Genomic DNA, 71,089 nt, shown 5'->3' with positions numbered 1-71,089 from the left:
GCAGAATAAGATATTCTGCTTGGTACCTTCTGCTTTGGTTTTCTAATTAGTTGGCATTAGAGGGAATGTAGATCTTATTAGATTTATATTCCTCCTTTTCTGCAGGAGATGAAAGCAGCCTACCCACCAACCCCTCCTTCAGTATTCCCACAGCAGAAAGCCTGCGAGGGAGATGGGACTGAGAGAGAGTTATGGGCCCGGAGTCCCTGCGGTCCTGGTCCAGCCCCTTCCCCACCGAAGGAAGGAGCGCCCCGGACCTGAGAAAGAGCAACTCCCAAGGGCGATTCGAGGAACCCGAGCAGGAAATGAGAGGTCTCTCGCAGAAGATGTTTGCAACCTTCCCATAAGGAGCGGCGCCCCTTGGCAAAAAGCAACCGTCACCCCGAAGCAAGCATCAGAACTCGTGGCTCCTGATCACGTGCCAAGCCAGCAGCAGAGCCCATCGGGGAAAGGAGGTCTGTATCCACACAGCACGGGGGGAAGGTATGCGTGTACCCAGGGCCCCTTCCACGTGCAAAGGCCTAACCCGCGTGTGCCCCAGAGAGGCAGGAGAGTCCCGCCCTGCAGGGCTCCATCTGCGCCTGGAGAAGCCCCGGGAGCAAAGGCGGGGGAACCCTGAGAGTCCCCAGGGGTGGCGGTTGAGGGGGGTCCGGAGACGGGGGTCATCCCAGGGAGCTCCCCTCCGCCTCTCCTCCGCCTCCCGGGCCCCCCCCCTCCGCCCAGACCCGCCGCCAGGAGGGCGCTCACCGGGTCCCCGTGGAAGCACCGAGGCGGCGGCAGGAGCAAGAGTGGCCGTCCCGACCCGGAAGGACAACAGGCGGACAGGAAGGGGCGTGACCATAGAAGACCTCCTGAGGCAGCTCTAGCGGTCCAATTCCGTGCGCTTAACCCTTTCCAAGCCGAGCAGGTAAACCCCCGCTGAGCAAAGCCGGAGAAAGGCACCATCAGAGCAAGGTCTCCGATCATAAATTAAGGGCAGGTCCACATTGCATGTTTTTTTTGGGGGGGGGGGAGAACAGCTTCCAATGCATTACTCTCAAATTGATTACTTGCCACCAAGTCATTGTCAACTCTTAAGAGACCACATGGATTTTCTCCGTGAGGATCTGTCCCTAATGCCTCTGCCAGAATACCCAATACCTCTAGAGCAGTGTCTCTCAACCTTGCCAACTTTTAAGATGCGTGGACTTCAATTCCCAGAATTCCCCAGCCAGTGGGAATTCTGGGAATAGAAGTCCACACATCTTAAACTTGCCAAGGTTGAGAGACACTGCTCTAGAGGCAATATGTTGGGGAAATCTGACCTACCTGGTGCTATGCAGGAACCTAAGCTGAGAAGAAGAAACTCCATCGGTCCTTCCAGGCTGATGTCTTCCAACAGCCCCCCTTGACAAAAGGGTTGGGCACACCATTTGGATCGAATTTCTGATTCTATGAACTGCAGCAGATGGGTCTGGAGGAAGTATCCAAGCTTTAATTCAACTTGCCTGGCCAGAACATACAGATCCTTAAGCCTTTACAGCACTGCAGAGATTTGCAAATTTAATTTATTATATTCTTAACCTCATATACAAAATCTTCAGGCAATACATAAATGTGTATACAAACACAAATGCACACAATGGGGGAAAAATGGCATTTTGGCTACAATTATTTTAGTTTTTATTTTTTCAGAAGGGAAAGAATCGGAGATGCGAATTTTCTTTAAAGGCTTCATTGTCCAGGACATTGTTCTCAGGGAACTACTTCTCCCAAGTACTGTACAAGTGTCCAGCAAAACAGAATACTGAAGAAGAATAAAAATGCCTAAAATGTACTCCAGCTGTATTTTATATTTCCAAAACTGTGAATCAATCATTGTTTTGTTCCAGCAAGTTTTGGAAAAGTCCTTATTGTCCCTACATGAGCTCAGCTGGTGTATCTGCAAATTGAACTCATCTAAGATTGTAACCAGACAGTTTGTCTGATGAAACCTTCTTGGAAAATGCAAATGTTTGCACATGATTTTGGAACTCTTGAGACATTGTTTCACAGAACATGGAACAGATGTCATGTTTTATGTCGGGCTGAATTATCTCTTCATTACAATCCGACATCTCAAATACTTGTTAGTGCAAATGCCTGAACTCAACAAAACACTAGATTCTACTTTGCTGGATGTATAAATCACCACAAGAGAGTTAACTGCTAGCCCAGGCAATCCTGACATCTAAATATACAGAAACAATTCCAAAAAGAATTCCTCCCTCCAGTTTTAAGAGCAATTGGCTGTGCTTGCACAAGATGCTTAACCTGGTTACTGAATATGTTGTCCTGTAAACTAATCAAAAGGCCTGGGTCTGCAGATCAGGTTAAGCCACAAATAACCCATCCATATGCTAAGTTGGCAACTAACCTAATTAAATGTGCTCTGAAAATGCAATCTTCAAATCCACTTTTCAGGAGAGCTCTGGATCCACGTAATCCTTCTGCCAAACAGCCCTCATTCAACTAGCTTGCTAATCAGAATGTTATGATGGCATTAGTGAAATGCTTTTCTGAGATCAAGATATTTTACATCAACAGCATTCCAACTATTGACTACATTTGTTACAACTTCACCTCAATCCCAAAATTTTGAAGATTCCTTCATAAAGCTTTAAAAATTTAAGGTGATACAGTCAATGCTATTCTTGCCAATGTCTCTTCCCCCCATGTAGAAAGCAGGAAGGAGCAACTCTTGATGAATCATGGCAAACATCGAATGGCATTTTTTCATGTTTCAATTTCAGACATGATTTCACAAGCCAAACAACCTGATTGATACACATCTGTTTCTGTTCCTCTAAGTAGGAAAGCGCCAACTACCACAACTTTGTACTTTTCTAGGAACTTAACTACAGTACGAATAATGCAATTCTCTTTCTCTTGCATATATATGGATACTGGTTTCAGTTTTCCTAATGCACAAATATATACACTACTACATTGTGTATTTTTATAATTCAATATTTCACAAATAACTTTCCATCAAACTGATTTTCAACACAAAACAATGAACTGAGTCTAACATAAAAGCACTTCTCCTTCTATCATTAAGAGCCATTGTGGTTTATTTATTGTAATGAACTTCAACAACTTTTTCTGTATTTCTCACTTTTATTCTAAGAGGTTTTCCCTGTATCAGAAGTGAAGTTTACCCTCTCCCCATGTTCCAAACACTGACTGAGAATCTGGCACATTTCAGTATTTTTATGTGTTCTGAGGTTTGCCCTTGTAATGAATCTCAATCCACATTCCACAAGCATTAATAGAGCCTCCCTGTAAAACTCTCAGGTATGTCTTACTAAAACACTTCCCCTCCTTGGTTCCTAAAGGCTAACTAAATGAGGTTACTGCTCAACCTGGAACTCTTTGCTCATCCCAAAAGTTATGTATGTTCTCTGTGTGATTTCTTTGAAGTATGCAAAGATGTACAGGTAGTCCCCGGGTTAAGAACGCCTGGGTTACAGAGGACCCATTGTTAAGAACGGAGCCTATTGTAGCAAAATTTGAGTTAAATACACGACGGTTCAAGTTCATTACACAATACAACTTATACAGTATTATACAATAATACTGTTCCGGCTTACATATAAATTCGACCTAAGGACAGACCTTGGGAATGGAACTCATTCTTAAACTGGGGATTATCTGAATCCTTGTAATAAAGCACTTCCATTTTTCTAGTCAATTCTGTGGCTTCTTCCCCAAGTGAATATTAATTAATGCATAATTCAGAATCAAGCAAAGCCTTTTGAATTTATGTTTATCTCATTTGTATGGACTTGGTAATGGGAGGTGAGGGAACTAATCACAGTAAAACTCTTTCCATGCTCCAAACATGTATATGATTTCTCCCCCGTGTGATTTCTTTCATGGATACTAAGTTGAGACCTGAGAGAGAAACATTTTCCACATTTCAAGCACTTATATGGTTTCTCATCAGTATGGATTCTACGATGGGAAACCAGATGACTGCGTAAATTGAAGTTCATTCCACATTCCAAGCATTTATATGGTCTCTCGCTTGTGTGAGTTCTCTGATGTCTACTTAGGTGTGTGTTTGAACTGAAGCATTTCCCACACTCCAAGCATTTGTAGGGTTTCTCTCCTGTATGAATTCTGTGATGGGTGACAAGGGAGCTCTTGACACTGAAGCTCTTTCCACACTCCAAACACGTATAAGGTCTCTCCCCTGTGTGAATCCGTTGATGGGTTCTCAGGTGTGCATTCCAATTGAAACATTTTCCACACTCCAAACATTTATAGGATTTCTCTCCTGTGTGATTCTTCTCATGGGTGCCTAGGCTAGCCTTTGTGATGAAACATTTTCCACATTCCAGGCATTTGTAGGGTTTCCCTCGTGTGTGGTTTTTCACATGGATAATAAGGTGGGAACTGCGGAGGAAGGACTTCCCACATTCTGGGCATTTATATGGTCTCTCCCCTGTGTGAATCCTTTGGTGAGATGCTAGGTTACTGCTCACATTGAAACTCTTTCCACACTTCATGCATTTATATGGCCTCTCCCCTGTGTGGGTTCTTTGATGTCGGCAGAGGTGTGTGTTTGAACTAAAGCACTTTCCACATTCGTAGCATTTATAGGGTCTCTCCCCTGTATGTGTTCTCTGATGCCTGCGTAAATGTGTGTTTGAACTGAAGCACTTTCCACAGTCTGAACACTTATAGGGTTTTTCTCCTGTGTGAGTGATTTGATGGGTAATAAGAGAAGAGCTTTGAGTGAAGCTTTTCCCACATTCCAAACATTTATAGGGTTTCTTTCCTGTGTGGGTTCTTTGATGCCTGTTGAGTTCAGCTCTCTGGCTATAGCACTTTCCACATTCCAAGCATTTATAGGGCCTCTCGCCTGTATGAGTTCTTTGATGCCTGCGAAGGTGTGTGTTTGAGCTGAAGCACTTTCCACATTCCAAACATTTAAAGGGTTTCTCCCCCGTATGAATTATTTGATGCGTAATAAGAGCTGAACTCTGAGTGAAACTTTTCCCGCATTCCAAGCATTTATAGGGCTTCTCTCCCGTGTGAGTGCTCTGGTGTCTACTTAACTGGGCCTTCTGAGTGAAGCACTTTCCACACTCCAAGCATTTATGCGGTTTTTCCCCTGTGTGAATTTTTTTATGTTTGATAAGATCAGAACTGCGAGCAAAGCACTTCCCACACTCCAAGCATTTGTGTGGTTTCTCCCCGGTGTGAATCTTCTTATGCTTCACCAGGTCTGAACTCCCCACAAAACATTTCCCACATTCCAAGCATTGATAGGGTTTCTCTCCTGTGTGAATTTTCTTATGTTTAACAAGGTCTGAACTGCGAGCAAAGCATTTTCCACACTCTGCACATTTATAGGGTTTCTCGCCTGTGTGAATCCTATGATGAGAAGCAAGATTACTGCTCACGCTGAAACTTTTTCCACACTTCAAACATTTATAGGGTTTCTCCCCAGTGTGAATTCTTTGGTGTCTACTCAAGTGCCTGTTTGAACTGAAGCACTTTCCACATTCCAAGCATTTGGAGGGCTTCTCCCCCGTGTGAATCCTGCGATGTGAAGCGAGATTACTGCTCACACTGAAGCTCTTTCCGCACACCAGGCACCGATACGGCTTTTCGCCTGTGTGAATTCTTTGATGAATACTCAGGTGTGTGTTTGAGGTGAAGCACTTCCCACATTCCAAGCATTTGTACGGTTTCTCCTCCATATGAATGATTTGATGCATAATAAGAGCCGAACTTTCAGTGAATCGTTTTCCGCATTCCAAGCATTTATAGGGTTTCTCCCCTGTGTGACCTCGTTGGTGCCTCTCTAGGTTTGTCTTCCATGTGAAGCACTTTCCACATTCCAAGCACTGATAGGGCTTCTCCTTTGGGTGAGTTCTTTTGTGTGTGCTAAGCTCTACTTTTGTAAAGAAGGATTTTTCACACTGCAAGCATTTACATGGTTTGTCCTCTATGTAAAACCTTCCTTGGGTACTTTGTCCTTTCTTAATGGTTTTCCATTCCTCGTCTTGAGAAATAAAGACAGGAAAATGGTAAAATCAATGACTATTCTTAATAAATAGTTGTAATGATTGGAGGAGCTAAAAGTACTTCTGCATTTATGGATCACATTGCTCACATCTACTTCTCCTCAAATGTTACACTGTTTGTAAGTGGCATCTAGTTAAGGTGTAAATTAGATAACTGGCTTTGCAACCTACTATATCCTTTTTAAAATAAAAAAGAAATTCAAATATTAAGCTCTGAATTCCCAAATCATTCAAGTTCCCAATACATGAAAAATGTGTTTGTTCTTCTAGGACTCTTTGCTTATGTTAAGATCTTCCTTAACTGCCTACTCCTCTTATGGTACATTGTCTAATGCAGCGCTTCTCAACCTCAGCAATTTTAAATTGTGTGGATTTCAACTCCCAGACTTCCCCAGCCAGCATGGGGAGTTCTGGGAGTTGAAGTCCGCACAGAATTCTGGGAGTTGAAGTCTACACACCTTAAAGTTGCTGAGGTTGAAGAGCACTGGTCTAAGGTATGCATGATAGCACTTCTCAGCAGTCCTTCTGGCACTGTATAATACTCATCCTTGAAATGCTCTGATGCCAAGATGCCTTGTACTGATTGCTAAATTCTTACTTCAATGCAACTATAGCTTTCAATAAGTACCAATCCACATGAGGAAAAGCACCTGATGGGTTGACATATTATACCTGTGAATAAAACCCTAAACCATTTGCAATAGTTTCCAGAGAAACACGGAACTTACTTAGAGAGGCCAAAATCCCACTGATCTCCTCCATGACTTCCCTGTGCAGAGCTTTCTGGGCAGGATCCAGCAGGACCCACTCTTCCTCGGTGAAATGCACGGCCACTTCCTGCAAAGTGAATGCCCCCTGAAAAAAAAAAAAAACTACTGATAGATAATGTAGAGATTGTTAATAACCTAGATGAAAGAGCCAAAATAAGAGCTGGGTATTAACTTCAGGAATTTCACCCCCTCCCCCAAGGGGATTTCAGTCTTCTTATGAGAAAAGCTTGACAGCTACAAACAAAGAGGGGAAATCTTTGTTCAGAAAAATCAAATTGCCACTGCCTTGGATTCCCAGGGATCCTATCTTCATTCTCCTTACCGCATCCAGCACAGCAGCTGTTTTCCTTCCTTGAAAAAGAATGTGTGTTTGAGTCTGCGTTTCCAGCATTATCCTATCACCTGCAAGAAAAAGATGGAATTTATTTATTTATTGAGATAATTTCAATAACTGCCCATCTCACTTGCAGTAACATTAGGTGGTGATCAGAGGGTTAAAACTCAAAAGGAACACAATATAAAACAAACATCCAGGACAAGCAATAGAACATATACACCAAGACTAAAATCATCCCACTTTTAAAGCAAAGATTGGAGCTAAGCAAATCACCAATCAACCAACAAGGCTTATTTAATCTTCTGGCCCCAAAGCCAGAGGGAAATCAACAATGTCTGCTTATCTAAAGAATGCCTATTTCATACTTTCTGCTATAAGTAGCACACCTCGTCCCATTTGAGCTCTTGGCCCAGCAGACTCCTGCATTTATACTAATTCATTAAAAATAAAGTCATGCTTGAATTAGAGGGTGAAGAACTATATTTTTCTGCCTTCCCTAAAAAAAATCATTAAAAACGCAAAGAGAGCAGTAACAAACTTATGGTGACACTAAACCTTACCTTTTAAAGGAGCAGCTCTCCCTCCATCCAGCTGAATTCTGTTTCCGAAAGCTTTTGGCTTGATCACTGCTGAAGCTTTGTCTGCTTCTAGGAAGTTTGGGACTACCTCTGTAAACCCTCTCAATTCCTGAGAAAAATGACGGGGACAAAAGAATAGCATTAAAAATTAGAGGAGAAATAACAGAAGTAAATGTTTTACGGTCTCAGAACAATTCTCCTTAGATGATTAAAGGCCAAGCAGACAACAGAGAATTTCAGGATTTAAGCCACTTTTGAGACTAACTGAATTGCCAAAAGCAAACTTTCCCACCTGCTCTTTGTCCCGCTTCTTCTCCTCTGCCAGATTCAAGAGGAACTCTCCGGCTGGAGCCACTGCCCGGGAACTTGGATCTGGCCCATTCTCCATCTCTGGTGGAAGGACCGTCCTGAAATCCACCATCTCTGTGTATTGCTCCTGCTTCAGCCTCTCATTGCACAGAAGGTATATTTGGCCACCAATGCTTTGAGGACAATAATTCTGACAACGTTGGTGCTGTAGATCAGGGCTAACTGCATTCTCCTCCATGTTCTTCTGGACTGATTTGGAAACCTGCCCACTGTTCTCAAGTGGATAGTATCAGAGTGTCTTCCTGCTCCTCGAGGAACAGCTGAGTCTTAGATCTTTCCCTGAAGGATGCTTCCAGCAGTCAAAAAAAACCCTCTTTGTCCCTGTGTCTCAAGGCCAGGACTTACTTATTTGGAGCTGCTACCAAATCCTACGCAGTTAAGACATTCTCCAATGAAAGAGTACGACACTGGATTGGGTAGTACAGCAATCGTAAATGTCAGTGTGATCACACAATCCTGCCAGTAGATTCACAAAGCTCTCTTGTCCTCTTGATGTCTCTTCTCTTCTTTCTTCCTTTTTGCAGCCTCTGCTTCCTCCTTCCTCCTATCCCTTATTTGTCAACCCAGTCCCAGCCAGCCAGCACACAAGAAGGAAGCAGTGAGCTATCTGAGATGCTTAAATAACTACAAGACAAAGTTGCTGCTTTGGGACCTTTTGCCACTCCAGAGCACTCAGTGGTGGTATGTCTTTGAAGCAGCACCTAATTGGGTCAGTTGCACCTAGGGAAACATTAACCGTGTATAAAAATGGCATATGTGTAGCTAGTATCCGCAGGGTGACTGCTACAAGTCAAAGAGGAGAGAGAAATAAGGATTCAGAAATAGTAGAGAGATCATCAGTAAGAGCGGTGTTTACATTATAGCATCTCCAGCCCTTCCATCTTGTAATTGTAAACCATCCAGAGTGCTATAGTGATGAAGCAGTTTATTATTTTTTTAATTAAATAAATATATTTTGTTTTTACTGAGCAAACTAGGTAAAAAGTACACAAAAAGATAACAGAGGACAGTTTCTGCCTAGGAAAAAGCGAGGCAGAGAATACACAAATGATTCCTTGATACTGGTGGGGATATATGGCATACGTGTGCAGCTGCATATGTGTACAGCAAGAAGATAGTGTGTGTGCACGATGTGCGCGTGCACATGTGTATTTTCATCTGTACACATTTGCACATGCCCACCAGCATATGTCCTGAGTGGAGTCTGAGGACCCCAAATTATCTCATTATCGCAAGCTGCAGACCCAATCAACTTTGATCCCAAGAAGAATAAGCAGGGTAGGACTGAGTTAATTCTTGGAGGGGAGACCAACAGGAGATCCCAGGGGCGCAGACCCTGCTAGGGAAATGCAGAAACATCCCCAGAAAGAGGCGAACCGCTTTTCTACCGTTGCCATCGATGCGTCCATGAAGTCGCCGGAGCTGAGCTCGATTCGAAGCCGGCTTTCCCTATTTCCAGACCGCCCCAAGCCAATCTGGAAGAAAAGGCTGGGGACTCCTGAGATTCATAGGAAGTGGCGGCTGGGGAAGGGCCGGAGACGGGCGCTGCTGACGGGCAGCCTCCCTCCCCCTGTCCCCGCATCTCTTCCCGTCCTCGGGCTCCTGGCGGTCGGGCTCCACCTCCCGGGGCCCTCCGCGTCGCCCTCCGCCCGGGCCCGCCGCCAGGAGGGCGCTCACCGGGTCGCCGCGGAGACACCGAGGCGGCGGCGGCGGCAGCAAGAGCGCCCAGGAAATGGAAATAGGCTGCAGGAAGAGGGGCTGACATTGGAGGACCCTCTCTGCCGCTCTAGGAACCCGCTTTTCTGCCCTTAACCCTTTCGAGGCCGAGCAGCCGCAAGCGGAGTCTACCTCAGAGTCTTCATTCATTCTAGTGTTGGCTTTATTTTTTTTCTATATCTTATCTGGATTTTTTTTTTTTAAGATGCTGCTATATCTGTAAGAGGGAGAATAGGGGGGCACTGCTCCAGCGGATGGAGCCTTACATGGAAAGCTGAATGGATTGATTGATTGAACTTATATGCCTCTAGGATGGTGTTTCTCAATGTTGGCAACTATAAGATGTGTGGACTTCAACTCCCAGAATTCCCCAGCCAGCATGGCTGGCTGGGGAATTCTGGGAATTGAAGTCCACTCATCTTAAAGTTGCTAAGGTTGAGAAACACTGCTCTAGGAGCTCAAGGTAGCATATATAGCACTCCTATTTCCCTCCCACAAACAACCCTGCAAGGTAGATTGGGGCTGAGACAGAATGACTGGTGGAATGTCCTCCAGGGAGCTTCTGGGCCTGAGGGGAAACCAGAACCTGGGTCTCCCCATTCCTAGTTCAGCCCCTTCCCAACTCCCTCCAGCTCATTATTTCAGAGGTTTGTCAACCCCCTCACCAACAGGAAGGGGGGTGTCTTTTAACACCCCCACCCCCCCGGTTCTGCCCAAGCGATGGAATAAGAGAAATATGAAGCAGAGCAAGGAAGGGTCCAGCACCAGCTCCTTTGGCAGGTAAAGCTCCCAAATCTCTGGCTGGGGAATTCTGGGAGTTGAAGTCCACACAGCCTAAAATTGTTGAGGTTGAGAAACACTGCTCTAGCCTTGGAGAAAATAGCGAATGAAAAGGATTGGGCCAATTTCATTGAGAATTAAACTGCAAAAATAAGAGGCTTGGGCTACTACAACTGAAGGGCTAGTGGCATTCAACATGCGGTCCAATGCCAGGTGATCTCTAACCCAGGTTTGCATGGCACCGCTTTCTCCCAGTCTCCCTTCGCTTCCATCCAGGTTTTCCTGTGTTCATCAGAGAAAGGAGAACAATATTTTGGATCGGATAACAGCAATTAAAGGATAGAGGTGGCCAAGTACTGATGATTCAGCCTATTGCAATCTGGCTTTGTCAGAACCTGCATCAATCAAATGTCATTTTAAAAAAGTTATAGCAGTCAATGGGTGTTTGCTTGATTTGATTCTGCCATTTGTATCTGGGGGCGGGGGGGGGGAGAATGGTAGTTTATAGTTGTGTTTGAGTTACTGCTATGAGATGGAGAGGCGCTCAAACTGATATGGGAATTTACAGCAAGATCTGAATGCAGAGAAAACCGGTGGTAGTCTGAAGGCTGGGAAGAACTGTGTTATCGATGGGAGGAATGCACAAGGCCACCAGTCTGAGAGAATGGATTTTGGTGCCAATGTAGTAAGGGGGGGAATAAGTAGAGGGAACTTTACACAGGCTTTAGTTTTAGCAATGCTTTGCTTCAAGCTGCATGTACCAACCAATAAAGGAGCATTTATCTGAACCAGGCCTGGTTTCACGAGAATTCTTCTAAATTGGGGTTTGGACTTTGTGGACTTGACAGGCTTATATCATGTATAAACTATTTTATGTATTGCTTATTATTGAGCACACAGAAATAGCCATGATGTTTGTACCTATCAGAAGTGCTTTGACTGTTGGCTTACCTGTTTGTTAGGCAGAGATGACAGCAATAGATTGAAAACCAGATCATTAGCCTTCTTTTTAAGAATGGCTGCTCATTAAGGGGATAGGTAAGACCCTGGTACCGAGTTACTCAGGAAAGCTTGTTAGTGCAGGAATGTTATTAAGGAGATAAAAGCCTTAGCGTACCTCTTTACCTTGAACTATATTACTACTACTGAGGATGTATCTATGATATTGTTCTTCACGATTAGTTTATAGTTATGTACACTGTTCAAAATTGTATAAAAGAAGGTTCACTCCAAGCAGGGGTGTGCCCATTTTGGTCCTTGCTACTAGGCAACCTTCCATTTGCAAATAAAACTTTTCATCCCTTCCACCTCTCTGGCGTGATTTATTGGGCCCCTGTGCCAGGTAAAGGACCTGAGTTTTCTGGCATAATAGTACTTCAACCATAGTGGGGAAAAATGAGCAGGAATTGGCTAATGTTATTTTCAGCTGCTTTGATTTGGGGCTTCATGAAGTTAAACAAGCAGCCGAGAGTTCTTAATATGGCACCCCATGGAAACTGATCCCTAAGTTGGCACCATCTTTTCTCTCCTCTTCTTCCACCCGAGTTTTCTCCTGTTTTGATCACAGAAAGGAAAGGAAGACCTAACGTAGCAAAAGGAGCCTTGCACTGAATTAAAATATAATTGCACGCCACCCAGAGTGACTTTGTGTGAGATGGGCGGCTGTATAAATTTGATAGATTCATAGATTCATTCCCTTGATTTTGATGTGAGATTGGACTCTCTCTTCCTCAGTGACCTTGGAGCAGGGTCCTTCCTTGAATTTTCCTAGATCATAAAATGAAGGACGCATCTCTCGGTCTGCCTTGTGGCAGCCCATTCCAGTGTAGGTAAAAGCAGACCACACCCCATCGCTTTGGCTGGGACTCGTCAAATCAAATAAGTTTTATTTACTTACGACTACACTGACCATATTTTCTTGGAAAAAATAAAGGACAAATCTGAAAAAAGGGCAAATATGAAAGAGGTTCCTAAGGATAAAAAAAATTATCTTTATAACTTTGCTTTACGAAGCAAAATTCAAGAGCAAAACCAAGAAAATAAATAATTAAATTCAATAAATCTAAAGGACAGCTTTCTGAAATAAAAGGACGTATGGTCACTGGACTTATGACCTTTGTTAGGAGCCCCAGCATATCTATTCTTTGGGCAATGATACAATTATAGTTAAAATGTATAAAACATGATCAATAAAGAAAAATGCACCTTCTGTATTAGAAAATTTCATTTCTGTTAATTTGGCATGCAAAACACTCAGACCTATCGGCTTCCTCTGGAAGCCCTCAGGGTCCAGGATGCAGCTATTCAACAGGACTTTTTCATGCAAAGGACATAGTAACATGCAGACAACAAGATAACCCTGAATATAACATCTTCATCATAACAACAATAATGCATTAATGATAAAGCATCTACAATATATTTAGTAAGGATGGAAAGAGCCTTGACAACTATTGTTGTTCAGTCGTTAAGTTGTGTCCGGCTCTTCGTGACCCCATGAACTGTATCGGGCCAGGCCTTCCTGTCCTTCACTGCCTCCCTGGGTTTGCTCAGTTTCATGCTCATTGCTTCAGTGATGCTATCTAACCATCTCATCCTCTGCCGTCCTCTTCTCCTTTTGCCTTCAATCTTTCCCAGCATCAGGGTCTTTTCCAAAGAGTCCTCTCTTCGCATTAGGTGACCAAAGTATCTGAGCTTGAGCTTCATTATCAATCCTTCCGATGAGCAGTCAGGGTTGATTTCCTTTAAGATTGACTGGTTTGACCTCCTTAGCAGTCCAGGGGACTCTTAAGAGTCTTCTCCAGCACCACAGTTCAAAGGCATCAATTCTTCGGCGCTCAGCCTTCTTTATGGTCCGGCTCCCACAGCCATACATTACGACTGGAAAAACCATAGCTTTGACTATGCGGATCTTTGTCGGCAAGGTGATGACAACGATAGATGGATTTTAAAATTCTAAAATTGGGAGGTGAACAAATATTTACTTTCTTCCTCTTCTTCTCAGCTAGCTCCTGGCAATTGTAGGTATTCCTTCAACCCATAATCTCTGTTCCCAATTGGACTTAGTCTGACCATTTTAACTCTCCATCTAAAACTGTAATCTGCTGAAAACACATTTTAAACACTAATCTTTTTTTTTTCCTCGATTTTCAATCATCTTGCCTACGTTTGAGTTCTTGGGCAAATATTCTTTGGTAATCCTGTAGCTGGTTTACTAAAGGCATTGTCTTTATAAGATTATTCATGTCTATGTTTCATGGAAATGTTGGTTAATAAAACCAAACAATGCATTCTAAAACTCATTTAATAATCCATGTGAATATAAACACGAAAGAATTTTATTGGTATGTGTTGCTGTTCACATTAGACAGCAAGATTATGAGTTTGGATCATAAGTTCAAAACATCACTTAAAACTCAGGTTAAGAAAGCACAATTGCTCTGTTCACATAAGATGTTATATCAAAAAAAAAAAAGTATAATTTCACATAATGGCTGAATCTCCACCATATAATGAGTGACCTATGATGACTAGATACATAGCAGCGTCCATGGGAATGAGGGTGTCAAAACAGCTAATATTATGGATCCAACACCCCAATGTGTGCCCTGCTCTTTTTGTACATATGTGCCACATTGATGCACGTACCAAAGGAGTGAAGTTTGCATTGGGATGGTACATCCACCATCTTGGCCGATATGACTCCTCCACGGATGCCACTGTAGATAAGCCACCTCACCAGCTTGTCAACACTCTAACAAAAAAGGTTCAAATCACAATCAAATGAAATTGTGCTGAAAACAGAATTTGAAAACAAGACAGACTCCCACCTTGATGGAGCCAAAATAAAGGTCCTATCTCAGTCCTCAAGTTCTGGACTCCAACCTCTAATTCTTGATATTAAAACTCACTGAAGAAAATCCATGTGAATCTTGCTTCCTTGATCCTGCTCTGCTGTCCTTGGTCTTCCACTCAACATCTCCTGCCACCTAACAAATGGATGAGAATTCTCTGAATACCATTTTCAAGCCTGCTATGGACCCATCTAAGAGCTGTGACCTCCAACTCATACTACAGGATTGCTCTTCAGATGATTAGGAGACCATCAATTAATTTGCTGAGATTCCAAATGTGTCAAGAAAGTCTGCAGAATCAGCTAAGTATGTGCAAAACCACCCCAATCTGTAAGTCCTGGACAATCTCTTCAAAGCAGGCTTGTATCAGGTGGTATCAACATGTTTGCTTAAGGCAATATCATTTACTTCAGTTTGAATAAGCAGAAAAGGAGAACTGCTGGCAGCCTGGGTGATTTCTTGAATCTCCATGTTGTCATCTGACATATCTGGCTGGCTTATGTTTGTGTTCCTCACTGAAGAAGGATGCAACTTCTTTTAGTTTTCTTGCAGGTTCTCAGTAGCAATATGAAAAATCTAAGACACATGATTTTGCTTTAAATAGGATGCTGCTGAAGCTTATAAAGAGACAGTGGTCTTAGTCTGATAAACTACACAGATATTTTCAATACAAATAGTCCTTGCTTACCAACAGTAATTGGGACCAGCAACTCTGTCGCTAAGCAACACAGTTGTAAGGTGTGATGCCATGTGACTGTGCTGACTTATGATGGCAGTTGCAGCAGTCCCAGTTGCCATTGTTAGGCAAATTCTGCACCATCATAGCACCCCGTGGTCAAATGATCGCCATTTGCAACCTCCTGCCAGCTTCCACATTGGCTCTGCTTGTTGGAAGCCAGCAGTGAAGGTCGCAAATGGCAATCCTGTGACCATGGGATGCTCAACATCATAATTGCAAGCTGGTTGCCAAGCATCCAAATTGTGATCATATGACTGTGGGAATGCTGTGACAGCCGCAACTATGAGGACCCATCATAAGTCACCCTCATTTAGTGCCGTTGTAACTTTGAACAGTGGTTGAACGAGTGGTCATTCAGTGAGGACTATCTGTACAACAATGTCAGTTTTACCCTCATGGCCTTTCCTTTTACCCTTTTATAAAATAAATTTTCAACAGAGTGGTTGGTAAGAAATATTAACATGGAAAATTCAGCCAGTCCTTGACTAGCCTTATGTTTCTTCACAGTCAATCCTGAAACATCTCCCCCTAATATACTAATCCAATATTGGGAGTTCAGGAAAAACAGAGACTTATTTATCCTGTTAGAAAAAGGAGTTTTTTTTTTTTTAAAATCCATTATTCTAATAAGCTTAAAAAATGACCATACAGGTCAAAAGGAATTATAAGAATGTTGCTGTATGAGATCTCTAACATCCTGCTTGATTTGTCTTCCAACTAAAACCCTTCCCACACTCAGGGGTGTCCATGGAAGGGAAGGTCAAAAAAGTCAAGATGGTAGTAACTAAAGCCATGCCCTTTTTGTATTGGTGTCACAACACACATAAAAAAGGAGCAGGGCTCCATTGCAGATTCATGGCTGCCATCTTGACTTGCTTGACACATATACCTGTGAATGCCCCTGTTCACACTCCAGGCATTTAAAGGGCCTCTCCTTTGTGTGAGCTTTTCTTATGTGCACGTAGATGTGTGTTCCTATTGAAGCTCTTCCCACACTCCAGGCATTTAAAGGGCTTCTCCCCAGTGTGGATTCTTTCATGGATGATAAGATCTGAGCTGCGAGGAAAGCATTTCCCACACTCCAAGCATTTAAAGGGTTTTTCCCCTGTGTGAATTCTATGATGGGTAACAAGATGGCTGCTTACACTGAAGCTCTTCCCACACTCCTGGCATGTGTACGGTCGCTCCCCTGTATGAGTTCTCTGATGTCGACTCAGGTTTGTGTTCCAGTTGAAACACTTCCCACACTCCAAGCATTTATATGGCTTCTCCCCCGTGTGGATTCTTCGATGGGTGATGAGGTCCGAACTCCGAGGGAAAGACTTCCCGCATTCAAAACATTTATAAGGTTTTTCCACAATACTCTGAGAAGTGACAGGGCCGTTCGAACTTAACTGCTTCCCATATTCCAAGCATTTACGGGGCTTCTCCCACATATGAGACTTCTCGTGTCGCACCAGGTTCGTGTTCCGATTGAAACACTTTCCGCACTGCAAGCATTTAAATGGTTTCTCTCCTGTGTGCGTTGTTTTATGCGTCCTTAGGTATGTGCTGCTGCCGAAGCATTTCCCACACTCCAAGCACTGAAATGGCTTTTCGCCCGTGTGAATCCTTTGATGAGACACGAGGCTTCCGCTCAAACTGAAACTTTTCCCGCACTCCAGGCATTTAAAGGGTTTCTCCCCGGTGTGAGTTCTTTGATGGGTGTTGAGGTATGTTTTCCTGCTGAAGCATTTTCCACATTCCAAACACTGATATGGTTTCTCCCCAGTGTGAATCCTCTGATGGGTCATGAGGGTTACGCTCTGGCTGAAGCTCTTCCCGCACTCAAAGCAGGTGTACGGCTTCTCACCAGTGTGAGTTCTTTGATGGATGTTCAAACTGGTGCTCTGATTGAAGCTTTTCTCACAATCCAAGCATTTGTAGGGTTTCTTTCCGGTATAATTTTTGGAATGAGGTTTAACACTTAAGGCAGAGTTTAAACTGCTTTTGCATTCAGGGCCCCCATGGATAGCCTTTCTTTTCTCTAATTTTTCATGGGCTGAGACCTCACTCTGAAAAGCAGAAGGTTTATTGTTTTTCTTTTCATTTGCTTCGTGGATCCGTCTCTGACCTTTCCACTTTTTACAGCTTTTTCTTTCAGCTGACACCCCTGGCGGTTCTCTCTGAATCTTGGCTTCCCATTCACCATCACCTGGAATAAAAACAGGAAATTAGTCAGTTTGAAAGGGAACTTAAAATCACTAGTTATTCTAAAGTAATAGTTGAGATCGAGGGAAAAACTGAAAAGATTTCCATGGAGTTAAATTTTAGCAAGAATTTCATAGGAATGGGACTTAGCAATTATTTCTGAACATTTGGGGAACATTATATGGAAGAACTGCAGGCAAAGGCAATTGAAGGAGGATTGATGTCAGCTGGAGACTGTTTTAATGATCCCATTATAGCAGAGAGAGGGACAAACCCCAATTCTTTGCTACTGATGCCTCAGGAAATCCACAACGTTGGTTTGAACCCTAATATGAATTTCCTGTTCATCACAATCTGGGATCCAGATCTCTCTCTCTCATCCCCAAAGCCAGGGTGGAATAGTGGGGAAGGGGCCAGACTAGGAGTGGGGAGACCCAGGTTTGGTCCCTCCTCAGTCACAGAAGCTCCCTGGTGGACTCTGGGCCAGTCCCTCTCTATCAACCCAACTTATCTCACAGGGTTGGTGTACTGGGGGAAAATAGGAAAATGGTTAGGTAAACATTTCTTTAGGAGCTCAGTCATTCTATTGGATAAGTAAATAAAGATGGCCTTTGAAGAAGCAGGATAGGAAGAGTATTGATGCTTTTGGGCTTTGGTGTTGGAGAAGACACCTGAGAATACTGTGGGCAGGCTTTGGACATGTTATGGGAAGACCCAGCTCTCTGGAGAAGCTCTAATGCTGGGAAAGATGGAGGAGAGAGAAGAAGAGGATGACCAGCAGCAAGGGGGATGGATTCAGTTACAGAGGTGATGGGGGCACCCTTGAAAGACTTGAAGGATCACGTTGTAGGTAGATCCTTCTGGAGGAAATCTGTCTATGCAGTTGCTAATAGTCAACACGGACTTGAATGGGGAAAGGCACTTTGGCACTTTGAGATCTTGCCATTGAGTTACTCTCCCCACCCTCCATTCTTTAGTATTTGTATTCAGGGAAAGAATTACCAAGAGAAGACACAATCCCACAAATTTCCTCCATGACTTCTCTGTGAAGAGCTTTCTGGTCTGGATCCAGCAGTGCCCACTCTTCCTTGGTGAAATGCACAGCCACCTCCTCCAACGTCATCCTATCCTGAAAGAAGAAAAAGACAGTCTCTCTTTTAGATACAAGAAGGTAAATAAAGTGGATTCTGAAAGTTGTCCTCAGGGGTTCCGCCTGCCTGAATGGCATTCACAATCCTAACAGTCACCCTTGGAAGAAGCAGGAAGAAAGACATGGACTGGTTGAACCAAGAAAGGCAAACAGAAAGGATTGGCCCCAAGTGTGTCTCCTACCTATTCTTGCCCTGATCTTTTCTTCTTCCTACTTGATCCAGTGATCCAGCATCAGTCTTCCCTCCACAATAAGGAAGGGGCAGCCCTGTACGCATGTCTACCAGCATCTCATCACCTGGATGTGAAAGGATGAGGTCAAAGCAAGCACACACTTGTTTTCAGAAATGGATTTGTTTCTTACCATTTTATTGAGTGGGCAAGATTTCTAGCCAGCCCTAATCTTAGCTGACTGTGGGTGGGAAACAACATTTTTAAAAAAATATGTAATAAAATATAGAGAGCCAGGCTGGTGTAGGAGTTAAAGGCACCAGACTAGAAACCAGGAGAATCTGAGTTCTAATCCTACCTTCGGCACACAGCCAGATGGGTGACTTTAAGCCAGTCCTCCTCTCTCAGCCCTAGGAAGGAAAAAAGCAATGGCAAGCTTCTTCCAAAAACATTCCCAAGGAAACTGCAGGGACCTGTCCATTGACTGGCCCAAAACTTCCCCCACCCTGAAATAAAATAAAATAACAACCATTGTCTCCAATCAGCTTGGTCAAAGGCAGAATGAAACAGAATTGCTCTAAGATGCTTTTAAAATCAAGGAGAACTGAGACTGTGTGTACTTCTGGGGGACAGAATTTCCCAAACCAGAGGGGTCTTTCAACAGGCCAGATGGGCAGATTCAGTTTGGTACATTTCATCTCTGGGAGACCCTCGACAGCTTCCTGCTTTGGGGACAGGTGTATGATGCCACAAGATACCTAGAAACACTTGGATTCCAGATATAAAGTTTAAAAAGGGATGGACATTAGACTTCTTTCATGTTGATGATTAAGTTGTTTGAAAGTTCTTTAACTCACATGATTTGGTCTTGTTCTGTTATAGCTTTGTTTTGGTTTTAGATTAATATTTATGTTAACACAATCTTAGGAAGGAATGTTATATTTGAGGATGTCAATGTGATGTTAAATTATATACCTAAAATACATAATTTCTCATTTTATCAAGAGCTATGTCTTTATCCAGTGGGGGATACAACAAAGAAGATAAATCTACGTAACTGGAAAGTCACTCTTAAGGGATTCAGGTTATGAATTTGTTATCTATTTTTGGAAAAGTCTTGCTACTCTAAAAATGAGAAGGTGACACATTATACTATACGTTCTGCCAATTGTCAAAGCACTGGCCAGGTTCCCAGGCAATTGGTTCTTTTAGTTAGTTTAGATTTGGAGGCAATGAATGCACCGATAGGTAAGGAGATTTTAAGCTCTATTGTTAACTCTGCAGACAGATTTAAACAGGAATATAAGAATTAGCAGATAGAAAAAATCAGAAAGACAAAAGCATAGTGTGAAAGTATAACATGCCAAGCAAGATGATAAGACTCTTCCCCTACTGTTGGGAGCTACTGTAAGGGGACAGTGGGGAGACCCCAAGATGGCTTAGATAATGCAGCTCCTGGCATCAAGGCCGGTGTCCACGCTCCAAGACTCCAGGGGTAATGCCAGGGTCTTGATCAATGTCTGGCACTGCAATCCCATGACTCTGTTTCCATGGAGTCAGAGGCTGTGGGAGCCTGACCTTGACCAGATGTTGTACCTGCACATCATGTGAACCAAGAGCCTGGGAACTGTAGAGATAAGCTAGTGCTTAAGCCAGTGTTTCTCAACTTTGGCAACTTTAAGATGGGTGGACTTCAACTCCCAGGATTCCCCAGCCAGCATGCTGGCTGGGGAATCCTGGGAGTTGAAGTCCACCCATCTTAAAGTTGACAAGGTTGAGAAACATTGGCTTAACCTAACAATCCTGAAACAACAAGGATCTTCCGCATTGCCACTACAGTATATGGTCCAGATTTAGCAAATGACATCTTAACGATATATTTTTTTTAAGAAAAACATATTGAGGATTACATCACAACAGCACAACACTGCTTTCATCATTCTGCGCTCCCTATGGACACTATTGACTGTATTTGTCTCCCTCTTCCCCAAAATTCTCAAGCAGGGGTGTCTGCAGTGTATGGTCAAAAAAGTCAAGATGGCGCCCACGACACTGTGATCGAAGCTTTGCTCGCTTTTTATACGTTGCACATAAAAAACAAGCAGAGCTTTCTCCATCTTTCCTGTTTCATCTTATCCAGAGAGCGGGCGGTTCTCTCTCCCCCACTTCACACAATCTCCTTGCCTGCCTGCCTTTAAGGCTCTCTCGCTTCAGGGAGACGAACGCCAACTTCCCATAAACCTGATTTTTTTCTGGAAAAACAATGAGGAGCCATGACAGAGAACGTAAAGAAGGATAAGGAAAGAAATGAGATGCAACCACTGTAGACACTTGGGGGCAAGCCCATTTGCGGAGAAGCCGACCCTCGAATTTTAAAGCAAAATGTGCCACTTGTAGATAAGCCACCCTAGAATTTTTCATATGTTTTGATTTTCACAATTGGCTTATCTGTGAATGGCACATTTTTTCGTGGTAGTTTGGTTAAATATTTGACAGTCAGCTTTTCTGCGGATGGGCTTATCCGTGAGTATACAGAGGTACTTTCAAAAAGTATTACCATATATACTTGCGTATAAGCCCATCTGCAGTTAAGCCAAACCCAATTTTTGGATGCATTTTTGAATTTAAAATTCTCGCCTTATCTGCGACGATATGCAGGTACTTGGTGCAATCTCTACACATTATCATAGTTGGTAGAGTTGTTAGGATACTGTTTCTTGGCATCCCCCCTCTGAATTTCCCTACTTACAAAATCAGAATTTTGCAGGCCATAGTTTGCCCTGTGACACTCTATGGAAGTGAAAGGTGGCCTTTGAAGAAGTCGATAGGAAGAGTATTGACGCCTTTCAACTTTGGTATTGGAGAAGATGCCTGAGAATACTGTGGATAGCCAAGAAAACAAACCGATGGATCATCAAACAAATCAACCCACTTGAGGCACAAACAACCAGGCTCAAATTATCCTACTTTGGACACCTTCTGTGAGGAACCAGCTCTCAGGAGAAGGCTCTGATGCTGGGAAAGGGGGAAGGAAAGAGAAGGAGAGGACAACCAGCAGCAAGGGAGATGGACTTAGTCACAGTGGTGATGGGGGCACTGTTGGAAGATCTGAAGATCATGGAGAAAATCTCTCTATATGTTCACTAAGAGTTGACACCAGCTTGATGGCACATAGTCCATCAATCAATATGACCTTCCTTAACCAAGCTTTCTCTCACCTGCTGTTCTTGGTTCTTTTCCTCTTCCTGGCTCAGGGGGAAGCCTTTCACCAGAGCCACAGGCTAGGCGCTGGTCTCAGATCCACGTTCTCTCACCCAGCTCTCCATCTCTCCCGGCAGCAGGTTCAGAAACAATTCTGAGATCAACAGGTCCAGGGATTGATTTTTTGTGTGCCACTCCAAATTTCAGGTTTGGCTGCAAAACCTTCAAGGGCAAGAATTGTAGCGTAGATCCTGCCTGCTCAAGCTGATGACATCTTCCGCATCCTTCTTGTGCTTCTGCATCTTCCTGACCAGGGATCCCCCACTGGTCTTTGCCTGGATGGTGTTCCTACTTCAGGGCCAGCTAAGTTTTACTTGCCCATCTTTGATCTTTTCTCAACTCCCAGTTGTAAGAAGCACCTTCTACCAACTTCTCTATCAAGGTCGCGATTTCCCTCATAGTTACCTCATCAAGTCCTGCAAAAGCAAGAATGTGGTTTATAATGGGATTGGCAATGTGAGGCCTGTGAATCCCAGTTCTCCACTCCACAGAGTGAAGTGTGTCTTAGATGGTATAATGGGCTGGGAGAATAACCTTGAGGAACAGGAGGAACAGCCACAGCCAAGACAAGGGTCAGATAAGAGAAATCCAAGTCTAAAGCAGGAATGTAATTTGAGAAAATGTCTCAGACTTGACCTTCCCTAGTTTTCTTTAGGATAAAGGCAGGGAGGGGGGAGGCCCATTGAAATTTGCAAGATTGATGTCAGTCCTTCAAGGTAGACCAGATCAGGAAACCAAAGCCATGAATAATAATGGTATCTTTATTGTAAGGTTGCAGTAACAGAATCTTGCAAGTCAGAAAGCGCTTCCCCCCTCCCCTGGCTTTAATGTGCAAAGCCATTTTAGGGGGTACACTGCTGGGAACTGCAGCCCAGGGCTTTTCACCTTCTGGGACCCCCAGAGGCAGTTCGAGGCACCCGATTCAATATCAAGGCTCAGAGAAAGTCCCCTCCGGTTATTACAGTATTAGAGAGATCAGGGCAAAAAGTGGAAGCCTCGGAGGAACAACTAGGAAGGAAAAACGAGGTTTTAGATCCAAAGTGGGTTAATCATGCCCTCCGAGAGATTGCACCCTGGTCCCCGTTAAGGATCCCCTTCCCTTCCCTCGGCTCTCCTCCTTTCCAGCCTCCCCCCCGCGGGGGTAGGAGAATGAATGGGCGATGCACTCCCCACCCCACCCCTCCCCTGCCTGGCCTGGCCTTGCCCTCCGGCTCGTGGCTCCCTTTCCCGGGCACGATGCCAGGTTGAGGCTCGCCGGGCGCCCAGCGGAGCGGAGCCCAAAGAGACGCACCTGCGGAGCGCGCCGCTAAGCCAAAGGAATCGCCGGCGATCAGGCGGCGTGGGAAGGGTCCTCGCAGGCGCGGCCGTGCGCTCGAAGGACCCCCCTCTTTCTAGGAATCTGCTTCTCTGCCCTTAACTCTTCCAGGGCCGTCTGTGCAGAGGCGGCGGGGGGGGGGGACCCCCCGGAGGTTCCCCGAAGGCGAGCCCGGAATGCGCGCGATGCGCCCTGGCGAGGTCCTCCGCGGACCAGCGGTTTGGCGGATGAAACTAGGAATTTCTTGTCTCGTTTCAACGCTTCAGCTTCGCCCCTCGCCGTCCGCTTCTCCTGCCCCAGAAAGCCCATCGTTGTCGCCCACTTGCCCCGATCTTTTTCCAGCAGCCAAGAGCACCCACGACTGTTTCACCTGCTGAGGAAACTGTTTACGCCAGTGTTTCTCAACCTTGGCAACTTTAAGATGGGTGGACTTCAGCTCCCAGAATTCCCCAGCCAGCTTTTCATTTGTTTTTACAATTATATGCCACCCAGAGTTGTTTGGAATGGGGTGGCCTTACAAATCTAACAGTTAAATTAAATTAGTTAGTATGTGAATGGGAGACCACCAGGAGATCTGAGAATTTCAGGCAAGACCAAGAAGTTGAAAAACGTTCCCAGAAGAAGAGAATGGCAAATCATGTCCTTGTTGTTGGCTAGAAAATGACAGGAAATCTACATTCCTACAGTCACTAGGAGTCACACTTGACTCAGGAAATCTTTAGCAAGTAAAGCAGCTAGTTTTAAGATCTCTTGGTTGCATTTATATTTATATTTAATTTTTTGTATTGTTTTAAATGTTGGCTGTTCTTATTGTTGTTAGCTGCCCAGAGTCACTGGTCTGAGATGGGCAGCTATATAAATGGAATAGATAGATAGATAGATAGATAGATAGATAGATAGATAGATAGATGATAGATAGATAGATAGATAGATAGATAGATAGATAGATAGACAGACAGACAGACAGACAGATAGATAGATAGTTTTTTGGTGGAGATGGAAAGCCTCTAGGAAATCCCTTGACTTGAAAGAGGTTTGACTTTAAGACAAGAATTCAGTGTGGACTCATACCTTCAGGTTAAAAAGAAAAGGGCTCTCTTTTGTGGGCACACTCAGCTTTGAATCACTGGGTGTCCCGGGGGTCCAAAAAGTCAAGATGGCAGCTGCTAACATGAAATCAAAGCCTTGCCCCCTCTTTGTGTGTGTTATGGTTGCCATCTTGACTTTTTGGACCTCCTGCCCATGGACACCCACACATTCATGGCTTAGAGTGAGGTCAACCCACCTGTGTTCCTAAGAATTCCCTCGGGGCTGTGATTGCTTTGTCTCTCTGTGGTACGGTTTGCAGTATGGAAAGGATGGGTTCATCACGAACTTCTGTGCTTAGAGCCAGTCAGAGTGACAGGCTACTGAGGCTAAAGGTGGCATGTAGCAGAATTAGAGGTGGTTGGGGCTTCTAGATGACCACTAGAAAATTTCAGACCTGATGGGTGGATGAGGAAATCAAAACAACACCCTAAAAAACAGCCATGGGAAACCACTTCCATATTGTGGCTAAGAAAACTCTATTTTGTTGGTCCCAAGCAGTCGAAGTGGACTCAGAGACGACCTTTTTTATGCCAACGCCTCTCAAGGAGACTGTTTTAGTTGAGGGTACGCCTTTCCTTCTCCTTCCTCAATGGAGCGCCCTCCAAAAATGCTAGATTATAGCTCCATCGTTGGCAGCCAGGTAAATCATCTGCTCTGTCCTGCAAGGGAGACCCAAACTGCTGCAGAAAGGGAGGAGGAGGAGGAAATGTTAACACATTAAAGCAGCATTTCTTAAAGTGTGGTCCAAGGACACCTGGGGGTCCCCCAAGACCCTCTGAAGGGTCCACAAAATCAAAACTATTTACCAGATATTAAAGATACTTGCAAAAAATTAAAATGTCACTCTTCTCATGTTTTTATTTGTTAAAAAAAGATTTTTTTTTCATGAAAAATATTTATATTAATATCTAATGGGTTTAATATTGTTATTTTTACATGATTCAGTAAATAATATTCTATGAATGTGTCAATTTTAATGTTTAATACAGGTAGTCCTTGCTTAACAACCACTTGTTCAGCAACCGAAGTTACAATGGCGATGAATGAGGGGGACTTATTACCAGTCTTCGTAGTTGCGGCCGTCGCAGCGTCCCCACGGTCACATAGTCATCATTCGGGTGCTTGGCAACCTGCTTGCAATTACAACATTGCAGTGTCCCACGGTCATGTGATCGCCATTTGTGACCTTCCCTGCTGACTTTCCACAAACCAGCAGGGAAGGGAGAGGGGAAGCTGGCAGGAAGTCGTAAGTTAAGTCGCAGTCATGTGACATCCTTGCATAACGACCATACAGGATTTGCTTAACACTGGAAGTGAAGAACTTCTGTCACTTAGTGGCGTGGTCATGTGACATTGTGATTTACAAACATGTTGCTTAGTGACTTGGTTTCTAGTCCCAATTACTGTCGTTAAGTGAGGAAGTCGTTCAGTTAGTATATTATAGTCTAGGAAGAGGGCCTTTTCTGCCGTGGCCTCTGCTCTGTGGAACAACTTACCACCCGAGGTTTGGTGTGTCCCCGCTCTCATGGCCTTCAGGAAGAGTGTGAAATCGTGGCTATGTCAGATGGCCTGGGGGCCGGATGGGGGCTCGCATTGTTGGAACTGGCTCGTGGGGTAATTGATTCTACCCCCCCAGTCATCTTGAATTTTATAGTCTTCTTTATGTATGTGAGCTTTTGATATAGTCTGACTTTTTAACTAATTAATGTGGATATTTATATTTTTAACTGCTTTTGATGTTTGATGTTAATTGTGAGCCACCCAGAGTCACCCTCCGGGGAAGATGGGTGGCATACAAATTTAATAAATAAATAAATAAATAAATACCTGTACGGTCAGTACTGATAAGTATAACCCAAACAGGTAAAAGCTCTTTGGGGTCCTCCACAGTTTTTCAAAGTGGGAAAGGGTCCTGAGAGGAAAAAGTTTGCGTGGAAGGAACAAGACCCACCAGAGAAGAGCTTGGCCGCAGGGGGCCGCTTGGCTTCGAAAGGGTTAAGTGCACCAAAGGGGATTCCTAGAGAGGAAGGGAACGGGAGCTAAGGGGGGAGTCCTCCAAAGCAAAGGCCCCTCCCTCCGTGGCTCCTTCCTGACTCGTCTGCTCCATCCCTCCCGCCTCTCTCGAAATCGTCTTTTCTGGAGGGGGTCGAGCGCCGCCCCGCATTTCTCGCTCTTTGCAATCCGGTGAGCGTCCCCTCCCGCGCATTTGTTGCAAGGACGGCGGGGAGGCGGGGGGTGGGCAGCCATTGCAGTGCAAAGGGGGCAGGAAGGAGGCTCGGTTTGCACCCCATCAGTGCAAGCAGCGCTGTTGCAGAGGGTCAAGGTGGACGGGCTGGAAGCTGCCCCCCCCGCCCCCGCAGTCTCCCTTCTTTTCCTCCTCTTTCAGGGTTACCGCGCTTAAGTTGCGGAAACAAGTCGATCAGAATCAGGCTAGCACATTTGGGCTGCAAAACCGAGAGGAGCCCCGATTAAAAGGGGTCTTCCTCAGTGAAACTTATCTGCCCTAGTTGGAATCAGCGACCCCCTTAACTGGGCACGAGCCTTCTTCCTCTCCTTCAGGGGTGTCCTTTTGCACCAGGGAACGTGGAAGCAGCGGCTGACTTTGGCTAATAGGAAAAGCTGAGCAGGGTGAGACTTGATTTATACTTGGATGGGAGACCACCAGGAACCCCAGGGCTGTAGGCTGGACTGAGAAATTAAAAAGAAATACAGAATGAACCTGGAAGAAGGTGGGGACCAACGATTTTCACATTTTCGCCAAGAAAAGAACAGGGATGTGACTCTGGAATCTCTGTGTTTCAAAAAGAGACTTTACCTGTGTATCTAAAAGTGGGAGAGAGAAAAAAAAGGAGGGATAACAATATCAATAATAAAAACAACAACGCTGATGAAGATGATTCAGAAAAGGATGAGTGACTTCTTGAGGGTAGAATCAATCTTTCTTGCAGTAGAGTAGTGGAAACTTTTGAGGCGTTTGCTTTTCTAATAATGGATTTTTATGGATTTTTCTCTTGTCAGGGGTGTCTGCAAGGTATGGTCAAAAAGGTCAAGATGGTGGCTGCAACAGTGTGACATACACAAAAAGCAGGCAGAGCTTCAATGGCATCGTCGCAGCTGCCATCTTGACTTTTTTGACCATACCCTGGGGATACCCCTTTTTCTTATTCTGGCAAGGCAATTCTTGCTTGTAAAATGGAAAAACATGGAAACCGGAGGCAAGAGAGGAAAACCATTTTGTTATATGTTAAATAAGGATAGAGGCTGTTTGTACCTCAAATCAGCAAACGTACACCTAACTGAGTGGGTTAATAAGCTATCTACAAGTCAAGCTATCAAACTAAGATTGCTTTATACTTATTTAAAACAAACGTTTGGATAATCTGGTGTTCAGAGAGGCTTATGGAGAAACTGACAGAAATAGAGCAGAAGTGTGTGTTTTGAGGACTCCGTGGGAAGGAAGAGACTGAAGGAGAATAATGAAAGGGAAAGGGCCTTTGTTTGCAAAAATGGAAGGTTTTTAGGAACAAGTGGGCAAATGCCAGGCATGGTGATAAATCTTATTTCTGCGGAGTCTCGGTTGGATATTCCCAGGATTTTGCTTACTGCAGAAGTTCCCAGGCACAACGTGGCTCACTTGCATGATTTATTGCAGACAAAAATGGAGCCATAGTAACCAGGAAATCTTTTGTATTCAGAGCTCTGAAATCTATGCCTATCTAATGGTTTGGGCTCCAGGGTTAAAATCCGAGTCCTTTCCCCCCCATTTCTATGTCAAAGGATATTTGGTGGTTCATTTCAAGGCCATGGAAGGCAGATGACATCTGTCTACAGAACAGTTCTCTCCAGCACGAGAAATGCTGGTTCATCCATCCATCCATCCATCCATCCATCCATCCATCCATCCATCCATATTCATTCATTCATTCATTCATTCATTCATTCATTCATTCATTCATTCATTCATTCAATTTATATAGCCACCCATCTCAGACCAGTGACTCTGGGTGGCTAACAATAATAAAAACAAACACTTAAAACAATACAGAAAATTAAGTATAAATACAGCCAAGAATTCTTAAAAAAGCCATAGGTATTAATTAATTAATTATTTATTTATTTATTTATTTATTTATTTATTCATTCATTCATTCATTCATTCATTCATTCATTCATTCATTCTAAGGTGAAAGGGCCTTTTTCTAGTCCTTTGTTCTTTTGGGCTGTGTTCATACAATATACTAAATACCAGCGCAGGTTCCCAAAACACTCCTGCTATGTTCACATGATGTTGCCCCCTCTCCCTAATCTTTGTGTCTGAGAGTGTCTACCCCAAGAATATTTTGACTTTCAGATCATGGTATCTGCACTGAGGCCAAAGTGGGTAGAAAAAGGAGGTTGATCTGGTGAGCCTTTGGGAGGGTTCCTTAACGGAAAAGTAAAAGTTGGATATTGGTTTGGAAACAGGTTGGGAGCAATGGAGAAATCTGGGAAAGAACCATATGGATGATCTAGGGTGAAATTTCAATCCACTCAGATGCTCAAAGCCAGAGTCTATTGGAGTTGGGTGGCTAATAAATGCATAACAACAAAACAACAATAACAATAATACATTTTTGACTGCTTTGTTGCCAGGAACCTGAGGAGCATGTTCCAACCAACTTCCTCAATTTAGCTGTGGAAGCCAGAGCAACCCCAAAGAAAGAAATTCCTGGCTCTGGTGCTCCATAATTGTCCTCATCTTGGAGATGGAGAACTGGGGCAATAAATGTTGGCCAGTGCCCACTTCCCAGCTGGGGCTCCTGACCCAAGGCCTTGTTTGGAATCAACCACAGGGTGAGGAACTGAAAGAGCTCCAGGTAAGAGCATCTTCTAGGAATGTGCAAAGTATTTTGGATATGCACCATTTCAATTCAAGCGAGAAAAGTTCTGGGCAAATTCTGAGCTTAAAAGATAGAAAACACCCCCCCCCACACACACACAGCTGTTCTGAGTGTGAAGCATTCTGTTCTGAGCTTGAAACCCTTCCAAGATGCTTAGTGTGACCTGCTTCATGCTCGGGTTGGGGCTTTGATTTCCAAATGAGGATTTTGAACTCAGAACCGAGCATCACTTTCTGTGGATGGTGGCAAAGGGTCAGGAATGTGAGGGAAGATATTGGGAACATCTGCATGGAGGGGCTGCTTAAATAATACCTTGATTGACCCCTGATGAGAAGCAATCCATGGTGGTGTCAGCAAATAGGTGCTTCGCTGGAATCCAAGAAAGGAAATAAGGATTAGGGGAAAAATAATAGAAGCCAAGGCCTCGGTGGCTGAGGTAGGCTTCTGAGGATGATTTCCAGAAAATACTGAGCAACATGAAGGGTTTTTTTTAAAGGATCTCTTCCAGGAGCATCTTGTGAGGGGCGTCATAATGTCAAGATGACAGCTGCCCTGATGTGATCGAAGCCTCGCCCACTTTTTTTTACATGCCTCACCGGTAGAATGCCAATGCCTTATTTAGGCTCCGCTCTAGCTAGTAGCGGATAAGATCAGGGATCCATTAAGACATGATGCTCTTTTCTCCTTTCAGGGTCGTGTGACATTGGAGGAGGTGGCTCTGTATTTCTCCGAGGAGGAGTGGGCGCTGCTGGATCCAGAGCAGAAAGCTCTGCACAGAGAAGTCATGGAGGAGATCAGTGGGATTGTGGCCTCGCTGGGTAAAGTTCCTTTTCTTGAGATATTGATTGATTTTTATTATGAGTGTGTCTATATTGCCCAGCTCAAAAGCAATCCTTGGCTGTTTACGCAGAATGGATATGTCATAGCAAGGTAGACAATACAGATAGAGGTTGACAGCCAACATTGGCTCCCCTGAGCGTGTTTAGAAAAAGCTAGTCTTCAGTAGCTTGTAGAAGATAATGCAGAAGGTGCCGGGTGTTCCACCCGTAGGGGAATCCACCAAAAGGACTTCAACAGAGATGGTCTGTCTGCAGGCACATCTCTCCTTGTATTCACCTAGGATGGGACCTGAAACACCCCTTCTTAGCATCAATGGATGGAGCAGGACAGATTTCACCTTGAGAAGGTGGTTCCTAAGGGGTCATGGCCATGGTTCCAGATGATAAGCAATGACATTCATGCTATAAAGAACCCTATCCATTACCTTGGTATCCACAGGATGAAAGGACTCCCAGATAACATTGCAAGATGAAATACCACTCATCCTATCTTCTTGTGCTCATTATGGGAGAAATCCAACCAATGGTTTCCCAAACAGCTGTCCTGGTCTACTTGCAATAAATCAATTCCACAAGACTCAAATCACAGTCTCCCTTAGGGTTGGAGGGAGTGGCTCTCTGCAAGCACTCCAGCAGACATCCCCCATGACCTTGACCCTAATCCTAACCCCTGATCCTCTCAACCCACCATAATAAGATCAAGAAGTTCTCTCACAAATAATCAGTTACGAAAAGAGCTCCGTTCTGTTTGGTCCCACCAAGTCTGTGCCACTCTGTGTCCCCAACTCTCTTGTTTTCAGCCCAAGATAACACCCAAGGTAGAATCTAAATCACCCTAAGAGTCACTTTTTCTAGCAAGGTAAGAGATAGTCACGTCTTCACATTCACCTTAATTTTACAAAGAGCATGCTGCCCACCAAAATAGATAGACAGATGATAGATAGATATACATTATATATCTACATAATTATCCCAGAGTAATCAGAGGTGTCTACAGGGAATGGGTTGGGGGAATCAAAAAATGCCAGATGGTGAGTGTGGTGTCATGACAAAGCCCTGCCTCTTTTGTAGATGTGTGCATATCACACGCGTGTACAAAAGGGATGGGGCTTTGAGCATGATGCCGTGCTCGTCATGTTATGGATTTTTATCCCTGCCACAGACACCCCGGCAGAGCATCTAGTGAGCATCTCATTTCTTCCTTCTAAGAATCTTCTTCTGTAGCCAGGTCTCTGCTTTCTCAGGATTTGCAGCTAAGTCTCTTACACATTACCTAACTTTCTTCCAGCGGGTGACGAGAACAAGGGAGGAACGCAAGAGGTGGCGTCCCAGAGAAACAGATCTAAAAAGGCCAAAATGGAGAAGAAGAAAATTGAAGTTAATGAGAAGAGGAAGAATTACTCCTCTGCTTCTCAAGGCAATAATGTCCACAAAGTCACAGCTCAAGAAAAAATAGAGACGAGAAAGGACAGCAATAAATGCCCTGTATGTAAGAAGAGTTTCCATTCTAAATCGTATCTTAAAGTGCACTGCAAAATCCATACAGGAGAGAAACCCTTCAAATGCTTGGAGTGTGGAAAAAGCTTTAATCAGAGTTCTAATCTAACTTCCCATTTAAGAATCCACACTGGGGAGAAACCGTATATATGTTTGGAGTGCGGGAAGAGTTTTGGTCTGAGAAAAGACCTCACATCTCATCAAAGGATCCACACGGGAGAGAGGCCATTTGAATGCTTGGAGTGTGGCAAGAGTTTCCGCGTGAGCACACATCTCACTTCCCATCAGCGAACGCACACAGGGGAGAAACCCTATAAATGCTTGGAGTGTGGCAAGAGTTTTAGTCTCAGTGCAAACCTTACCTCTCATCAAATAATCCACACAGGAGAGAAACCATTTAAATGCCTGGAATGTGGAAAAACCTTCAGTCAGAGCACGAACCTCACTCGGCACCAAAAAACCCACACAGGGGAGAGGCCCTACAAGTGCTTAGAGTGTGGAAAAAGCTTTAGTAGGAACACAAGCCTCACTTCTCATCAACGGATTCACACCGGTGAGAAACCATATAAATGCACCCAGTGTGGGAAGAGCTTCAGTTTGGGCACAAGTCTGACTTCTCATCAAAGAATCCACACCGGAGAAAAACCCTATCAGTGTTTGGAGTGTGGGAAGAGTTTTTGTGTGAGCACAAGCCTCACTTTTCATCAAAGAATCCACACTGGAGAAAAACCCTATCAATGTACAGAGTGTGGGAAGAGCTTCAGGTTGAGCACGAACTTTGCTTCTCATCAAAGAATTCACACCGGGGAGAAGCCCTATAAATGCCTGGAGTGTGGGAAGTGCTTTGGTGTGAGCACACAACTCATCCATCATCAGATCGTGCACACAGGGGAGAAACCATATCAATGCTTAGAGTGTGGGAAGAGTTTCAGTGTCAGGACCAGATTTACGATTCATCAAAGGATCCATAAAGGGGAGAAACCGTATCAGTGTTCGGAATGTGGAAAAAGCTTCAGCAGAAACGCAAACCTAACTTCTCATCAAAGACGGCACGTGGGAGAGAAACCATAGACTTTCTTGTAAGAAAATTATTTAACCTTTAATCCCTACTTCCTGCTGGAAATCTCACTTTATATGCAACCCTGCAAATACATCTGCTGCTGTTGTTAAAGCAAGGGCAACAGTGAAACAATTTCAAGACTAGAACATTTCAGGTTCCCTGCCCTATTTTTTCAAGGGGGAGGTTAATGTGCTCCAGTTCAGCACAGGCAACTCTGGTGGTGGGGGAGGGGGTCAAAAAAGTCAAGATGGTGTCTGCAACCCTGCAGTTGAAGCTCTGCCCTTTTCGATGGGTATAGACTTATGCCCCTGCAATCCAATCTCATTTTTTCTATACTTTTAGCTCTTATATCACATAATGGGCCTCCATAGGAAAAGATGGGGATGACGACATCATCACACAAATGCCGTGACTTCATTCACTTGCATCAGACATCAAGACGCAAGTGTGGAACAGTGGCATATGTGTGATGATGTCACCGCGTGCGTGTCGATCCTGGGATAAAGCTGTCTCAGTAATTTATATTTTATTTTATATATAATTTATATTGTATTTTAATTGCTTTTATCTTTTCTGTAAACCGCCCAGAGTTGCTTTTTAACGAGATGGATGGTGACAAATTTGATACATAAATAAAAATAAATAAATAAATAAATAAATAAATAAGACATTAACCAGTAATAAATCTGTTTTCCCTCTCAGTTTCTTTCCTTTTCCTAGCCAGACCTAATGAGGTAACTTTGCATCATGATCAAGCATCAGTAAGATTTCATATCTAACCAAATTATGCGACAGAAGGTGATTTCTGAGAAGATATTATGCTGATCATCGTGCTTCCTCTTTTCCCCTCCTTTAAACATTGCTGCTTTCTCCGTTGCAAATCTTCCTCTTCCCAAACTGGAAATCAAACAAAGCCTGAGCTGAAAATTGGAGGAGATGGATAATGTTAGCCATGGGGGACTGGTTTGACTAGGATATAAATGTATTAAATAAATGGAATTATCACTTTGATAACCCCTCTAATTCCACTATGGCTGGTTTCACGCAGCAGATTTAACCAGCTTCTTTCTTTTCGTGCCTTCAAGTCAGTTTTGACTCCTGGCAACTTCCTGCTGTTTTCTTGGCAGCCTTTTCAGACATGGCTTGCCCTTGCCGCCTTCGTAGGGCTGAACAAGAGGGACTGACCCCAAGCCCCCAATCTGGCTTCATGCCAAAGGTGGTACTAAAACTCACAATTTCCCAGTTTTTAGCCTGGTGCCTTTAACCACAATACCAAAGCGATCCTCCTTAAGCTAGTAACCCACTTTTTGGGTTGCAAAACAGGTAAGTAAAATCCTTGCTTCTTACTGACTCCTATGCGTCTTTAAATATTTGTTGGCAGCAATATGGAAGCAGTTTGCTGTTACTTTCTTTTCCAGAATATTGTTTTGGTAACTTGTCTAGTGTATACCTCTAGAATTCTCCTGGTGGTCTCCCATCCAAATACTAACCAAGCACAATCTTCCTGAGTTTCTGAAGACAAATGAGATCACCCGCTTTCCGTCACTGTCTGATTGTGTTGTATTTCTTCCTCGCTATATTCCAGGGAATTAGGGAGACGTCTGCCTGAGCTCCTTCCGAATGTTACTTCATTTCTCTGGACTTAAAAAATACTTCACCCCCTTTTGCCTAGGTCAGTGTTGTCCAAACTTGGCCACTTTAAGATGAGTGGACTTCAACTCCCAGAACTCCCAGGATTCCCCAGCCAGCCATGTTGAGTTGAAGTTGAAGTCCACTCATCTGTTGAAGTCCACTCATGAGTTGAAGTCCACTCATCTTAAAGTGGTCAAGTTTGGACAACACTGGCCTAGGTAATGGATCCTGTATATGTCCATCAAGGTCCTCTTGACTTTCTGGATCCCCTGAGACCACCCACTGCCTGCCCCCTGCCCCACTTTCCAACGCACTAAGGATTCATCAGATCGCAGTCCTGCTCAGCAGAAACATTCCTGAGAAGTTAAAAGCCTCCCCAAATGCTTTTCCCCTCTAGGAATCACACTCAGTGCCTGGAACCCTCATGAGGACAAGCAGGAGCCAAACAGGAGCTTGCATTCCCAAGGCTTCCTTTCCAAATCATGGAAAATCATCGTTCCGCTTTTTAAAAAATCTTGCATTGTGTGATCCAGCCAGTGACTGGGGACAACAGGATCTCCAGCATAGTCTATGTTGCATAGTATGTCTTAAAGTGTGGTCCTAGGACCCCAGGGGGTCTCCCAAGACCTTCTCAGGGTCTGCAAAATTAAAATTATTTGCCAGCCTAGGCTGAAAATGATAAATATTAAAATTGTGAGAAGTAGCAGCAGTGAATGCATCAATTTTGTATTTTAATACAGTAAATATTGATAAATATGACCCATAGAAGCAAAAACTCTCTGGGGATCTTCCATAATTTTTAAAAGTGCGAAGGGGTCCTAAGAGAAAAAATTTAAGAAACACTGGTATAAGCTATCATTTCCATGAATACAGGTAGTTCTTAACTTATGTCCATTCATTCAGCAATTGTTCAAACTTACGGCAGCACTGAAAAAATCGATGTACGACATCACTGCATCCCTGACAGACGACCCTCTGGCCTATGGGAAGCCCACCCCCACTGGCTGAGCATACTGGCTGGAGAATTCTGGGAACTGATGTTCTCACATCTTAAAGTTGCCAAGGTTGAAAAACACTGATCTAGATGTTCTCCCCTCCATGTGCTATACCAGCGTCTCTCTGGGAGTTGAAGTCCACTCATCTTAAAAGTTGCTGAGGTTGAGAAACACTGGATTAAATGGATGGCTGAATAGATGGAGGGAAAGAGATCGGTTTTGGAAATGCAAGACACAAAACCTCTGAAACGCCCCGGGCACAGCCCGCTTTTCAGGGATCCCCATCCTGCCAGCCAGCTTCCCCCCATTGCAAAGCCCCCCCACCCAGCCAGAAAAAAAAGTCGCAGGGCTGCCTTGGAAAAGAGGCTGGGAATATTTGCTAAGACGTCCTGCTCCTTCCAGGGTTTAGGAAGAGACTCGGAGGAAGCGCTGCCGCTGCAACAGCCCCCCCCAACTTTGCTCGAGAAAAGGGGGTCTCTTGCGCTTAGACTGTCTTAGTGGGGCAGAAAGATCCTCCGTGCACTTCAGGGTCTGGTATTCACCCCCTTCTTCCTCTGCTTTCTCCAGCTGCAGAGAAATTCAAAACCAAACCTCACCGCTTCTGCTCTCCCCCCCCCCGCCCTTTTAGAGAACCCAATTCAGCAGGTTTAACCCGTGAGTCTTTGAACCGATTCTGGGAAAGGCATCCGGACTCGGGTTGACTCCTGGTCGCCTACCAACAGACATCCGTGCAGTTTTCTTGGCAACAGTACAAAAATGGTTGCTAAGGTTGAGGAACACAGCATTACTGCATCCCTGACAGATGACCCTCTGACCTATGGGAAGCCCGCCCCCACTGGCTGAGCATACCGGCTGGAGAATTCTGGGAATTGATGTCCTCACATCTTAAAGTTGCCAAAGTTGAAAAACACTGATCTAGATGTTCTCCCCTCCATATGCTAAACCAGTGTTTCTCAACCTTGGCAACTTTAAGACACGTGGACTTCAACTCCATGGCTGGCTGGGGAATTCTGGGAGTTGAAGTCCACATGTCTTAAAGTTGCCAAGGTTGAGAAACACTGTGCTAAACCTCCTTTAATTTTATTTATTTATTTAATTTAATTTAATGCTGATTTAAGGTTGGCTAGTTGGATTTCTCTCTCCTCTCCTACCGCTACTCTCTGGGGCAGGCTGGACTGAGAGGGAAGGACTGGCCCAGTGTCCCCCAGGTGCTCCCACGGCTGAGGGGGGACCAGGAGCTGGGTCTGAGAGTGGAGAACTTGCCCTAAGTCCCCCAGGAAGCTCTTCCATAGTTGAGTGAGGATTTGAACAGCCAACTCAAGTGAGGTTGCTCACGGCTAGTCTTATTTTATTTTTAAAGTCTTTTATAGGCAGCGGACAACTGTCTGGACACGTAGACAATTAGAGAACCTTTTTTAACACTTTTGACTTTAAAGGTAGCTCTCTTTTCTACTGTAAAAGCATGCTTATTCTTAAGTCATAGAAATGACCATCTGAAGGGAATTCTTGTTTCCACTCCCTTGAAATTGAAGGTTTAACATGCCCTGGAGAGGGTCACCATTTCCAATGTTGAAAAGGCTGCCAGGCAGATGATTTTTTAGAAATGTCTTTAAAGTCCCCCTTTTCTGCTGCTCTGGAAGGTGAGACTTGGAGAGAGGAGCAGACATTGCCTAAATATGTGGAGAAACATCGCTAACAGAGTAGTTCCTCCGTGGAGGGATGGACTGATGGTAACGTTTATGCGTGTCAGTGGGCTTCAGCTGCAAGAAGGGGCAGAAGGTTGGACTCCAGTTTCCGCTTGGTAGCTCTAATATCCCTTTCTTCTCTCAAATTCTGTTTTATTATCCTTTTTCTCCTTTCTGACCTAAAGGAAGGTTGAAAAGAAATTATTTAACGGGGCTGGACATTTTCAGCCCAAATTTATTTGTTTGTTTATGCAGCCTTTTAGGGTTTAGGCATTTTTCTTTTAAAATCAAATAAGCGCATTATAAAAAGAAGGGTGCTACTGGAGGCTTCAGGCTTATTTTTCCTTTTTTTTTTAGATTTTTTTACCCTGCCTTTATTATTGTTATAAATAACTCAAGGTAGCGAACATACCTAATCCTCCTCCTATTTTCCCCAGTTTAGCTATCTGGAGGAGCTTCCTGACTGTAGGAATTGTCTGCCTGTGGAACAGGCAGCCATATGAAGGCTTTACGGAAGGTCTTCCAAGAGAGGCTGGGTGGTCATTTGTCAGAGATGCTGCAGAACAGTGTTTCTCAACCTTGGCAATTTTAAGATGTGTGGATGTCAACTCCCAGAATTCCCCAGCCCCATGGCTGGCTGGGGAATTCTGGGAGTTGAAGTCTACACATTTTAAAGTTGCCAAAGTTGAGAAATACTGCTCCAGAGGATCCTTCACTAAGCAAGAGGTTCATTTATTTTGTACAACTTGTGGCATAACTAGTGCTCCTGCCTTTTCCCCACCACAACAACCCTGTGAGGTGGGTTGGGCTGAGAGAGTGACCAGCCCAAAGTCACCCAGCCGGCTTTCATGCTTAAGATAGGCCTAGAACTCAAGCCTCCTGCTTTCTAGCCTGGTGCCTTTCCCACTAGGCCAAACTGGTCCTCTTTTTATTTTATTTTCCCCTTTCTTGCCTTCATTAAAAAGAATAACAAATGGATCTGCCCCCAGATTTCAGCTGTCTGATCTGGAGGGAAGGTTCCATACACCCTTACTGTCCCACCAGGCTTTTTGCTTTCAGAGTAAGCAGCATTATGCAGCAACCAGAAAAGAGATAACAAAGAATAAGAGAAGGAAATGAAAGGAAGAGATGTGGAAAAGGAAACACATATAAATTTAGTTTACCTGCCGCCCCGTACACTATATTTTTCTGTATCTTCCTATTCTTGTAGACCATCCCTGCTTCCCCCACTGTTCCATTTATCATATAGTGCCTTTTCTTTAAACTTACCCCCTCTCTCATTTTCAGGGTGCCAACCAAGATCTTCTTTCTCAGTCTTCTTCCCTCAGCCCATTTGCTCTTCACATTCTAATGCAATAAAGTTTAGTTTCCCTTGAAATTATGTGTGCTCAGAACTCACTAAAAGAGTCCAGCTGCTTCTCTCACAGCTGCCTAGGAATTCTGAAGGCAAAATTAGGGAAAGAAGTCTCAGGGTGGTGTGTACAATTGTCCCAAATATCCCCCCCCCCCGCAACTTTTCTAAAGCTGTGAAGACACACAATTGCAGCCTCTTGTGAGTTGCTGATCAAAGCAAGCTAGGCAACCATCTTTCTGGAATGCTTGAATTTGGGTTTCTGCCCTGAGCTGAGGGTTGGATTGGATGGCCTTAAGGACCCCTTCCAATTCTATGATTTTATGGTAACTAGGTGCGCTCTCTGTATTGTGTTTGACAACTGAAGAAAAGACATCCAAGATTCTCCACCCCCAAAAAAACATGAATTGCGGTCAGAGAAACATAAAGATCAAGCAATATTTATACACAAAAAGGTAGAAAAAGCAACTAAAATAGCCCAGATGTGGTGGATCTTTACTCCCATAATTCCCCACCAGCCCAGGAATTATCATTTGCCATGCCTGGAGGACTGCAAACAGTTGAATTAGAGTGCTAGCGGCTGGGTGTGAATCCTCTGGTGCCTGAGAAGGTGTTTACTCTGATAAAAGCTTTCCTCGCACTCTGAGCACTTAAAAGGCTTTTTCCCAATGTGACTCCTTTGGTGTCTGATGAGGGTGGATTTATCGCAGAAGCTTTTGCTACACTGCGAGCATGCAAAGGGCTTCTCCCCTGTGTGATTGCGCTGGTGAGTAATAAGGTGCTGGCTCTGGTTGAAGCTTTTCCCACACTCGGGGCATGAAAAGGGCCTTTCCCCCGTGTGGTTGCGCTGGTGCGTGATCAGATGCTGTCTTTGGCTGAAGCTTTTCCCGCACTCTAAACACGCATATGGTTTCTCTCCCGTGTGGGTTCTCTGATGCCTTATGAGGCCAGATTTGTGAGAGAAGGTTTTGCCACAGTCTGCGCACTTATAGGGTTTCTCCCCCGTGTGAATTCTCTGATGGGAAATCAGGTTTGTGCTCCGGTTGAAACGCTTCCCACAATTCACACACACGTACGGCTTCTCTCCCGTGTGGGTTCGCTGGTGGCTGTTGAGATCTGAACGTCGTCGGAATATTTTCCCACACACTGAACACTCATGAGGTTTCTCTCCTGAGTGAGTTCTTGTAAGGATGGATCTGTCTTTGAAAAGCTTTTCGCTGTCCCCAACTCTGCCGCTTCTCTTCCTTCTGAGCATTCCTCGTTGGACTGAATCCCCCAAAATGTCACCATCCTGGCAAGAGGCATATCTACTCCCCCATTTCTCCATTTTGTATTTTTGACCCTCCTCTAGCTCGCTTGGGGTTCCAGGTTGGACTTCTGGCTCTGAACCTGTTCCTCTTCCTGATGGCATTGAGAAAGGTTCCCCATCACTCCTCCATTGCTCCCCATCACCTGCCAGAACAGGAAAAGATGCTGTTTTTTAAAAATTGGGAAAATATTATTCTTGGGTATTGAGATCTTTGCCAGCCTCTTAAGCATCTGCCTAAAGCTGAAAGCGATTCTTTTCCAAGCACAATTCTCATGGAGACTCATTAGCCAGATTTATTGAGAAGTAAGGGATGGGGTTAGTAGAATTCCAGCAACTAAACATCTTCCCATGTAGGACTTATATATCCCAAAGTACCTTAGGATGGAGAGCTCTGATTTTCTTTCTAATTGCCTTCCCATGAACAGAAAACTACACGGTCTCCTCATGGATAACAATGGTGTAATTAAATTCTCTGAGTCTGGAAATAGGAATGGCAGTTCGTAAAATCCAACAGAAGAGAATATCTGTAGCTCAGGGTTGTTTGCTTGCAGACATTTCATTGCCCAACTAGCTAATAGCATCAGTGTGAGGAAATGTGGGGTTTGCTGCCTGTTTCTGTATAGTAGCTTGCCCTGCCAGTCTTGGTGAGGTGATGGTGGTTCCTTGATCAGAGTCATGTTTTCTGCCAGACTGTTTGTCTGGCATTGGTCCCTGCTTATCTGAGCATTGGCTGCTGGAGCGGGTGTGTTCAAGTCTTGTTGTTTCCTTCCTAGGTTTTTTATTGCCTCTTTTGAATGGTACAGAAATGTGGTTTATCTCTATTGGGAAATGAAATGTCTGCAAGCAAACAACCAAGCTCAGAGAGTGCCCAGAACTTCACAGTTTGCAAAATATTACAAAGCCAAAATGACTGTACATTCCTTCCATATCCAGAAAGCTAGTAGCTTTCCCAATTCCTAGTCCACCCCCTTCCCCACTACCCCACCCTGGCTCTGGAGCTGAGAAGGTCCAGGGTCCTCCAAGGAACTTCCATGGCTAAGGGGGGGCCAGAACCTGGGTCTCCCCACTCCTAACCCAACACTTTCACTCCTAGACCACCCTGGCTCTTGTGCTCACTTCTGGGAGTGGGACTAGAACCTAGATGTGCCTGCTGTTAGCCTGACACCTTCAGCCCTTCACCCCCCATGCCCAGCTCCAACTTTAACCCTAACCCTGGTACTTAGCAGCAAGCTGGGCTCCTGTTGAATGTGTAATAAAAACAATTTCCAAACATTAAAAGCCAGGTACATGTTGGGAACCCAAATAATACGCCAACCTACCTGAAGGATAACAGGTGAGTTGAAGCTGGAGTTTGGGCATTATTCCCCCTTCCAACCAAAGAGTAATTTTTTTCTTACCCAGTGGATTCCTGACTTCTTCATTCTCTTGTTTGAATTGCTGCTGTTCCCTTTCCAGCAAGTTCTCTTCTTTCCCTGTGAAATTCATAGTATCCTTGAACATTCCTGGCTCCTGAAATGCAGATTATCATTTTAGTCAAATTATTATTGTGAGGCAGGAATAGGGAGAGGAAGACACTTCCTAGAATCCTAAAGCTCAAAGGGTCCTCAGAGGCTGTCTAGTCCAACCCCCTTGGATGATGCTGGAAATCTAGAGGTCAAACATCTCCAACTGGGGCTGCCTGAAAGTAAAACTCCATCAGGGGAAAAATGCTTTCTGTACTTCTGGCTGCCCTGATCAACTTCTTTTAAAGTAAAGGTGCTTACTGTCATGTTCCACTAAAACCTAAATTTAAGTCCTCCCAAAATACCAAAAACACATTTTTTTTTTGGTTCTTCTGGCAGAAAGTAACAACCATCATGTCCTTCCTTCAATTTTCTTTCTTTCCAAGATAAACATACCCAATTTTTAAAACTTTCTGGAGCTCATTTTCTTGCCTGGGCTCCTGCCCTATTTGCCCTTCTGTAAACCTTTTCCAAATTGTATCAACTCTGTGCTTCCAGACTTGATGACCTTCAGTTGCCCCTAGCTTGCACATGGTGGGCTGAAATCTAAGACCTTTAGAGCAAACGTCGGGGAAGGCTGACCTAAATGCTTTCCAAGATGGATCAGACATAAAAGCCATGATTCCTACCTCCCATACTGGTTTCTCAGGCTCTTGGTGCTGCAAAAGGAAATCCTCTGCAAGGGTCACAGCATCAAAGCAGTTTCTGGAAGCATGCGCCTTCACCCAGTGCTGCATCTCTGAAGGCAGGACAGCCAGAAACTGCTCCAATATCACCAAGTCCAGGATCTGCTCCTTCGTGTGCCTCTCCGGCTTCAGCCACTGGATGCAAAGCTCTCGCAGTTGGTTATAAACTTCTCGAGGGCCCCAGGCATCTTGGTAGCAGAGCTGCCTGAAATGCTGGCGCTGGATGTCAGAGCTGATGACATCCTCTATCTTGATTTCCCAGACTTGGGTGGGATTGTCCCTTCCCGCCTCATGCCTGTGGTCAATTAGACGAGCTGCTTCGTTAAAAGCAGCATGTAATACCATCCCTCTCTCCTCTGCAGTTCCATGGCTGAGGGGTGCGATTTCCTCAAAGGAAGCCTTAGCGTCTCTCCTGCCTGGTGAAAGAAGTGGGATTCTCTCTCCCAGCCCAGGACACTGAACTGCCTTCAGGAACTCCTGCCACTGAGCTTCCCAACGGAGGGACGACAGGCCATCTTCCGGCTCCTGCTTAACGAATGACATCTCTCTCCAGCAAAGAGGCTGCCCCGCCGTCCCCCACTGAGGGCCTGGCAAGGCCTCCTCTCTCTTGATCAGCTCCTCCTCCTCTTCCACTTTCATTCCCATCTCCCCCTTTTCCTCAAGCAAAGTCTGGACCTGGAGACCCAGGGCAGGGGGGGATGCCTTGCTCTGCCCTTCAGCCATTTTTGTTTGGAAGGAACATTCCTTCTTTAGCTGGGGTGCTCTTGTAGAAACGTCTGGCCCTTCGTATCAGCAAAGGTGGGTGATAAGTTCAGTTCAAGACAGAGGCTGCTCAACACAGACAAGGCTTAAGGGCCTTGCAATGTTGCATGGTCACGTCACATGTTGGGGTCTATAGGGGTTGTTTGGAAGACAACCGTCGAGCGTCCACTTCTGGAACAAAAAAGAAAATGTGATAATGGGAAGACACAGGGGGAGGTGCCATTCTGAGCATGTAAACGAATGTAGAGACGACCTTGGGGAGAGAAGGAAGGAAGGAACCGTTAAGGGAGGAGAAACAGCAATTCAGTCCTGGGGAAGTGGAACGTGTGAGAAAGAAACTCAAGATAACCCCATCTTGATTCAGTTTGGTATAAGGTGGGGCAGAGGGAAACTCTGACACGTTTTCTGGTTCTGTTATTCTACCCAACAATAAATTAGCTTTCTTGGAATCCTTGCAGTGCCTATTTCCTGACTTTGCCAACCTCCGAGGACTGATAGTATCACCTTTTCCAGGCTATAGCGAAAGGTTACAATTCATCTGTCAATGTTTTGCTTATTTATGTACAGAAACGTAAAAGGCCCTTGAGGCCACCCAAGCCAAGCTCCTACTCGGTGGGGGAATCCAAATGAAAGCATCTCTGACAAATGTTTATCCAACCTCGGCTTGAAGAGACCCAGAGAAGGAAAACCCACCGCTGTCTGAATTCAACTGCTCTTAAAATTAGGTTATTTTTCCAGACATTCAGCAGGAATCTGTCTTCCAAACCACAAATCCACATCTGATGCTCTGGGGAGACAGAAAACGTGTTGTGGCCTTCTTCTGCATGATGTCCCTTGGGGTTTGATAATGCTAATTGTAGCCCCCCATTAGGTTTCGCAAAGGGAAACGCTCCCTCCATCTGTGTCAGCAGGACTTTAAAAGTGTGCCCTCAGAACATTGTTGCTGCTCTCCTAGGGACCCATTATAGTATATCTGAATTTTTCTTAATATGTGGTATCCAAACTGGATGTAGTATTCAAAGGAGAAGAAAACTAACAGATTTTTTTCTGTGATGATGATTTTGGTGTACACCCTGCCTTTCTAACTTAGCGCTCAAAGCTAAGAATGGTGTGAGGCTGCAGAAATTCCTTTATTCCAGGAGCGGAAGAGGATTTTTTCCCCCCAACTATTTGAAGTGCTGTCAGATAAAAAAGTGAGGGGACTCCTCCTCTTCTGGGGGTTAAAGCCACAAGAAAAAGGTTCAGTTTAGATATCAGGAGGAACTTCCTGACTGTAGCAGTTGTCAGACTGTGAAACAGGCAGCCACATGAAGGGTTTAGTCCTTCACTGAAAGTCTTCCAAGAGAGAGCATGGCTGGCTGGGGAATTCTGGGAGTTGAAGTCCACACATCTTAAAGTTGCCAAGGTTGAGAAATACTGCTCCAGAGGATCCTGCACTAAGCAAGAGTTTTATTTATTAGATTTATATCCCACCTTTATTTTGTACAACTTCTGGCATGACTAGCGCTCCTGCCTTTTTCCCACCACAACAGCCCTGTGAGGTGGGCTGGGCTGAGAGAGAACAACAGGTCCAAAGTCAGCTAACCAGCTTCCACGCCTAAGGGAGGACTAGAACTCACAGCGTCATGGTTTTTAAAAAAACATATTATTTATTTATTTACTCGCCCCCCCCTTTCCCCTTTTATATTGTTTTATTGTGTGATTATAAAAGACAAATGGTACATTATATCATTTGGAGACAGTGGTAATTACAGTGTTGAGCAGAGATGATTAACACTCTGATATTTCGCTCATTTAAACCTTTAAAAAGAAAATTTACATCAATCTTGTTCATGATTTCTAACATGTTCACGTTGATCAGCTGCTTAAGACTACTTAAATTTTACATCTGAAGCTGGATGTGAACAACTGCGAAATGCATTAAATTATTTAATATATCATAAAGGGTTCTACCTTTATACTTATATAATATTTATACTACTGAATATACTTTATACTATATTTATAGTATGTATTTATACTATATACTCATATACTTAATGCTAAGGTCTCCACTGTTGTCTCCTGCTTCCTAGACCAGCCCCATAACCACTACCCCACACTGAACTGGGTTGGACTAGCTGATCTCCAAGACCCCGCCCGGCTCTAAAGCTTCTGTGGAGAAAAGGGGGGCTGCCATTTTCCACACCTTTCTGGGACCCCCACAAAGCCCAGGGTCGCCTGTGGCCTCTGCTGCGATCTCCTTTCAGCCCGAAGCGGGGCGGCTGGGGGGGGGGTTGCCCCCTTTCCTGTGGGGCGGGACAACCGTCCTCTCCTGCTCGTCCCCAGCCGGAAAACCAGCTCTGGCCAGCCAGAGCCGCCCCGAGGGGGCAGAAGGCGGCCCCTCCGATGGCCAGAAGCGCCCTTTCTCCATCTTTCCCCGCCAAGCCCTTCTCTCCTCTCCGTCCCCTTCCGACCCACCCTTTACTCACTGCCTGCAGCTGGGCCAGCCGCCAACGGCAGCTTCCCCCCGTCCAAAGCCCCTTTTGCAGAGAGACGGGGAGAGAGGAAGAAGGGCAAGGAGGGCCAGGAAGCGTGACAGGAAGGTGCAACGGGAGTGCCGTCCCCCCGTGTCCCCCCTTGGCTCCCCTCCGTCCTCTCGAGCATCCTAAGCCTTGCTGGTTTAACCCCTGAAGCGCCACTGGCAGCTTCGCCTCTTTTTGCTGCTCAGGAAACGCAAGCCGCCGTAGCATTATTACTGTTCTTAGTTTTGTTTTGGAGTACTTGTTATCGTCATTATTATCATAATTATTATTTCCATCCTCATAAACATCTGCCCATGGCTTCTGGTGCTTGGGGAGGATTCAGCACCAAGGCTGGGAATGGAAATGCTGGCTGGGGAAATAGATACGGGGGAACCGAATCAGGGCTGGGGGTTCAGATGTGGCCCTCCCCGAGCTCAGAAAACGAGGCTGAGCTTTTTTATTGCAGCCTTCTCATCGCCAGCAGCTCCCTAAAGCTGGCTGGGGAATTCTGGGAGTTGAAGTCCACACATCTTCAAGTTGCCAAGGTTGAGGAATCCTGCCCTAAAGGATCATTTGGGGGAGCTGAATGGCCCTTTGAGAACAGCAATTCCAGATCATCGTTATTATGCCTATTTATCTAGTACCGTTATAATGTATTGTGTGATGGTATATAAAATACAAGAAGAAAAGTCTACGTTTAGACCCAGGGAGACCACAGAGGAAACGATTAGCCTGGGAAGATGTGCTTTAAGGCCACTTTTAAATGCTTTCATTTAATTTCCTTGAAAGCTGGAGCAAAAGTCTGCTGTATTCCCCTCTCTCAGTTTTATTGCAAATATTTCATTTACGTATCTACAGACATCCCTTTAGGTCTGCTCTGTCCTGTACTGAGAAAATAGGTAAGAATTAGGGAAACCAAGATTTAAACCCATCTTCAGCCAATGATGGGGTCATGCAAGCATGCTATAGTGAATAAACCACAATGGAGACAGTTGAAACGTGTTAAGCCCCCAAGTGAGCACATTGTGGCTTAATGCAGTATTTCTGGCATTCTTTATTGGAAGGAGATGCTCACCATGTCACATTAGGAAAATTCCAGCATCGTCAGGCCCCTTCTACCGCCACAGGCGCGATCTGGCAGATTTTGATATGGGGGTGTCATCTTTGGGGGACCAGGCAAGGATGAAGATGGAAGCCGAGAGGTTGCAGGCGGTGGGAAGGTTCTCTGGCGTCGTCCAGGCTGAGAGCATCAAGGAAGGTCTTTTTATTCTTTCTTACTATTCTTTTCTCTGTCTTTAAGTTTAGTTTGTATGAATTTTTACTACTGTAATCAAAATCCTTAGTAAAATATGTCATCAAACACTCAAAACCTGCAAAGCTGTTCGGTTTCTCTCACAAACTGAGATGCTGCTTTTAAAATAGAATTAATAATTTTTATTTATGTCGTTTATTGTTTTTATTATGTTTATGCTAAAATTTTTAGGAACTCCTGGGTTTGGGTGGATTAGAAGTGTTTTTTGTAAATAGAATTTAAATAAAATGTTCTTTTCATTCATTATGTTCTAATGGGGGTAGTCCTCGCTTAATGACCACAATAGGGATTGGAAAATTTGTTGTTAAGGGGGCGTGGTTGCTGAGTCACGCCCAATTTTACGACGTTTTTTGCAATGGTCCTTAAACAAATCACCGCAGCTGTTAAGCAAATCATGCAGTTGTTAAGTGAATCACATGGTTGCCCATTGAATTTGCTTGCCAGAAGCTGGCTGGAAAGGTCACAAATGGCAACCACATGACTCTGGGTTGCTGCAACCGTCATAATTGCAAGCTGGTTGCCAAATGCCCAGATTGCGATTGTTGGAAATTCCAGTTTCAACCAAGCCTGTCTCGCCCAAGCACAAAGGGAGAGACAGTTCTGCTGCAGCCTAGCTCTTTTGCTCTGTGTCGGAGGGGCTTGGATCCCGCCTTTTTGGTCCCTGTTTCCCTCACTTCCTCCTTCCTTCTTCGCCTCATGGCCTAGCACGAGGCGTGAGGGAATCCTCCCTCCGCCTCGTGGCTTCTTTACCTCCATGCAGGAAACCTACATTGTAAGCTACCTTTATTTCTCTTTATTAATATGTAAAGAGTGTTTGTTTTGAACTGAACTTAGTCATGCCTTTGTGCAAGTTTGAACACTTTTACTCTGCTAAATAAACCACCAAAACTGGCTGATCGTTGCGTGGGATCTTCTGTTACTAACATTTCAGAACCCCAACAGCGATCACGTGACCGTGGAGGTGCTGCGACGGTTGTAAGTGTGACGACTGGTTGTAAGTCCCTTTGTTCAGCATCATTGTAACTTCAAACAGTCACTAAACAAATGGTTGTTAAGTGAGGACTACCTGTACATGTTTACTTCCAGTATGGACAGAATACCAGAAAATGCTGTCCTTTCTTTTTAGCATTGATGAGATAAACCAGGATTCCAATCTCTTACCCAACATCACCCTGGATTACAATATCTATGAAAATTATTTGAGGGCAGAAAAGACTTCAGATGCTTTGCTGGACCTGCTTTCTGATGGGGAAGCCAATGTTCCTAATTACAGGTCTGGAAGGCAGAGAAACACAGTGGCCGTTCTCAAAGGGGCTGAGACTGGCATCTCCATCCAGATTTCAGCCATGTTAGGCACCTACAAAATCCCACAGGCGAGTGTTTACTGGTTCAGGCTATCCATTGGGAGGAAGAATTAGAGCAGGCATATTCCCAACATGGTGCACTCCAAACTGGTGGACATTCTAGTTCCTGGTGATTGGAAAATTCTCCACTCCAGAAGTAAATGGGAAGGGAAGCAATGGATGAAACAAAGGCTGAGTGGGGAAACCTTCATTGCAAGGAGTGGAACTCTCCCTTCATTAGGGACAGAATTGTCATCTTAAATGTTGGATGTTATAGTTGTCAAATAAATCCCACCTTCTTTCTTTTCTGTTTAGTTTACAGTTCAGTTACAGTTACAGTTTTCTTTATAGTCTTGTTTCTCAGATTCTGTGTGATAAAACTCATTTTCCTTTCTTCTACCCAATGTTCCCTGCTGAAGGAGTCCAGTATCCAGGGATCCTCAAGGTGGTCCACCATTAGTTGGTCCTTGGTTGGTCTGATTGCTCCAGACCCTGACCAGGGACAGAGGTTCATGAGGATCTTGATTTCCGTGCTGATTACTTTGATGCTTGTTGTTTGGTATGGATGAAACAGTGGGTGATTTAAAAAAATAAGAGGTTCTTGGAATTAGGAGGACGTGATTTAAGATTTGGATCACATGGATCTTTGTGGTATGACAAAGTGAAAGTTAATATTGATTTTAAAAATAATTTTTTTAGACATGCCATACTGAGAATTTGGAATTGATATAAAGCAAGATTGTCTCCAAAAATTCCTCTGGGGTTGTCCTCCCAAGAAGCTTTTTATAGAGGAGAAATGACACTTAAACAAGCATGGTTGATGTATGCACATTTACTACTGTTTTCTGAAGGAGAACCCAACTTGAAGAAGAGGGAAAAATTCGAACTTGAAGGTTATATTTGTCAGTAGTTTATTTATGCAGTTGTTGGAAAGATTTAAACACATATTCACCTCCATTGCTACCACATAAGGGTGTCAAACGCTTCAGAAAGCACGCAAATGGAAGAAATATGCGTGCAGGCAAACCTCCACCAAAGAATAGTTATTTTTTCTACATGAAAGCCTAAGACAGCATACCCTACTCACCAGCGTCAGGTATAAACTCCCAATAAAGAGCATAGCTGGATGGAAGATAGCACATCAGAATGGATGCAAAATGGTAAGACTAATGATCATGGATGCGCATCACAGACTGAACAAGTACCAGCAAACAATAGACAACCTCAAGGAACAACTAGAACTGTCCATGACCCCAGTGCATACTAAGATACTGACCACCACCATCCAGAACACAGCAAGAAGACAAGCAGAGAAAAGAAAAACTAAACTTCAAACTAAACTACTCAAATTAAACCCAGGAAACAAAGAAATACCTGAACCAGACTGGGTAATCAACATGTCTAGCCGGCCACTATCCACTGCAGAACACAACATCCTCAAGAAAGGCCTCAACTACAACATGTTGTTGTTGTTGTTTAGTCGTTAAGTCGTGTCCGACTCTTCGTGACCTCATGAACCATATTGCGCCAGGCCTTCCTGTCCTTCACTGCCTCCCTGAGTTTGCTCAGTTTCATGCTCATTGCTTCAGTGATGCTATCTAACCGTCTCATCCTCTGCCATCCTCTTCTCCTTTTGCCTTCAATCTTTCCCAGCATCAGGGTCTTTTCCAAAGAGTCCTCTCTTCGCATTAGGTGACCAAAGTATCTGAGCTTGAGCTTCAGTATCAATCCTTCCAATGAGCAGTCAGGGTTGATTTCCTTTAAGATTGACTGGTTTGACCTCCTAGCAGTCCAGGGGACTCTCAAGAGTCTTCTCCAGCACCACAGTTCAAAGGCATCAATTCTTCGGCGCTCGGCCTTCTTTATGGTCCAGCTCTCACAGCCATACATTACTACTGGAAAAACCATAGCTTTGACTATGCGGATCTTTGTCGGCAAGGTGACGTCTCTGCTTTTTAATATGCTATCTAGGCTTGCCATAGCTTTCCTCCCAAGGAGCAAGCGTCTTTTAATTTCATGGCTGCAGTCTCCGTCTGCGGTGATCTTGGAGCCCAAATAAATGAAGTCTGTTACTGCTTCCATTTCTACCCCTTCTATTTGCCAGGAATTGATGGGTCCAGATGCCATGATCTTAGTTTTTTTAATGTTGAGTTTCAAGCCAGCTTTCGCACTCTCCTCTTTCACCCTCATCAAGAGGCTCTTTAGTTCTTCTTCACTTTCTGCCATTAGGGCGGTATCGTCTGCATATCTGAGGTTGTTGATGATTCTCCCTGCAATCTTAATTCCGGCTTGTGATTCTTCCAGCCTGGCATTTCTCATGATGTACTCTGCATATAGGTTAAATAAGCAGGGTGACAGTATACAGCCTTGTCGTACTCCTTTCCCTATTTTGAACCAATCGGTTGTTCCATGACCGGTTCTAACTGTTGCTTCTTGGCCCGCATACAGATTTCTCAGGAGACAGGTAAGGTTGTCTGGTACTCCCATCTCTTTAAGAATTTGCCACAGTTTGTTGTGATCCACACAATCAAAGGCTTTTGCATAGTCAATGAAGCAGAAGTAGATATTTTTCTGGAACTCTTGTGCTTTCTCCATGATCCAGCGAATGTTGGCGATTTGATCTCTAGTTCCTCTGCCTCTTCGAAACCCAGCTCGTACATCCGGTAGTTCTTGGTTCATGTATTGCTGAAGCCTAGCTTGTAGGATTTTGAGCATAACCTTGCTAGCATGTGAAATGAGTGCAATTGTGCGATAGTTTGAGCATTCTTTGGCATTGCCCTTCTTTGGAATTGGAACATAAACTGACCTTTTCCAATCCCATGGCCACTGTTGCGTTTTCCAAACTTGCTGGCATATTGAGTGCAGCACTTTAACAGCATCATCTTTTAGTATTTTAAATAACTCAGCTGGAATACTGTAATCTCCACTAGCTTTGTTGTTAGCAATGCTTCCTAAGGCCCACTTGACTTCACTCTCTAGGATGTCTGGCTCAAGGTCAGTGATCACACCAGCGTGGACATCAGGGACATTAAGATCTTTCTTGTATAGTTCTTCTGTGTATTCTTGCCACCTCTTCTTAATCTCTTCTGCTTCTGTTAGGTCCCTGCCTTTTTTGTCCTTTATCATGCCCATCTTTGCACTAAACGTTCCTTTGATAATTCCAATTTTCTTGAAGAGATCTCTAGTCTTCCCCATTCTATTGTTTTCCTCGATTTCTTTGCATTGTTCATTTAAGAAGGCCTTCTTATCTCTCCTTGCTATTCTCTGGAAATCTGCATTCAGTTGCTTATATCTTTCCCTTTCACCCTTGCTTTTCGCATTCCTTCTTTCCACAGCTATTTGTAAAGCTGGTATTTAGACAAGGCAGCAATTAACAGACACATAGAGATTAACAACATCTACATACTATTCAAAAGAGACAAAAGAGCAGAAGATCACCTCACCAGCATTCAATCACCAGCAATCATCTCCAGCAATCATCACCCAGATAAGCAAAGGTCACCACCAGGCACACAATCAAGCAGTCAACATACACCAATCAATGAACTACCAGAAGAGCAAAACAGAACCCCCACCCCCACCAGCACTGGCAAAGCAGGCCACAGCAGATAAATAGAGAGCAAACCTCATCCCATTTTAGCACTGAAGATGTTACCTAGCTGGGTAATGAAACATTTGCAAGAAAAGAACCAAGCTTAGAGAACCCCAAGGACTCCACAAGATTTAAATTAGATAGGAAAAGTTACAAATTTACCTCTGAGAAAAAAGACTTTGAATACACTTTGTCTACTAATGATGAACCTGTTATGGCCAAAATGTATAAACTTTTATTTGAAGATTTTATTTTATTTATTTATTTATTGAATTTGTCACTGCCCATCTCGTTAAAGATGAACATGGAAGATGAATATGTTAAAGACTGTATGTTTAAGTGGGCAAAAAAATTTGGATACAACATAATGTTGGATCAGTGGGAGAATATGTAGAATAAAAGCTTGAAGTTTACTCTTAATTGCAGTTTAAAAGAAAATTTCTATAAAATGATGTACCATTGGTGTTTGAAACCAGCTAAATTGTCTAAGATGTATAAAGGAGTTTCAAGTGTATGTTGGAAATGTAACCAGCATGAAGGTACCTTCTACCATTTATGGTGGACTTTTGTGAGAAAGCTAAGAAATATTGGGATATGATATGTGGAAAGAAAGATGGAAAGAAAACATGGACATTTGTTCCTTTATCTGATAACTGCAGTGAGACTTTTATATCCGCAAAATGGAAATATTTACCATTTATGGTGGACTTGTGAGAAAGCTAAGAAATATTGGGATATGGTATGTATTCTGGTTCAAAAAATTTTAAAAATAGAGGTACAATTGAAAGCCAGACACTTTTCTTTTAGGTACGATGGATAAACAGGTGGAAAGAAAACATGGAAATTTGTTCCTTTATCTGATAACTACAGTAAGACTTTTATATGCGCAAAGATTGAAATATTTACAAACACGAACAGCTGAAGAATGGATATTGAAACTAATGGGACTAACAGAGATGACAAAACTGACTACTTTGATTAAAGAAAAGCTTTAAAGAGTCAGGCTTGGTTTCTGTTTGGAAACCACTCTTGGACTTTTTACTTGAGACTCAAAAAAATGAGTTTTGGTCTTGGGACTTGATGACTGAATTATTCTATAACTATCGAAACACTTTGTTTTAATACTTTTTGTTGATATAGACTCATCTGTAATTTGTAATTTTTCTTAGATATTAGAGTAAGAAGTAGATCTAATATGCAATGTTTCTAATAGTAGAGTAAGAGGTGAATGTATTTTATATCTATACCTACACAAAAAAAATTCAGAAGTTGCCTTCTCTTTTCTGTATTTTTTTTCTGTCATTTTTCTTTTTTCTTTTTGATTTCTTTATAGCTTATATTTTTTACTGAAACTTAATAAAATTCTTTGAAATTGATTTCTGATAAGGAATGACATTTGTCCAGTTCTATCACAAATCCCCCAAACCGCCTCCAACCTCACTTTACTATTTTATTTGGACTTCAAATGTTCTTTGGTATTCAGATCTGGTCTTAGGAAAATAATGTAGCATTTGGGGAAAAAGATGAAGCCCAGCAGGCCAGCGCTGGAGGCCAAGATGGAGAAGACCTGCACAGCCACCATGTACTTCCCCTTGGTGCTCAGATAGGCAGGCACAAAGGAAACCCAGACACTGCAGAAGATCAGCATGCTGAAGGTGATGAGCTTGGCTTCGTTGAAGGCCCCAGGGAGGTTCCTGGCCAGGAAACCCACCGTGAAGCAGACGGCAGCCAGGAAGCCCATGTAGCCAAAGGCACTATAAAACATGGCAGCAGAGCCTTCATTGCATTGCAGGATGATCTCTCCAGGCTGGGAATGCAGGTCAGAATCAGGAAATGGGGGAGAAGTTGCCAACCAGATGCCACATATCACCATTTGGACACAAGAGCAAGAAAGGATGATGGAGTTAGCTAAGGTCTTCCCCAGCAATCGTTGTACTTGATTCCCTGGTTTTGTGGCCAGGAAGACCAACACCACTGTGATCGTTTTGGCCAAGACAGAAGAAATGGCGGCTGAGAAGATGAAGCTGAAGGCGGTTTGTCGGAGAAGGCAGGTGGCTCTCCTTGGCTGGCCAATAAACAGGAATGTGGTCCATATGGAAAGCAGGAGGGAGACCAGGAGAACGTAGGAGAGGTCCCTGTTGTTGGCTTTGATGATTGGTGTCTCTTGGAATTTAATGAAGATTCCTAAAACAGAGCTTGTAATGAAAGAGAGGAGGAAGGCGATGGAAGCCAGGATCTTCCCCAGATTTTCTTGATAGGACAGGAAGGTTTTAATTCTGGGGATACAGCGATCTTGATTGATGTTTGGATGCTGATCTTCTGGACATCTGCTGCATTTTTCTGCATCTGAAAATAGCCAGAGGAATGTATTGCTATGGTCTTGTCTGCTTCCTCTTCTCAGAGATTGGTACGGCAGACCAGAAACAACGTCAACATGATAAAGCGTCAGACTTGTGGCAGCTTCAGGAAACAAGGAGGCTAAGCAGGTAAAAATTGATTCCAAGAATGAAGAGCAGATTCTGCGGGCATCACTTTCCTTCAGCCATTCTTTTCTTTCTTTCTTTCTTTCTTTCTTTCTTTCTTTCTTTCTTTCTTTCTTTCTTTCTTTCTTTCTTTCTTTCTTTCTTTCTTTCTTTCTTTCTTTCTTTCTTTCTTTCTTTCCAGATTGCTGGTGGCCAAGATTTTTAATTTGGCCTTAGAAAACATCTCTGTCAGGTGATCCAAATGGATTTAAAAAATGAAACAAAGTGCAACGTGGTTTCATCCTTTCCCCACCCTCAGAGAGAATCCTACAGAATCCTATTTAGGCCATTGCATCAACCCTGATTAGTGGAGGGATCCAAATTAAATATATACAAATTAAATATAACGGTTCTATCAAGTGGATTCTACTTGAATCCACTTCATAGAAGCCAACAATGTCTCTCTCTGCTTCTTCCATTTATAATCTTCCCTCTGTCAAGTGGATTCTACTTGATAGAGGGAAGATTATAAATGGAAGAAGCAGAGAGAGAAATTGTTTGCTTCTAGGCAATTGCTATTAAATGTTAGCTTTTTGTTAGAATGGTTCTTCCATCCAGTCTTGGATCCCGTAAATTAAGACTGAGTGAATCCTCTTCCAAACCCACTCAAATTTGTTCCGCAATATAACCCTGGACATTCTCACAGTGATAAATTCCAAAAGCTGAAAGATGGATGGACAAGATGAACACCAAGAGATGTCCTCTTCCTGATAGCACAAGGCCACAGCTGATCCATTCTCTTTGAATGTCCTGTTCTCTTTCTTATCATTCTAGATCATCACACTATGGAATAATAATGGATATTATTTTTAAAAAAGGAATGAGAGTCAAGCTTAGAATTGCCTTTCAAAAGCCCTCCCATGGGAAATGTCTGCTGAACGGTCTTTCCCAAGGTCTGCCCATTTCCCCTGGTGTCACCCACCTTCCTGGGTGGAGATGGTTCCTTCTCCGCAAGGCAGACAGTCGTAGCAGCAGATGGGCTCTCCTTCCCGGGCCACCTTCACCAATCCAAGAGGACAGCTTTCCACACATCTGGAAGGTGGCAGGGGCTGAGCAGAGAGAGGAAGAAGATCCAAAAAACGGATGAACCTTGTCCCACAGTTGGTCTGTGAGTCAGCACTGGTCAGAAGCAGGGAGATACAAAATCCCAAAAGTGGGATTTTTTTTTAATGTCATGATGACAGAAAGGAAGATTTCTGTGCATCACAGAGTTTTGTGTCTTCTTCTTTCCAGAAACTGCTCTCGTTATTTTATTTTTTAAGGCTAGAAACCAGGAATTAAGGCAACTTCTATTCTAATGGATCTCTACTTTAGAACATTACAGTTCTCTATTTATTCCCACAATTGTCTCTTCTGCCCTTATGTTAAAGAGGCTTTATTCTTTTCGACCTTTACTCATTTTAGCCCTTTCCTTGCTGGCTCTCCAAGGTTGTGCCTGATCCTCCGTAGCCCACAAGTTGTCCCCAAGTCACTTGCATGGCCTCTCGGTGATACAATTCAAACTCCTTCCATGGCTCAAATCACTTGTCAAAAGTGCTACCTTACTTTGCACAGGCTAAGTAAACAGTTTACTTGAAACAGTGTCTAATGGGTCTATTTCTCACAGGGGTGTCTACGGGAAGGTGGGAGGGGGATCAAAACCACGAAGTTGGCAGATGGAGGAACTTGGTGCAACCCACACCTCTTTTGAAAGTGCAAGCTCCTCCTCTCCCACCCCCCATAAGGCACCACTACATTTCATGTACTCCAGGGAGTAACAACTGTACTTGAAGAACCATTGAGTTGACTATCTCCTTCCTGTAAGATAGCAATCCTGTTGTTAAGAGCTTTATGAAATGAATTAAATAATATTAAAAAAAAACATTTATCCCACCTTGTTAAGTGCTTCTGTCTGTGTAAGCCCATCCTGGCTGATTGTACATTTGAAACTGAGGGATCCCTGTCTTTCTAGACTCCCAATTTTCACTCTGGTGAAGGAGTAATTGGGGAGAAGTACCCAGTTCACAATGTCCAGGTCAGCCTCCAGGTCTCCCTTCTCATTCAAATACACCCCATCCATGGAATGATTGTGAAACTGAGCATTTTGAAGGAAGGGATGAAGCTGGAATGGAAGAGAAAAGGAGGGTTTCAAGAGCAAGTCACAAGTTCCTCCTCCTCCATTGTCGCCATCCGCCTCATTGCCTTCGTTTCCACGTCCCTTCTTTGTCTTTTACGACCATTTTTTTCTTCTTTTTCTTTCAGGCCGGAAAGTTTAGTGGCTGTTGGACAACTAATATGTTGGTTTCCATGCAGAAGAAGTGTGGCTGGCAAATCTGAAAAGGGCCCAAGAGGGTACACCAAAACTTATGGATGCTGGATGAGACCAGGAAAAAGAGTTTTGAGGGCTTGTCCTGGGGAGGAAGAGTGTTGAATGAGGACAGAGTCATGGGATATGGGTCTAGATCAGCCTAGGGTCTTCAGTCTGGGAGTGGATTGTAAAATGCCAACTCATTTCATTGGTGCTTAAATCTAGAGCGGTAACTAGAAATTGGAATTTGTGATGTAGAAGAGTGCACAAATGTTACCAACACACCTATGCAAGTCTCATCCGATTCTCATTCTGCTTTCTTAGTATGCTTTTGAGAAGAAGAACAAGTCTGGAAGGGGGGAAATGGGTGAAGTGCTTGCCTTGGGTATGCTTGGCTAGAGAAAGGGGAGCAACCCCCACGCCAGAGAAGGGAAAGCAAATAGGGAAGTGTGGAGGAGGCCAAGTGAAAGTGCTTGCCTGCTCTGATAAGGCTTGGGCTTTCCCCAACTGCTTCTCTCTCTCACTGATTCTGAAGATAAAGAGGAAACAACATGGCATCTTTGTTGTCTTGCCCATTTAATCACATCTTGGAACCCATTTCTATCCCTTGCCAGTGACAGCTGGCCTTTACCACCACTGGCTGCATAGATCCAAATGTATAAATCCCAAATTCTTTCTGAACTTCTTTCTGGTAGAACTTTCCATTCTGTGTGAGCAAATGGAAGTGACTGGAACACCACTAAAACCCCAAAGAGTGGGAAGACCCAGGTTCAAATCTACTATTAGACATGGAAGGGTAAAACTGGTTGTAGCAGGGAATGGAGATTTGTCTCTGGGCAAAGGCAGACCTTGAGCAGAGGGGCACCACAGCAGGATGGAATCAGGGATCTTGCAGTACTAATATACTAACAAGCTGACATCCCCCTCCCCTCCAATTCTGGGTGGGATGGAATTGGGGGGAACATGGATGTATTCCTGCTTGCAAAAAGCAAACCTGGAAGGAAGAGAGGCATGAAGGTCATGCAAAGGGAATATTAGGATACAGTGTTCAGTTCAGTACAGAGGAAGGATGGCCTAAGAATGAGGACCTCAACATAGTCTCTTGAAAAAGAGAATTGAAAACAAAAGGGATTGCGTACAGAAGAAAGGAGGGAAGATCCTGGCAAAAGGGGAAGAGTGGAAAATTGGAATTAAATTTAATTTTTTCTTCAGCATGGAATGATTCTTCAAAATAGTTGCCTGAGACATACAGTCATAGCACTGATTCTCATCTGCAGGAGAGATGCACGTAGCAGAAAAGAAGTACCTGCCAAGCCTTCAGCCCCGGAGCCTCCAAGGCCTCACCACCTTCTCTCACCATCCTCTTGGATCTGGATCCATGTAAGGCTGCATGCAAGGCCCGGGCCACGGCCCAGATGGTGTGGTAAATGAAGTAGCTGTCCAGAGCCAGGATATTTTCCACCTCCTCCTGGGGAAGAGCCTCCGGCTTCTCCCTCTCCCCACATCGTCTCCAGCCTTTCACAGACACAGCATCCTTTCTGAACAAACATGCAAAGCTTTTCTGTACATATTCCGTGAAAGAATGAAGAAATTCTAAGTCATGGTATTTCACTACTTTATTTGTCTGAATAGGAAAAGAAAAAATGCCATAGAAATATTGGAAAGGAAGGGCAGCCTGCTTCACTGCTAAAGTGAGGTCCCAGAGGACTGTGGTGATACAGATTTGTCCTACACTTAATTTTGGCAAGTTTGCAAAGATTAATTCTATTAACGATAAACCTTTTAGGAATGAACTAGGCTCTGCACCGTAAACAAAGACGTTGACTTGTCTCCACTTGGAGTACGGAGCCAAATCTACCTCCCCATAGGTGCTGACGGTTACAGGGAAGCTGGATGATAGCACCGCACAAATGCCATTCCTCATCAGCACAGACGTCATTGTCCTCAAGAAACTCTGGCCCTGGTCAGTGTCTGGAGCAAGCAGACCAACCAAGGTCCACCTGAAATGAAGAAGCAGCTTGATGATTCCGGGGTACTGGACTCCTTCAGTGGGGAGCATCGGGTAGAAGAAAGGAAACTGAATTTTCTCAGTCATGATCGGAGAAAGAAAAGTATAAGTGATCTGAAAAGGAAGGAAAGAAGGCAATGTTATATTCTGTGATCAACAAAACTCTACATTCTAGCCACAATGAAGGGCTAGTACCATCCCTACAATGAAGACCTTTGGGTAGGGGGGTTTGTTCTCTGCTCATACATGGCTTTTCTTCCCACTTATTGCTCGACTGCCTTGATTTCCAAGCACAGAGAACCAGAACAGCCCCCCTCCGCATCCTCTGCACCTACCATTTCCATGATAAAAAGCTCTTCTTGGATTTAAAGGGAGGAATTTCTGACTGACATGTCCAGGACTCAAAATCTATGCTCCCAGCAAAGAAATACCTGTGGGATTTTGTAGGTGCTCAGCATGGTTGAAATCTGGATGGAAATGTCTGTGTTGGACCCCTCGAGAATGGCCACTGTGTTTCTCTGCCGTCCACAGCTGTAGTTGGGAACATTGGCCTCCCCGGCTGCAAGCAGGTCCAGCAAATAATCAGAAGTAATCCTTGCACTGAAATAATTTTCATAGATATTGTAACCCAGCGTGATGTTAGGTAGAAGATGAGGATCTTGGTTGATCTCTCGAATGGCAATAAGGAAGGACAGCATTTTCCAATATCGTTCAGCTTCTCTCCTGCCAGCATAAAATATCACAGTGTAATACATGAAAATAAGGCCGTCACTGCCTTGGTAAGTATGGAGCCATTAGGTATCCCCCATAATGTGATGAGCAGGAAGCAGGTGAGAGCAAAGAGCTCTACCTGACAGTTGCAAAGCAGCCTGATCACTGCAAGGTGTCAGATGGATCCCCAAGATAACACAGGACAGTGAATCAGCCAAAGGAGCAGATTGAGGGGGCAGCATCTGGGAACTGGGAAGACTGAGAGGAACTAAACAGAAATGGGGTGGCTGTGGCTGCCCTGCCACAAAGACCGACTTACATGTCATATCGAGCTGAGGGGCTGGTCTCGAAGCTTACTGGTAGAAAAGTACTATCCATGGAAGAGATTATGCCACCAACGAGAAGCTCCCCTGGCCTGTAATAATTCTCGGGTTCCACCTCATCCCTCTTCAGGGTCAGGAGGCATTTGGCCTTCAGCCTCCCACAGGCTCCCTGGGGCCAAAACAGCAGCCCAAGGAGAAGTAGCAGCAACATGATTTTTGTGGTCCTGAATGAGCCTCTTTTATTCTGCCTGCGTTTGCAAAGAAGAAGAAAAAAACAGCAGCACTAGCAGCAACATGGCTGTGGTTCCTGACTGGACCCCCTGCACTGCATCTGTTCTCAAGGAAGATCACGAAGAAGGGGTGGAAGAAACCGAAGCCCTCTTCCAAGCCAGACGCTTCAGGGGCTTTCCTAATCCAGACTCAGTCTAGCCAAGACTTCACCCCTGGAGGGGAGAGAAGTCAACGCAGCCCCACCTGCCCCAAGATCCTGCCTAAGGTCTTGCCCTCTCCAGAGCCATTTATGGTTGCTGCGTTTCTGACAAAGACACCACCCAGCTTTGCTGCAGAGTCTGATCTTGACTTCAAAACCTGTCTTTAACCTGCTTGTCTCCTATCTTCAGCTGGACTGCAGAAGAGTCTCAAGGCACTCAGCAGAAGGGCAACCAGGAAATCACTGTTATTTGGATAATTGTAAGGAGGAGAAATGTCACCTCTCTGAAGTGCCAATGAGTTCACTTAGAGGTGACCAGAGGGATCAGTCAAAGATGGGGATGGAAACATGAAATTAAGCCAGGGAGAATTTGGCTCTGAACACTTGCAATGAATTATGATTAGAAAATTGCAGAATAAAGAGAGACTTTTACATTGTACATGGAGAGTTACACATTAGCAAGGATTAGTTGGTCTTTCTTTTTTTTTTTAGAGTTTTTCTCCCACCTTTATTATATTTTTGTATAAGTAACTCAAGGTGGCAAACATACCTTATCCTCCTTCTTCCTCCTATTTTCTGCACACAACCCTCACAACAACCCTGTGAGGTAAGTTGGGCTGAAAGAGTGACTTTTTCCAAGGGGACGTTGGCTATATGTCTCTAGGCAGCTGGGGCTCCTTTCTTGAGATGAGCGAGAGACGGGCTTTTCTTGTTTGCAGAGCTGGAGCTCAGCAGCATCGCATATATTTACTATCAAAATAGGGCATTTATTAGCCAAATCTTTGGAGTATGCCTTAGCCTGGAAGGCTCCTGACCCAAAATGTCCAACCCACACACTTATTCTATGCATACAACAGGAAAGAGAAATAGGGGAATTGTAAGTATGGTAAAACGGTGGTCCATTGTATCATGATTTGATACAGAGAAGAGGCAGGACATTATATTATTGTTATAATAATATGAATATGAATGGTAGACATCCATTCCCCTTTTTTTCCAATATTTTTATTGAGGACTATATTAAGCAAGTACAACAACCTAATACAGAAATGCATTATATAAGAATAATAAATAAGAATAAGAATGAATCCATTTTTAAAAAAGTTAAAAGAGTGCAGAAAAAAACCAGAACAAAAGAGAAAAGGAAGAAAGGAAGAAAAAGATATAGAAGAAACTTCTCCCTTCATCCCAGCAGGTACAGTCAACTGACAACTTAGCACTGTCTCTTAAAATACAATCAAGTACTTCTTTGTTCCATACCTCACCCCATTTAAATATTTATATCTCCATTTCCATTTCAACCAATTCCCCCTAATCCCCCTCTTCAAATAATCAAAGCCAAATCCCAATTAACAATTAAACATGTCCAAGAATAACCATCCTCATCCAGTCCCAAACAAAAAAGCAATTCAACATTATCAGAAAAAGTAGCCCATTATTTATATATCAAACATAACAGAAGTATTAGAAATTAATGCATTAAACATCAAAGATTTCCTTTCCAGTAACCATCTGGTACCCTCGACTGTCCAACCTTCAAAGTCTTGCTATCAGCTCGAAATATAAACAAAAGAACTTTCCCCATAAGAGAAGATCCTATAGTTAACTTCAAAATCTTTCTTTAATTCAAATTCATCTCACCCCTTAATCTCTTTAAAAACTTTCTGAAATCAGCACTGTAATTACCCTTTTGCTGCATATTGTGAAATAGAAAGTTCTTACAAAACTTTAAATATGTACTCTTTCTTTCTAAACGAATTGAAGAGAAACTCACCCAGCAAATACCGGACTTAGGGTTCTGAAGGCTTTTCAATCTTAACAAACAATAAGAAAAAATAAACTCCAGAGTGATGAAAAAGATGAGGTTTGGTCGGACTTTGAATCCATAAAAGGCTACATTAACAGCTCAGAACAGAATGGAATCCCACAACTCCCATCTGATCACAAGAGACCACAAAAACATCAGTTTCTGCTGTCTACTCCAAACAACAACAACAACAAACAAAAACAAAAAACCAGCTGTCCAGATCTCTTCTTGATCTGGAGAGAAATTTCAGCAGCCTGGATCCACTATCCAGCTGCCTTTTTGGCCATAATTCCTCCTGTGATCTGCAGAACATCAGTTCACCATTCTTCCCTGGAAGTGACTATGAAATCCATTCCCCTCCTTAGGTCTATCCGTTTCACTTGTGCTTCAAGGTAATGGTGTCCCGGTCTCCAGGTCAAATGTACCTTTCAGCAAATTCTACACATCCAAAAGATACATGAACACCCACATATTTTCCTATACATTCAAAAGCAAAGAAAAATGGGGATATCAAATATATTAAAGCAATCTATATGGCTGCTCAACTCATGGTAACTCCGGGTAGCTTACAGAAATAAAACCCCAGATACAAACCCATGACACCCACACAGATTAAAAAAGGGACAATCCATTTCTATCATTTGAAGAAATGATAGAATTAAAATGATAAACTAGAAAAAACAGTCGGTGTTGTTATTTTTTTTAAGAGCATGAAAGTGTCAAATACCGTTTGCTAGAATTACTAACTGACATTTCTGGGAACCACCTACCCCAAATTCACTTTATGACTTTATTTTGACATCAACTGTTCTTTTGTATTCAATTCTGGCCTAAGAACAATTATATAGCACTTGGGGATGAAGATGCAGGCCAGCAGACCAGCACTGGAGGCCAAGATGGAGAAGACCTGCACGGCCACCATGTATTTCCCCTTGGTGCTCAGGTAGGTGGGCACAAAGGAGACCCAGATGCTGCAGAAAACAAGCATGCTGAAGGTGATCAACTTGGCTTCGTTGAAGGCCCCAGGCAGATTCCTGGCCAAGAAAGCCACCATGAAGCAGATGGCAGCCAGGAGGCCCATGTAACCAAGGGCGCAGTAAAAGATGGTGACAGAGCCTTCATTGCATTGCAGGATGATCTCTCCAGGCTGAGAGTGTAGGTCAGCATCAGGAAATGGGGGAGAAATGCCCAACCAGATGCTGCAGAGGACAGCTTGGAGACCAGAGCAGGAAAGGATGATGGAGTTGGCCAGGCTCTTTCCCAGCCATCTCTGCACTTTATTCCCTGGCTTTGTGGCCAAGAAGGCTAACACCACCATGACAGTTTTGGCCAAGACTGAAGAGACAGCCAGTGAGAAAACAATGCTGAAGGCTGTTTGTCGGAGCAGGCAGGTGGCTCTCCTTGGCCGGCCAATGAAGAGGAAGGAAGTCAAGAAGGGAAGGAGGAGTGAGACTAGGAGGATATAGGAGAGATCCCAATTGTTGGCTTTGACAATTGGAGTTTCCTGGAATTTAATGAAGATTCCCAGAACAAACCCTGTAATTAAAGAGAAGGACAAGGCAAGGGAAGCCAGGATGATCCCCAAATGTTCTTGATAGGATAGGAAGGTTTTTATCTTGGGTATACAATGATCTTGATTCATGTTTGGAAGCTGATCTTCTGGACATCTGGTGCATTTTTCTGCATCTGAAAAAGAGGAAGAGGAAGATCTCTCATGAGGCATGTGCTTCAATCAAGTGCATAGTTTGGGTGTCACTGAATCCTCAGATAAATTCCCAGATGGGTACCAAATACAAATAATATATTTGTGTTTTATGTGAATGTAGTGAAATCAAACATCATATCCCATATTAGGTACCCAGAGTGTTCAATGAACATAGACCTATGGAAAACTAATATTCATATTTATGCAGAAAAGGACCAAAAAAGTTGAGAGAGTCCTCAGAAGAGGAAGATCTGTCATGAGGCATGTACTTGAATCAAGTGCAAATCCATGGGTGAATTTGGAGATGGTGTGAAAGATTGTACAGTAAGTCAGGATACAGTAAAAATGAGGACCTGGAGATCTGGGGGCCCCCCTCCATGGCTCAAGTGGACCCAGCAGGGCCATCTCTTACAAATGCTTTAATATGGTTCCTTTGGGTCTCCTGTGCCTGGAGAGCAAGATCCAGTCCTTTGTTATTATTTTTAGTACAGTGAACAATGTCTTACACATCCTGCATTAATGTTATGTGTGAACATCGTCATTGACTGTGTCACTGAATCCTCAGATAAATTCCCAGATGGGTACCAAATACAAATAATATATTTGTGCTTTGTGTGAATGTAGTGAAATCAAAGATGATGTCCCATATTAGATATCCAGAGAGTTCAATGAATATAGACCTATAGAAAATTAATATTCATATTTATGCAGAAAAGACGGAAAAAGAGAGTCCTCATTTACTTGTTAACTTTTGCCTGAGTGGGATGATGATGATGATGATGATGATGATGATGGATGATCAGCAAGTTCTATTTTTTTCACTGATTGCTGCATATTTCAGAAAAGAAGGGAGGGAGGGAGATAGACAATAGTTTAGGTATTCTTCTTTTTGCTAATGTCATAAGGGAAAACTGGCAGGTCTCTTTCCAATTTCACTGAAAAAAAGTTCCATAATTTCACTCCTGAGATTAGGTGGAGGTGACCTTCAGGGTGAGTTTTGCTGAGGACGTCATCATGAATTCCTGCTCTCGACAAACTGTTTGTGGGCCATCTTCCCACCAGGGCCAGTGGGAAGTATGGGTAAGAGATTTCTTTCTTCTCACCCCGCATTACACAGAGAATTGAGAAGTTGGAAGCACTATGTAGGCTGTTAGGTCTACCATTCCTATTCAATGGAGGGAGCCAATTTTGGGAGTGGTACAATCTGGATTTTGTGAACATAGCAAGGAAGACAAAAATGGAAGTTGCCTGTCTCATGGCTTCTCAGGAAATATGAAGCCATGAATTTTGGCTGCCCAAAGAAATGGGGTTCCATCTAGATGTGGTTAAGTGGAGGAAGACCTGATCAATACTCTTTCAAAGACACATCCAATGACATTATGGCCTGGAAGCCTGGAAATTCTCAGGAAGGGGATGAATCAGAAACTGAAACATGAAAGGTTTATGTTGAGGATGAAGAGTAATAAATGCCATCTTCCTTGTAATGCTAAAATCTCATTAGTCCAGCATCTTTCCTCGGTTGAACCTCTAAGTTCGTTTCTTATCCCTCACTAGGAAATATATTGTATATATTATAAGGAATGAATATTTTAAAAGCCAAACTTTTGTTGGGGTATGTGGTCCTCCCAAACTCTGCCCCTTTCTTCTGGTGCCACCCACCTTCCTGGGTGGAGATGGTTCCTTCTGCGCAAGGAAGACAGTCATAGCAGCAGATGGGCCTCCCTTCCTGAGCCACCTTCACCAAGTCAGGAGGACAGCTTTCCACACACCTGGAAGGAGGCAGGGGCTGAATGGAAAGAGGAAGAAGATCCAGGAAATGAATTTCTTTCCAGAAAGGAGACAAAGGAGGAAGAGGTTGGTGATCTCCACTTCAAGACTTAGCTTTACTCAACTTGAAGCCTATCATGTCCTAAAGTTCATTAACTTGAACTGGTTGCATGTTGCTTCCTTGTTCATCTTCTCTTCTAACTTTTCACACACTATGATTTTTAGACTTAGATTCTAACTATGCATGTTAAATACCTCAAGAGAGGCATGTTTCTTTTCTGTGGATGGCTTCTTTGCTGTGGCTAAAGGAAATCACCTTGCTCCCATGGCTCAAATCTTTCTCCCTTTGCAGAAAAGTAATAAATACTTTTTTTGAAAAGTGAAATATGTGTTGCTCATAGGCATCTGGACATCAAACTAAATAATGTGATTCCTTTCTGGGAGAACTTAGATGATATTGAAAGGCACTCCCTGTCCCAAGAGTGCAGTCCTCTAGGCAAGAACTTCAGAAAAAAGGAAATAAAGATTTAATCCAACCTTGTTCAGCACTTCCATCTCTGCAGTAGCATTCTGGTTGATCATGAACTTGACATCCAGGGATCCCTGTCTTTCTAGACTCCCAAACCTCATTCTCTTAAGGGATTTACTGTTGATAACCCCCCACATTAAGACATCCAGGGCTGCCACCAGGTCTCCATTCTCATCCAAATACACTCCATTTATGGAATCATTGTAAAACAGGGTTTTGAAGAAAGGAGTGAAGCTGAAATGGAAGAGAAAATGATATATCTAGATAGGACCCAACATTCAATGGGAAGAACCCTTCCTTTGTGCTAGGGGTGAACTGAACATTTCTCTCTCTACACACCAAACTGAACTTTCAGATTTATTTTCCAACTTCTTCAGGAGAGAATCTGGAAAGATTTGGATCATATGAAGAATGATAATCATTTATTAAACTTGCAAGCCATCCAACTCTGGGCGGTTCACAACAATCCAAGAAATTACAATGAAATCAATAAAAAATAAAGACATAAAGATAAAAGATGGCAAAAGATGCAATGTAGTGAGGGGTCTTCACAGCTCGTCTGAACAACAGCAGTGTGGGAGCTATCCAGATCTTGGGGGAACCTCATTCCAGAGGGCAGGCACTGCTATAGAGAAGGTGCACTTCTGGGGTCCTGATAGATGGCATTCTTTAATCGAAGGAACCTGGAACGTGCTAACCTGCTGGTTCAAATTAGCCAGGCAGATGTTATGAGAGACAAAAGCTCCCCCAAAGAACCAGTCCCTATGCCACGTAGGGCTTTACAGTTAACAACCAGCACCTTGAGTTTTACCAGGAAGCAAACTGGCAGCCAATGCAGCTCGTAAAGCAGAGGTGTTACATGGGCATACCGAGGCCACAATAAATATTAATACGTAAAAGAAATTTTTAAAAAATATTAAAGTGGTTATAATGTTACCTATTAACTCATTGTTTAAACACATACTATCTGGACAAACACTGCAAGATGTGACAGAGAGAAAATTGGATTGAATTACTATAGTATGTCCTACAATAATAAAGTGGCATTTCTGGAACCCTGTTGTATCTATTTCTTGACCTGGCCCCACTGGAAGGGCTGGGATCAGTCTAAAAACCCTGTCCAATCCCTTAGACCATTGTTTCTCAACCTCAGCAACTTGAAGGTGTGCGCATTTCAACTCCCAGAATTCCCCAGGTAGCCATTTCATTCTATACTTCTTCAAGTTGCTGAAGTTGAGAAACACTGCCTTATACCAAACAAAATCAAGGCTGGGTTGTTTCAAGTTCTTTCTCATTCTTCCTTCTATCTCTGGACTATGTAATCTCTTCTCCAAGTTACACCTTTATGGGTTCCTCTGTCCCTCCGTCCCTTCCTTCCTTAAGAGAGAAAGTTCGAATTCACTTCACTTCACTTCATTCATTCATTCATTCATTCATTCATTCATTCATTCATTCATTCATTCATTCATTGTATTCAGAATAAATCAAAATTTCAAAATATCTCCCCAGTTTTTACAATGAGAAATTGATTCTCAGCTGTAGGAGAGAGACGGAACAAAATACCTGCCATCCTTCCAATCTTGCAGTCTCCATATTTTTACCACCTTCTCTCTTTGTCCTCTTGGATCTGGATTCATAGGCTGCATGTAAGGCCCGGGCCACAGCCCAGATGGTGTTGTAATTGAAATAGCTGTCCTGAGACAGGATACGATCCATCTTCTTCTGGGTCAGAGTCTCCAGTTCTTCTCTCTCTCTGCACCGTCTCCAGACTTTCACAGAAAAGGTATCCATGATATAGGAACAGGTGAAGTATAAATATGCCAAGTCTTTGATGGAATTGTAAAGATCCATTGTGATAGGAGACTTTGCCATTTGATTTCCCTTCACTATAAAGGAAAAAAGGCCATGAAAGAATTGATAGGAAATGGTCGCATTTGAAAAATAGTTAGTTATGTCCCAGCAGAGTGTTGTGATCACAACCTTTCCTCTAAGAGGCTGCTCGAAGGATTGAAATACTACATCTAGAATGAATATTCCCACAGGGATGAAATCACTCTCTGCCCCATAAAGAAAGACATTCACTTGTCTCCAGTTCTGGTATGAACCCACATCTCTGATCTCTGGATACGTAGTTGTGGAAAAGGGTTGTGATATAACCGGACAAATGCCATTCCTTTCCAGCATGGAAGTCAACGTCCTCAGGAATTTCTGGCCCTGGTCAGTGTCTTGAGCCATCAGACCAACCAAGGTCCACCTGAAATGGAGGAGCAGCTTGACCATCCCCAGGTACTGGAATCCTTCAGCAGGAAGCATTGGGTAGAAGAAAGGAAACCGAGTTTTGTCATTCAGGATCTGGGAAAGAAAACTGTAGCTGATCTGAAAAGATTGAAAGAAGATGGAATTTTAAATTTAACATCCAAACTTTAATGCCTAATATTTCCATAAGAAAACAGTGATCTTGCTTTACATCTCCGGACCTCCAGTCAAAAGTTGCATGAGTGAAAACTGTCTCCCCAGGTGAGACACACCTGAGGGATTTTGTAGGTGCCCAACATGGTTGAAATCTGGATGGAGATGTCAGTGTCAGCCCCTTCGAGAACGGCCACTGTGTTTCTCGGCCTTCCACAGCTGTAGTTGGGGACATTGGCCTCCCCGGCTGTAAGCAGGTCCAGCAGGGCATCAGAAGTCTTTCCTGCATGGTAATAATTTTCATAAATGTTGTAAGAGTGATGTTGGGCAAGAGATGAGAATCCTGGTTGATCTCCTGGATGGCAAAAAGGAAGGATAGGCTTTTCCAGCCTTCTTTAAATGTCTTGCTGTCACTATAAATGCATTAGAAAATAATCAGTTGAATTGAATCATAGTTTGTGACATGAAAATAACATTTGGGGGGGGCATTTCATCCCCTATTTGAATGGATAGCTTAATCTCTTAAGCCTCTCTTCCTAGTGAAGTTCTCGAATACTTCATACTAGTTTGCCCTATTATGCAAATTAAATGTAGGGTTAACTGGAAGCTAAAGTTGGAGAGGAACATTTAGACCACACTCACTCTCTCACACAACACACCCAAAATGAATGACTGTGACTATTAACAAAGCCAATAGGTTATCAATTTCTGGACAGGTTTAGATTTTCATGTTCATTCTCCACAATCATTTCCTGATTGGAGAATTAACCTATCCCACTGGCAATGCAGAGGAAAAATACAGTATTCTGCCTTTTTCTGTCACTGATGACCCCTTGGTGGGCCAAGGGAGGGTTAGAAGGGAGGAACCAGCATCGGTTCTCTGTCCAGCACCTACATCTGCCCAGAGGAGGTCAAGGAAAGTGGGTGTTTATTGCCTCCTTCGAAGGCAAGCAGGAGACTTCATCTCTGAACAGGACAGGAATTCAGTACTTGAGAATTTCAAGGGAGGCTCATCAGCTGCATGGTGTGAAATAGAAACCCATGTTTAAATTTAGAGAGAAATGGAGAAGAACTAGCAGATCAAGGGGATAATTCCTGAAAATAGAGTAGGGCTGGATCTGTATAAATCAGTCAGAAATGGAGTGGCTAAAAAGCAGTGCACGAAGATGGACTTACTTGTATACTTGGGTGAAAGGAGTTGTGTTGAAACTTAGTGGTTGAAAAAAAACCTTGGTTGCAGAGACTATGCCACCAATGAGAAGCTCTCCTGGCCTGTAATGGTTCTGTGGGTCGACCTCATCCCTCTTCAGAGTCAGGAGGCATTTGGCTTTCAGCATCCCCCAGACTCCCTGGGGGCACAGAAGGAGAAAGAGCAACAAGACAGCTGATGGAGCCTCCAGCCCTGCGTCTGCTTGGAAGAGAGTGAGAAGAAGAGATGGAAGACACACAGAGCCCCCTTCCAAGACAGAAGGTTCAAGGGCTTTCTTGATTTGTATGGAGTCCAGTCAAGGCTTTATATCTGAAAGACAGGGAGTAAACACAGCTCCTGCCTGCCCTAAAAGCTTCCCCAGGCTCCCTCTTCTCCAGAGCCATTTATGCACCCAAGATTTTCTAATGGCATGAGATCAGCCCACAAGGCTTTAGGGTCATATCAAGGTGAAAGCATGTAATTGACATGTTTGTGCCAAACCTTCTGAAAGGTTGCAAAAAATCCCTAGAGGTTTAGCATCAAGACTATAAATAAATGACTGTGATTTGGATAATGGTAAGGAGGAGAGACACCACCTTTCTGAACTCTGAACGAGTTGACAGACAGATACCCAAAGGGGAAAGTTGTAGATGGAGTCCAAACTTTGAAGATGAGCCAATTGGCCCCAAAGTTCTTGAAAACCATCTTTCTAAAGTCCACTATCAATGCAGATTTTTAGCATGGGTGTGAAGAGTCACACATCAATATGGATTTAGTTGGTCTTGATTTGTGATGGATATTAGCTTTATTTATGATATCAGCCAAGAACCTGCTAAAATGGGTGGTTGCGCCTTGTTTCAATGTAGATGAATATAAGAACCATAAAAAATGTTCCTCTTCATGGACTTATTTCTTAATGCAACCACAGAAGATAGCCTGAGGAAAAGGGCTTATTCATTATGTTCATCAAGAGTTGGGCTTCAGGTTCGACATTTGGGCAATTCCCATTAAATGAACTATTGTTCTTCTTTGGAGAAAACAGCTGTTCTTTGTTTGAGAAGGTGTAATGAAACCATACAGCAGTGTTTGGTATCTACATATGGAATTAGTCACAAGTTTGGAGCATGAATCAACCTGGAGGACTCCTAACCCAATGCCTTAACCTTAAGGATCTATACAGACCCTCAGAGTTTACAGAGATACAGACAGTAATTCTGTAGATTGCACAGCAAAGAAAAAGGAGGAAATCATCCTTATTAAAAAGTGTTAATCCAGTTTGAATATGACTTGAAACAAACAGGACATATTTTATTTGTCTAGTTTTTCTTTTCTGAAATGATGAAGGTCAATGGTCTTTTCTCAACTACTTCTCTCTCTCTACGAAAGTGCTAGACAAGGATGTCAACTTTCTCCCTTGATTTTAGAGCTTGCCTAGAGCCATTAGACCAGTTTATACTAGCCATGGTTCTTGGCAGAATGGATGAGAATATCAAGTGGTCTTATGTACAGATGATATTTTGATCATAGCTCTGATGCACTTGATTAGCACAGTTGCAGGATACTCTGCCAGTTTAGGCCAGCAGGCAAAGATTTGTCTCATCATACATTACCATTTTACATTGGAGCTGAATTCATTAGTTATGTAGTTATTCTCATTCCAGGAGACCTTTCTCAGATAATTATATTAAAGATGAATATAAAGGAGTTTCCTTCAATATTGATGGAGACTTTAAGCCTCACCCTTTGTGATACACACTCTCAACATGAAAGGAATTCCCAGAATACTGGATACCCAACATGGAATTCATAGATACAACACAGTCAATAGTTTCAGAACTTCAGTCTTCCATTCCATAATTTTTTCTGAGGTTCTTCAATTCCAAAAGGAGCTTTGACAAAGGTGTATTTTTCATGTAAAGATGAGATGTGGGTGGCAACTTGTGGGCTGTCCCACCAGGAAATTGCATCCGATGGAGTCTCATTGTCAGAACCTGCATCAACCAACAATTGTTAATTTACAAAGCATAGCAGTCAATGGGAGTTTGTTTGATTTGCTTCTGCCAATTGTGACTGGGG

At 43.6% G+C, this 71,089-nt stretch overlaps 4 protein-coding genes across 10 annotated transcripts in view; 1 reads left to right on the top strand and 3 right to left on the bottom strand.

Moving 5' to 3' along the window:
• Positions 1–1,434, bottom strand: part of LOC148213932 (uncharacterized) — an 8,585-nt gene extending 7,151 nt beyond the window's left edge. For 2 of the 7 annotated variants that reach the window (XM_088129620.1, XM_088129619.1), the window contains exon 1: positions 748–832. Coding sequence is in view for 4 of the 7 variants with exons in the window: in XM_088129626.1 (XP_087985752.1) it covers positions 1,309–1,412 (104 nt within the window). In the remaining 3 variants the exon portion in view is untranslated. Of the gene's footprint in view, positions 224–257; positions 717–747; positions 833–1,308 lie in introns of those variants that run through there. The other 5 variants (XM_088129626.1, XM_088129625.1, XM_088129622.1 and 2 more) reach the window with 5 other exon arrangements.
• Positions 1,435–4,185: 2,751 nt separating this feature from the next.
• On the bottom strand, positions 4,186–9,855 carry LOC103048794 (uncharacterized). The gene is given in 6 exon segments (XM_025174659.2): positions 4,186–4,379; positions 4,382–6,037; positions 6,788–6,914; positions 7,152–7,231; positions 7,727–7,853; positions 8,037–9,855. Coding segments are annotated over 6 exon segments (2,295 nt in total). The 5' UTR covers positions 8,292–9,855; the 3' UTR covers positions 4,186–4,329.
• Positions 9,856–16,122: 6,267 nt separating this feature from the next.
• On the bottom strand, positions 16,123–45,036 carry LOC103049687 (uncharacterized). The gene is made up of 5 exons (XM_088129385.1): positions 44,764–45,036; positions 41,757–42,746; positions 41,023–41,134; positions 38,891–39,768; positions 16,123–17,133 (listed from the first exon to the last, which is right to left on the bottom strand). The coding sequence occupies exons 2-5, from the start codon at positions 42,534–42,536 to the stop codon at positions 16,123–16,125; spliced, it is 2,781 nt and encodes a 926-aa protein (XP_087985511.1). The 5' UTR covers positions 42,537–42,746; positions 44,764–45,036.
• LOC148213931 (uncharacterized) lies at positions 26,434–33,448 on the top strand. Its single transcript, XM_025174658.2, has 4 exons — positions 26,434–26,561; positions 29,010–29,233; positions 29,949–30,075; positions 31,385–33,448. The coding sequence occupies exons 2-4, from the start codon at positions 29,123–29,125 to the stop codon at positions 32,662–32,664; spliced, it is 1,518 nt and encodes a 505-aa protein (XP_025030426.1). The 5' UTR covers positions 26,434–26,561; positions 29,010–29,122; the 3' UTR covers positions 32,665–33,448.
• Positions 45,037–71,089: the final 26,053 nt, after the last annotated feature.

Source organism: Python bivittatus, unplaced genomic scaffold, assembly GCF_059951505.1.
Source record: "Python bivittatus isolate LINGU-HERP-01145 unplaced genomic scaffold, Pbiv_v1 ctg000810_np1212, whole genome shotgun sequence".
In the NCBI taxonomy this organism is placed as follows: Eukaryota; Metazoa; Chordata; class Lepidosauria; order Squamata; family Pythonidae; genus Python; species Python bivittatus.
This window is presented reverse-complemented; position numbering and strand designations above follow the sequence as displayed.

Excerpts from the sequence above, each read along its gene's own strand:
- LOC148213931 (XM_025174658.2), top strand. The coding sequence starts at position 29,123 with ATGGAGAACTGGGGCAATAAATGTTGGCCAGTGCCCACTTCCCAGCTG. Across the intron at positions 29,234-29,948 it reads AGGAACTGAAAGAGCTCCAG|GGTCGTGTGACATTGGAGGA; the intron begins GTAAGAGCATCT and ends TTCTCCTTTCAG. Across the intron at positions 30,076-31,384 it reads TGGGATTGTGGCCTCGCTGG|CGGGTGACGAGAACAAGGGA; the intron begins GTAAAGTTCCTT and ends ACTTTCTTCCAG.
- LOC103049687 (XM_088129385.1), bottom strand. The coding sequence starts at position 42,536 with ATGGCTGAAGGGCAGAGCAAGGCATCCCCCCCTGCCCTGGGTCTCCAG. Across the intron at positions 41,135-41,756 it reads CTGAGAAACCAGTATGGGAG|GAGCCAGGAATGTTCAAGGA; the intron begins GTAGGAATCATG and ends TCTGCATTTCAG. Across the intron at positions 39,769-41,022 it reads AGAAGTCAGGAATCCACTGG|GTGATGGGGAGCAATGGAGG; the intron begins GTAAGAAAAAAA and ends CTGTTCTGGCAG.